Consider the following 54,522-nt stretch of genomic DNA (forward strand, 5'->3'; position numbering starts at 1 on the left):
ATACTCGAGATAAACAACACTATTAAACAATGATGAGTAAAAAGACAAAAACTACCCTGAAAATAGATATCTATGTTGATGCATATTTGGTGTACTGTTCATTAAGAACAAATGTGAAAGTATGAATGACAAGATATGATGTTAATCAACCGGTGTTCTAGTGATGATTATTATGACAGGTTGACCCTACGAAATAAGAAAAATGAAAGATATACACCGTAGCACATTAAAAAGACAAAACTAATCTTAAAATAGATATCCATGTCAATGTATCCATTCATAATGTCATTTGCAACAAGATGAAACATGAAAGTGAGTAACAAAATATAATTTTTACTTATAATCATCGATGCTTAACTATATGATGTATGTAGGTTTTTACCATACTTTAATTTTAAGTAACAAACATAGCACAAACACATTGGAGATAAACAACACTACTAAATAATGATGGGGTAAAAAGATAAAATTGCCTTCAAAATAAATATCTATGTCGATGCATATCTGGTGCTGTGTTCATCATGAACAAATAGTGAAGTGGGAATAACAAGATATGATTTTCATCAACAAGTGTTCTGGTGATGGCTAATAAGACAGGTTGACCCTAATAAATCAGAAAATTAGGAGATCTATACAATGGTGGTGTAAAAAGACAAAACTATATATGAAATAGATAACTATGTCGATGTATCAATGGTGGTGAGTTTCACAAGTACTTTGATGTTGACCCTATAAAATACATGGTTATTAATAGAGGTTAACCCTACAGAATAATAACAATATGGGAGTTATACGTTAGTGGGGTAAAAATACAAACCTACCCCTATGTGAAAAAATAATAACAAAGCATTCATAATGCCATCTACAATAATATAGAATATGAAATTGTGAGTGGTAAAATATGATGTTTAGTTACTTATAATCCTTGAAGCTCTAACTATATGATGCATGTAAGTTTTCACCGTACTTTAATTTCGATAGCAAACTTATTTGGTCCCTCATCTCTAACAAGTACTTTGATGATAAATGGCACATTAACATAATGTTTGGGTAAAAAGGCAAAACTACCCCTAAAATAGATATCTATGTTGATGCATATATGGTCCTATTCATCAAGTCCTAAACCCTAAACCCTACTATATATGCCAGGTTGACCTAACAAAATGAGAAAAATCAAGTGGTGCAATAAAAAGATAAAATTAACCGTGAAATAGATATCCATGTTGATGTATCCATAATATCGAGTTCAACAAGTACTTTAATGTTGACCCAATAAAATACATGGCTACTATTGAAGGTTGACCCTACAAAATAATAATACAGGAGCAATATGTTGACGGGGTAAAAAGATAAACCTACTCCTATTTGAGAAAACAATAACAAGGCATTCATAATGTTATTTGCAATAAGATGAAATGTGAAATTGTGACAAAATATGATGTTTCTGTTACTTATAATCCTTAAAGATCTAACTATATGATGGATGTAGGTGTTCATTATAATTTAATTTTGAGTAAGGAACTTATTGGGTCTTTCATCTCTAAGAAGTACATTGATGATAAATGACACAACTACATAATAGTTGAGTAAAAAGATAAAACTACCCCTAAAATAAATATTTATGTCGATGTATATATGGTGTCCTACTGAACAAAAAGATATATATATATATATATATATATATATATATATATATATATATATATATATATACATACGTGTGAATGACAAGACATGATGTTCATAAGTGTCATGGTGATGGTATGATAGGTTAACCCAAGGAAATAAGAAAAATTGGGGATCTACACAACGGCATGGTGAAAGTAAAAAACTATTTATGTCAATGTATCCAAGGTGTCGAGTTCAACAAGTACTTTGATGTTGACCTTGCAAAATACATGACTACTATTAGAGGCCCTACAAAATAATAACAATACATAACCTATATGTTGGTGGGGTAAAAAGACAAACATATATATCCCTATGTGAGAAAACAATAACAAGGCATTTGTAATGTCTATAGTGACAAACATTTTTTTGGGCAAAATCTCGTTTGTCAAAAACTTGCGAGAAATTGAATTTTTTTCATAAAATCTTGCATTTTTTTTGACAAAATCTCAACAACATAAAAAATAAATTAAAAATATTTTTTATAAGAAAATATTAATAAAAAATATAAAAATAAAAATACATGCTTTTTTCATGATAAATAGTCATTTAAAACGTAAACATCGCGTTTAAATCACAGTATTTAAGTTTTTTTCCTAAATCTCACGATATTTTGAGAAATTGCTGTTTTAAACTTTCAGGCAATTTCTCACTATATTATCGTGAGATTTTCATAAAACTTGTGATATTTGTTAAAAAGGTAAATGTCATATACAACAAGATGGAATGTGAAAGTAAGAGTGAGAAAATGCGATGTTCATTTATTTATAATCCTTAAAGCTCTAACTGTATGATGCACGTAGGTTTTCACAATACTTTAATTTTGATTGACTAACTTAATAGGTCTCTCGTCTCTAACGAGTCCATTGATGATAAATAATATCACTACACAATGGTTAAGTAAAAAGACAAAATTACTTCAAAAATAACTATATATGTCGATGCATATATAGTGTCTTGTTGAACACGAATAAACATGAAAGTGTAAATGACAACATATGATGTTCGAAAGCATAAAAAAAAAATGAGGCTTTCGTTTTTCCTTTTTTTTTTTTTTTGGACGAGATATTTGTTGGTTGTTCCATTCTCGTTGAACATAGCGGTGGTGGATGTGGGAGCGAGGGCATATTTCATGGGTCGAACTGGCATTGTGGCTGAGGAAAGAAAACTCTGGATATTTTGGATTTTTAGTCCAAGCTGCTGACTCTCACGTGAAAATTGAAACGTTTGCTATAACCACGACTTTGGTAAATTTTGTGCCAGGGGGCGGGTGGGTTGCTCGGCCTTGTGAAGGGAGAGTTAAATATCTCTGTCCCCCCACCCGCAACCACTGGCTGGTGTTAAGACTTGTTTTTTTAATGATCTTTGAAAACCGTCTTTATCTTAAATACCCAACAAAGTTTATGACATTGTGCAAAAAGAAAACAACTTTATGCAGAAGCATATATATATATATATATATATATATATATATATATATATATATATAGAGAGAGAGAGAGAGAGAGAGAGAGAGAGAGAGAGAGAGAGAAATCGGTTAATAGGAGATTTTGGACCCCCCACCATCCACGTCATTTCGCTTGTTATTATTATTTGTATGCTACACTTGCGGCGCATAGCGGTAAAGTTAAAATCTCTATCGCAAATTTGCCGCCCTTGCTTGTCAGTCCAAAAACCCCAACTTTTTTCAAGTTTTTGAAACTTAAAAGTTCATTCAAACATTTGAAAAACACCAGACAGTTGGTACTGCCAAGTGCCAAACGGTCGAAAATTCTAAAACTTTTTTGGCGAACCGACCGCTTCCTTTTATATTTATATATTTTTAATCCGTTAGGCAGTTTATGTTCTCTCCTGTTTGAAATTTGAAGAGCGTACCCTACATTTCATATACGCGCCAACTCTCTCCCTCTCTCTAGATGCTTCGGTGTTCCGTGCTCAATCTTTCCCCGAAGAGTAGAATAACGCAAAAGCGGAAAGGCGGGTTCCAATCCAACCCTTCTCAATCTCTGCAAGCTTCCCTCATTTGGATTTTCGGTTTTGTTCGATAAAACCAAATCCACATTTCCGGGTAGTTCCCCTCCCTCATCCTGGAACCTGCAAATCGGTTCCCAAAAAAACAAAAACAATCGATCGAATTTGCTTGGGCATGAAGGGTTGCTAGGGTTTCTAACTTGACGATCCTAACAGTACAAACCCCCAACATACCCATTCGCAACATCCCTTCCTTTCTTTTTTCATATCCTTTTTAATCGAAGACGCGCTCTAGCGCATCTATTCCGCTTCCCTTCTCTTCGGTGGAGCTTCCTTGGTGGTTTCAACATTCTTCTTCTTCTTTTCCCTTAATTCTTTTTATGCGATTTTGTTCGGCTAGGTTCCAGTCGGATCTGGGAGATGGATGTATTACCGGACGAGCTGATCCAGCACATCCTCTCGTTCATCCAAAATGCACGAGATGTAGCATCTTGTGCTTGCGTCTCTAAACGCTGGAAGAAGTCAATCCCATTCATACGAAGCCTCTATTTTCCGAGGAATTCTTTCGACGATTATCAGTCGGATGCGATCGTCGGAAGGATGATATTGTCAAGTTTCGCAGTGGAAGAGTTGGTTATCTTTTGCCCTTTCTCTATCGACAACTTGAGTTCTTGGCTGGGTAGGAGCCCTGATCTGAGGCGCCTCGAGCTTCGGGTGGATAATTTGGTAGAGAAGAGGTCCGAGAAATCCCCTCAGTTGGATTGCATAAGCCAAGTCAGTGGGCTGGAAACATTGAAATTGTGGGGAGTTCTCCTCACGGATCCACCACGCTGGTGCACGCTTCGGAGATTGCACACCCTGGAAATAGTTGGGGCTCGTCTCACCAACTCCTCTCTGTCCGATCTCCTTCGCTCGTGTCCAAATTTGGTTAACTTGGCTTTGCTCGGTTGCGATGGGATTAGGTCCGTCTCTTTAGAGCTGCAACAGCTAGAGGAATGCAGATTGGATTTTTATGGGCTGGGTGATTGCTCGGTGCTCGTGAATGCTCCGAAGCTTCGTTCCTTCGAGATTCAAGGAGCCGACCGTATTCGACTTCACAACAATCAGCACTTGACACGCCTTTCCATCTCCAACAGTGGAGGTTATTTTTCTACACCGCTCCCCTTCCTGCTTTCTTTTCTTTTTCTTTTTAATATATATATATATATATTGTTTTAAAGGAAAGAAAAAATTTACTGGACCTTCTTCTAGTTTTGTAGTTTCTACAGAGACTGTAACCATGAGCCCCTTCTCCTGATCATCCTTGCTTAGCTATGTCATTTAAAGCAAATCTACACATTTAGAAAATACTCTCCCACATTAGCAGGCGTCGTCCCGAGATTGGATATAGTGTGCAATCCCGTAGGTCTAGGTCCAAGGCTGTTGGATTGATTTCCCCGAAGTCGTACTGGAACTGTCAGAGAGTGAAAAACTATCGCCTAATTCGACGGGATGGGAGGTTAACAGCAACTTCCCTGTTCACCGGACTCGTACCTCACTACATAGGCCTGTTTCATCCTCGCTGCCTCGTGCCAAAAAAACTGACTGCCGTGATATAGTAGTTTCTTTTTATTCAAGGAATACATAGCTTTTTAGTCTCTCTTACACGATGGCCTCTCTACAACGCTACAGGTAAAATCCACAAGGTAGAGTGCGGGAAACTGATGGCTCTGGAGTTCCTAACCGTGAGAGGAGTGCAGTGGTGTTGGGATGCTGTGACTTCGGTTCTTCGCTCTGCAACAGAGGTGAAGCATTTGGTTATGAAAATTGAATTCAGCGGCGACTCTGATCGCCTGCAACCATTTCCAGAGGTCGACTTGGTTGAATTCTTCAATGCACATAAAAAACTCACTAAATTTGAGATCCATGGGGCCATGTTCGCTGCCTTGTGCCAGAAGAATAGCTTAAGAAATGTGAGTAAAACATGCATTGGTCAATCTCTTTTGAAATTATCTCAATTGTTGTTGGAATAAGCCTAACATGCAAGCATTTTGCAGCTAGATTCAGCATTTTCAATCCCTTGTCTTGAAGAGGTTCTTATCACCGTGAGATCCCCTCTAAATGCTGAACAGAAGATGAGTACTCTTGAATCTCTGGTCAAGCATAGCAGAAGGCTTAGAAGGATGGTGATTAGGGTTTCTCAGATGAAGAACTGCAACGAGAGTGCTGACGAATTCTTTGAGGAGATTTGCAAGTTCAAGAACCGGAATCGAAAAGTCAAGATTGAATAACAATAATAAACTTCATGTCATTGGCCATGCGATGGCGCATCTGTTCTATGTTTCTGTTTCATTTTTTTCCCCAAAAAAAATATAAATGAACAATTTGAAAATGACACTTGTTTTACATGCATGTGGCTGTAATTACTAACTTGTTTGCTGGCATCACAAATATGCCAACAAGAGATAACCTGTTCAAACGGAGGCATCCGCAGGATGATGTCTAGACATTACAGAAAAGTCTCACTCAAAGAGAGGTGATGAAACTAAGGTCTGCTTTATAACTCAAAGATGTATCAATAACAATGGATTATCAAGTAGGAATTCGGATAATTTTATCAAGCTTCTTCTCAAATAAGCTTCTTCTTCTGAAAGTACCGTTTTAGATGCCACAATTGCAAAACTGAGACCCCTAAACAAACACCCAGTGACATGATGCTAAACCATGCAACGCGTGCATTTGTCTTCTCACTCACTTCCCTCATTTCTGCTTCCCTGCATTCATTGGGTCATTAACATGAAACTTTGCAGAATAGAATAGTGAAAAATGTATCCCATGATTTTGAACCAGAAGAGAAATTCACCTGCCCTTGAGATACAAAAGATTCTCATGGATAGCTTCCACTTGCCCTTCCAATTTCCTCAGCTCCAGTTCAACACCCTACCACGTTGATAAGACTGATCAATATCCAGGGATGAGCATATCAAACATAAATCCTTGGAATAAGATTATTTTCAGGGTCATCCACAAGGGCATAAGAGCAGACAGACATGCCACTTGGGTTCGTCTGTCAATGGTTCTGCACAAACCAAAGTTGTTTACATACAAAAGTGCATTTTATAAAGTGATTGAAACATGCATGTGTCCTTATGTCATAATGGACGTGGATACGGCCGTAAGATAATACCAACTTGAGAAATTTTCCAAACATTAGAGCACGTTTGGAAGTGGGAAAGTAATAGGAAAAGTAGAGGCAGAAAAGAAAATTTTACAATTTTTCCATCTGTCCCAAGCAAGAGAAAATTGTTGAAAGGAAATTTTTTCTAAAAATTTGATTTTTTTTATAAGAAAATTTCTTCCACCTAGGGGGGTGGAGGAATTTTTTATATTAAAAAAATTCTGGGTTAGGGAAAAGTCATCATTTCTCTTCCTATGGTGTGACTCAACTGCAACGCCATCCTCCACCTCAGTTTCCAGCTCTCTCTCTCTCTCTCTTGGGTGGTGGATCAGGTCGATCCATCTCTGTTTCATGTTTCTGTCCAAAAGAGAGTGAAAAGAGGGGGGAAATCTCTGCTGGGTCTGCTTGGAGTGTGCGTATCAACATGCATCCTTGCTCTCTGCTGTTTCTGTTGGAAACTCAAACATCCATCAATTGTGAGTGCTTTTTGGTGCAGCACTAATGGCGGATTGCTTCATTTTCCCCATTTTCAATTGTGGGTTTTCTGTTTTATGAATGGCAGTTTGTATGTGGGTGGAGGTATGTTACTATTTAAAAAAATCTTACATTACGAAAAAACAACTTAGCCCATACCATTCAAGCCTGGGGTTATCAGTCCTTTGATTATCAGCAAATCTATTGTGACTGGAATATAGTCAGAGCACATGTTCTACCTATACTCAGAACAGTCTTTTTGAAATAGACTCATGCTGCCCGTCGGAGTCCTCCCAACGTCTTGAAGGTGCAAGCATCATTATATGGTTAGATGATATTTTCATGTCACTCTTGTAGCTTTTGTTTTCTTATTCTGGTAGGGATCTGCCTAACCCTGCTTGCTTATCAAAAGAAAATTGTGGTAGGTAGATTCTTACTTGGGATTCTTGTTTTTTTTTTCTTTTTTTATGAGTATGTTGTTAATTAGATGAACATGCATGTGGTTTGGGAATATGCTGTGTACTTAGCTATGATCGGTATTCTCTTTCTCCCTTGCATTTTTTCTTTGGTTTTTTTTGGATTTTGTTCTGATTGGTGTTCTGTTTTGTTCTTATTGGAGAAAGTTTCCAATCTTGTTTTTCTTGCTACACACAATGGAAAAAAATTCTTACTTTTCCAGCCCTTTTTTCTCTTGCAACACAAACAAGTGAAAATTTTTCATTTCAAAAACTTATCATATCAAAACTTCTCATAGGCAAAATTTTCTTTTCCTATGAGATTTTTTCTTGCTTCCAAACGAGCCCTTAGGACAGGAGATGCATCACACTAACAATCACATAAATAATTACAAAAAACTATAAAATTAAAATACTAATTAGCAAATAGCAAGCAACAATACAATCAAGTAAATGTCGCAATAAAATAACTAAATAAAGCCAAAAACATACATATGCATCCTCTACCATAGACAGCTAGAGAATAAATCAGCTACTTCACTTTTATTGCCTTGCAAATCAAGGCCCACTGGTTTACTCCATTCTTGGCATAACCAAACCCCCGTCATTACACCAGGCACACCATACCTGCTCCAGGCTTGAACAAGGCAGACCATAAAGTGCAGTCAGTCCCCTACCTAACCATCATGTGATGTGGTCCAACAGTCCGTCCAAATCCACCTCACCTAGCTTCAGGCCAATAATCTGACCTGGCCAGGTCTGGCAAAAGGGAGGAGAGGAATATAACCTCGCTTGAGTTACAAACCCAGCGACCAATATCTTCAAGCTTAGGGCCCTTGAGATACAAGTTTCACGTGATGTGATACCACGGTCCATCCAAACCCACCTCACCCAGCTCAGGCCAATAATCTGACCTGGCCAGGTATGGCAAAGGGAAGAGAAGGAGAGGACTATAGCCTCACTTGAGTTACAAACCCAGCAACCAACATTTCCAAGCTTAGGGCCCTTGAGACAAATCCTTGAAAGATCTTCAATTGAAAAGACGGGGCTCGGATTTGGACCTGCCACCTCTCTTGTGCAAGCCAAGGCTCTATTATGAATATATGTTTTTTGAAAATTAAACATGATTCGACAAGCTTTAACAAGCCTATGTTCAAGCTCGACCCTTATAAATAAGCAAGCCTCAAAAGGGCTTGCCCTTGGTTTGTTTATTAAACAAACCGAATCAAGCCCAAGCTTCTTGGAAACAGCTTGAATTGTCATGCAGCCCTAGGCATATGGAAAGCAGGCTGTTTTTCTGTAGAGAAGATTCATTTCAAATCATAGTTGTTCCAACAAAAAATGTACACGAAGTTGCATCTGCATTTTGTGCACACCTATGTGAGCACAAATTCTAGCAAGATACAAACCTTGAATAATGCAGGGATGAGCATGGCATAAATAAATCGAGACTAGAGAAACTAATGTTCACGTATTTTACCTCAATCTTCTCTTTTCTCGCAACTGATTCCCAATCCTTTGCTGCAATGCCGATTTTCCAGTCAATGTTCACATTTGCTCCTAAGCCACCATGGTTTCCTTCCAACCAAAAACATGCTAGGTAGTTACCAGCCTCATTTGTTGTAAATGCAAATTGACCAGATGTCACATTTTCCTTGTGATGGAGTATATTTGCATAAGGTGATGTCACCTGAAAAGCAAACAGATAAGCAACATGACCAATTGAGTTTATGATAAAGTTTATTAATTTCTGTGGATTTCTATCAAAAAATGTGACCTTACATGGGACCAACCAAAGTACAAGACATACCATGGTTTTAGAAATTACATAAGGTACGATGTGTTATATATATTGTCATATGTAATGTAACTAGAAAAACTAATAATGAAAACTAGGTAGGAATACAAATTAGAAGGTCATCTAGAGTATAAAAAATCCCTGAAAAATTTGTATCCTATGAGTCCTTTTTACCTAAGTATCAAGCCTACATTGCATTAATACATTCTTATATAGAACTTTTCAATTATGCTGAAGTAAAAAAAATCCTGAGTGGGTAGAAACCATGAGAGTGAAATTAGAAGCCTTAGAAAAGGCGAATACTTGCACTGTCCATGACATTCATCCAGAAAAGAAACCTATAAGTTGTCGATGGGCATATAAGGTTAAAACCAAGAGTGTTGAAACTCTTGAAAGGTACAAAACCAAATTAGTTGTCATGAGATATTTTCAAGAGTATGAAATAGATTATGATGAAACCTTTGCTCCAGTTGCTAGAATGATTGCAGCTAAGACCTTAGTAGCTCTTGCCTTTGTGAAAAGATGACTTATATATATATATATCAAATGAATGTTAAAAATAATTTTCTTAATGAAAATTTGGTTGAAGAAGTTTATATGAAAATACCGCCGGATATAGTTATCCTTAAAGAAAAAGCTCTTCGTCTGGACAAGGCTTGTTATGACAAGTTTAGTCAAGTTATACTTGATGTTGGATTTCAATCTTGTCTGAATGACACAACTTTCTTTGTTAAGATTTCTGATGTTGGTACTATTATACTTCTCCTCTACATGGATGATATGATCATCACTGAAAGTGATAAACAGGGAATTGAACACATTAAAAAGCTTCTCAAAACACATTTTGAAATGACTGACTTTAGATTTTTAATTTTTTTTTGGTATAGAAGTTGCTTATTCTTCTAGAGGTTATCTGCTGACTCAATCTAAGTTTGCTTTAGATATTGTTGTCAGGTCTGGTATCTCGGATGATAAGAAGGTTGACACTCTCGAAGTTGTCAATGTCAAAATGTCTATCAGCTGACAGACAGTTGCTGTCAGCTGTCAGCATTACTTTTTTTTTTAAAAAATTCGCAGCCCATTGGGCAATTTTTTTTTTTTTAATCCAAAACAAGAATGGACTTAAATGATCCTGGGTGCGGTCAACGCACCCAGGATAGGGTTGACCGCACCCGGTGCCGCACCCGCGTCGAGTCGCGTCGACGCGGGTGCGGCACCCTGCTAGCCGAATCCCTGTGACATAGGGTGTAGGAGTATCAAGAATATTGTCAAGATCTCTATGATTTGAGTAAAATCCATACCTTGTGAGGTGACATAAAATTCTGTAAAACGAGCTCATCCTACTTATGCAATCCTCAGCAATATTCATCTATGTCACAAAAAATGTGGACACGAGGACGCATGACACAGATTCAACGCACATGTTTGTTTTTTTGAAATATAGGACATGGAAATTTTAAATTTTTGGTCAATAAAAAACTATTTTTTGATATTAAAATATTAAAAATGATTTTTTGTTGAAATAATACTTAAAAACATTAAAATTATTTAAATAATATTAAAATATTGACAGTGCATGTCAGTGTCTGTGTCCACATGTTTGATCATGTCCACTCGTGTCATGAGGGACACACCATCAAAATGGTGTGTCCCTGTGACATAGTTTGTTAGAGTAGAAGTGACCACCAAAATGGTGTGTCCCTACAACCTAATGAATGTTCAATGATGCAACTCTTAGCAAGACATAAGAGCTTAGGCAGTACAGATCCTACTGATGCACACTGTACAAAAAACACTGCATAAATCACTGCAATTTCCAACTCCTAGCGGAGAAGTCCCCTTTCTAGAGTTATTCTAGAACTCGTGCAAAAATCACTGCATAAGGATCATATCGTGGAACTGAATCCTACTGATGCACGCTTCATGGTCCATTGACCTGTCAAATCCCAATTTACAAAAAAAGATTGATATGCATCTTTAGGTGCATATATAACAGTAGCAATTGCTTGCATTTTGAACACTCAAACCAATTATACAAACTGCAATAAATATCAACTCCAAATTAGTGAACACAAACAGACACCAGATCACAGGTCTGGATTTGGTTTTTGGAATTAGCAAAAAATCTAAATAGGACTCTTACATTCCCATATGCCCCTAATGAGGCTGAAACTCAGTCTGACCAGCAAGACAAGAAGACATGGCCTTGCTCATCCAATGTATGACGATGAGACCATCATACTTCCAATTGCATAGTCTAAGTGTTAATTGCAATGAAATGAAAACTGAGTGCTGATGCAAAATCAGATTAGTTAAACGCCTCATGCCAATTGCCAAGTAAACCTTCTAAGGTGGCTAGCCAACCACTGCAATTGTGGCAGCTCAAGAAACCAGCCCTACGACTTTAACACGTACAAACTGAGCCTGCTATTTTAGAGCCAACCAGGAGGGGTTAACCCAGTATCTAGATCAATCAACCCAATACCAAAATAAATAAGCAGGCACACTACTTGCACTGGCAAAAACTACAAAATTCCAACCCAAAATAGACAAATAGAGAACACAAAACTCATCAATCTTTACTTAATTCAGACCATCTTTTGTTTTGACCTAAGCCAAACAAGTGGATTGGAGAAGAATTGCCTTTCACTTAACCTTTAAAAAGTGTTGTCATGCTCATTTCAGAGGTCAGAAACTTATCTAATGATGCAAGATCTCAGCCTTGCAATGGAAAAAAAGTTGAAGGCAGCCATGGCTTCCAAACTCCACTGAAAAGTTAGAGAATTTTTGGAGATCTAGAAAGTTCTAAAACTCGTACCTTAGCTTCTAGCCTTTTGATTTCATTAGAAATCTTGCAAAAAAACCTACCATGTTAAACCTGTGAAAATCGAACTACTCCTTGGGGAGAATTTGTTACTAATCAACGTCAAGTTATGTAATGGTATTGCATCTTAATGTTATTACTATTTTTTAACTAATATATCTCTTGACATCTACACAAGGCTTATTGGATTCAATATCTATGACATTCTTGCATCTCAAAACCAATTCAATTTATGGCATCTGTGTTTTGGAGGATTTATGAAAAATTGTAAAGAACTTTCAGAACTCGTTTGACTGGATGTTTGAATTGATAAAACAGGATATAAGCCCATAATCAAGATTTCTTGAGATTCTAGTGATGATATTGCTTTTGGATGCTCCGTGTTAGGCACAAAGGATTGTGTTTAATGGCTGGAAGTGGTTGGCATGATTTTTAAGAGATCCCTTGAAGATTGATGAAGTTTGAGGTTAGCACCAAAGAGAACTTAAGCTTTGTTATTTTCTTTTTCTTAGATAGTTGTCACATAGCTAGTTTTAATTTGATGTTTGTTTGTACTGATGCACTACTTGGATAGTTTAGTTGATCACATCCTTACCTCATGCCTTTACAAAGTCGAAACATATACCTTTGATGCATGCTATGAAACATGTTCTGCACCCAAGAACTGCAGTAAGAAATGTTATATAGATTTTGAGGCAAAGACCAATTGCTCTGCTATGTCACAGGAGGACACAGTTTGGGGTTGTGTATGTAGGTGACACAACACTGACATGCGAACACACTATGACATGTTTTAATATTCTTAATATATTCTAATAATTTTAATAGTTTTTATTTATTATTAAGAAAATGTATGTTTATGTGATATATCTATTGGAATTATGTTTTTATATATATAAACTAAAAGTGTCTCCTTGTGTCCAATTTTCATAAAAATCACATATTTGTGCCTCAATCCACATTGAACACATGTCTGTATCCATGCCCTTGTAACATAGTTGCTCTAGTGACAGTAACAACCATTAGGCCATGTCACATTGATGCAGCTGCAGCTACATGACATAGATATGGCTGATTCAGCACGTGGTTCTCCAAAGAAGGGCACAGCATTATAACTGTATGTGTAATGTACGTGACAACTATATATATATATATATATATATATAGAGAGAGAGAGAGAGAGAGAGAGAGAGAAGCTTCAATGAAAATGAAGAACAAGTATAGGAAAATATAAAGTATATGTGTCTGTGAACAGCCTATAATATATGCACATGTGGAAGCACCCGAAGAGCACCAAGCACCAACACCCTGAAATACCAGCATCAGCACAGGTCCACTGAATGTTTTCAAGCAACCACGTTACGTGCCTTTAGGTCCTTATTGGTAGTGCCAAGCATCAGCCTTCACATTTTGGCATTTTGATGTAAATTAGTCCTGCTTAAATCATCTTGATGAGGTTTATATACAGCTCCTCTTAGGGCTTCAAAATTCCCAGTAGAGCTTGCATACTTGTAGGGCTCCTAGATAGCTGGAGATACTTGGCAGAACAACTTCAGATGCAACTTGCTTCTTGCTTCTACTTCACAAGATTATACCATCTTGTTACTAAATGTGGATGAAATGATTGCTAATGGGTATATAATTGGCACTATTGGTCTGTTGAAGAATATTTTCAAGACGAAAGATTTAGGTATTTGTGTTCTCTTCAGCCTAAAATTACACAAGAAAAGCATGAATATCTTATGTTAAAGTGTACACATGCTACAGACATGATTTGTAAGGCTCTATTGGTTTAAGGATATTAGAGTTCGCACCAAGCAGAGAATCACTCAGAGACCCCTTAATTCATAGACGGCTTACAGCTTGTCAGGACTTTATCTGCTAGATTGTTTCTAGAGTAACATATTACTAATCCTCAAGTGCTCATAAATCATTAACATGGATGTTGTTATAATATTATTATAAAATATGCATTAGTGATCGAGTATAAAACATATTGACATTATATCTATTACCGGCTTTTGTACTTCTTTTGGATACTTTGCTTCTTAAAAGATAGAAAGCAATACCATGCAGCTTGGTGCACTAACAACACAAAAGTATAGGACTATATCACAGGGTGCATGTGCGGGTGCGCGTGCAGCACCTGGTGTGGTCAACCTGACCCTGGGTGCATGACCGCACCCAGGGTCATTTATGTAAAAGAAAAAAGAAAAACACGTCGAGGGAGGCTCGCCTAAAATAGAAGAAGAAGAAGAAGAAGAAGAAGATGAGGAAAGAGAGAGGCGAGAGGGAGCTCACTTGAAAGGGGGGCTGGAGGGTGCATCGCTGGCACAGGAAGGACCGGCGTCGGGTGGCCGGAAAACCAAGGCTCGCTGGACATGGGGTTTGCCGGCGAAAACGAAAGGGAGAGAGGGAGCCTACGGCAGGGGGAGAAGGCGAACGAGGAGAGAGAGTGAGCAGCGTGGGAGAGGGTTTCTCGAGAAACCCTACCCTGCGTGCTTTAAATAAGCACGCAGGGTATGTTTTATTGGGTTTGGATCCGGGACGGATCCGAATCTGACTCGGGTCTGATTTTTTTTTTGCCGCACCCCCGCACCCATATTTTTTTTAAGTGCCGCATCCCCGCACCTGCACCCGCACCCATGTGACATAGGTATAAGACCATGCCCTAAACCGCTATAAAGGACCACATAGCTTTTAGGTGATATGAGAGTTACTTTCTCTAGGTATTCCAACAATAAGCCAACTCACTAACCATTATGTTTCTAAAGGATTATTGTTATCTCCCTCCTCCCCTTTTGAATCAATTGCATATTCTGACTCTGACGGGGAGGAGATCCTAATGATAGACGTTCAACCACAAGTTTCTATGTTTTTGTAGGTGATTCAATGGTGCCTTGAAAATGCAAAAAGCACCAAAAAGGTATCTTTATCTTCAACAGAAGCCGAGTATCGTGCTATGGCAACTACAACATCAGAGATTGTATGGTTGACACGTCTCCTAGAATATATGAGAGTACTATTGATGACATCATCAAGGTTATATTATGACAATAAGAAGGCAATATACATTGCTAATAATCATACCATTCATGAGTGCACTAAGCACATTGAGATAGATTGTCATTACGTTAGAAAATAATTCTTCAAGAAGACTATTTCATTGTCATATGTAGCATCGGAATATTAGCTTGCAGACTTCTTCACCAAAGCTCTGCCTTCTCTACGGTTTCATTTTTTGTTAGACAAACTTTTGATGATCACACCTCAAGTTTGAGGGGGAGTGTTAATGTATATAAATATAAATATATATATATATACACACGTGTATTTCAGTCTTTTTACTGTTCAAGGGCATAGTGGTCACTGTATATGTATTTTACTTTTTTTTGTATTTATTTTCTGATTATGTAAATTAGATATTAGGTAAGGGCATTTAGGTAAATGGCTAAGAGAGCCATTGAGGAGATCCCAACAACTCTGAGAGCCTCTCAATTGTGTATATAAAGGGGTCCAACACCCTTCTTTAGGTATGCTTTCTCAAGGCATTGGTCCATAATAAATTTCATATTTTTATGTGTGTGTTGTGCCCATAAGTGGCTGATTTGTGTTCTCTTTATCGACCCATAAGTGGTCATTGTATTTGTGTTTGTCCATAAGTGGCATTTACTCAACTCTTGGTGTTTTGTGGCAGGACCTAGTTGAATTCTTGAGATTATGAAGAAGTTGAACATGATAAGGATTTGGCTAATGTCAAACTACTGCAAGCAAGCTAACTTGAAACCATTACACCCAAAGGACTTGTAGGGATTATGCCCTTAACCAAGTCAAGAATTGGGCAAACTTGGCTGAGGGTCTCAATCTGGACTAAACATGGAAGGCAATGCCATGGCCATTTTCGGACCTATGGAACACATAAAATAGCCAAATGAAAAAGAACACAAACCTCAGGGGCAGATTTATCATGGGTGGTCAAAGAGAGGAAAAGATGGTAGTAGCAAGGGAATGAGAGGAGGAGATAGGGGATTTACAAGTCCAGGATGTGAGATTAGTACCTATTTCACACCTAGGACGACCACCGGAGTCCAACCAGATATACGTTTTGTCATGGCCTCTAAGCAAATGATTTAACAGGCAGATCTAGTAGTTTGGCCATTTTTTATGAGACTTGCACACCATTGAACGTTGCAAACTGTATCATTTTTAGGTTATGGTTGATGCAATAGCCAGTATAGGAGCTAGTTACAAGATGCCCTCCTATCATGCATTGAGGGGTAGAATTTTGAAGCAAGTTGTGGAAGAAGTGAATCAGTAGTGTGGTAAGTTCAGAGAGTCTTGGAAGACTACAGGTTGCACCATCACGGCAAATGGGTAGACAGACAGGCGACAATGAAATTTAGTAATTTTTTTGGTTTCTTGCCCAAAAGATGTCATATTTATTTAATTCATTGATATATTTAGTAGACAAAAGATGACAGAGGAGTTTGTGATTTTTAAAGATGTGGTAGAGAATGGTAAGCCTGAAAATGTGGTCCAATTCATTACTGATAATGAAATAAATTTCAAAGTTGTTGGATTAATGTTGCAGGAGGAATATAAATGATATGTTAGGTGTCCATGCACAATCTCATGCGTGAACATATTGGTGAGATGGAGGGCATTTCTGAGTGCATTAAAATGTGTAAAATAATAACAAAATTCATTAATAATCATTCGGCCATCCTAAACTTGATGAAGTTTACTAAGGGAGTTGAGTTGATACGCACTGCATTGACAAGGTTTGCTACAAATGTTTTGACTGTATAGAGTTTTGTCATTCATCAAAATGAATTAAAGAAAATGTTTGCTTTAGATGAGTGTTTTGCAATAAAAGATTTGCAAAAGCCATAAACCTATTGGGATTGAGATAGTGGAGATAGTATTCTCCATGGAGTTCGGGAAGAGGTGCAATATGTTTTTGAAGATGACAGTGCCACTCGTGAAAGTGTTGAGGAGAGTGGACAGTAATGAGGCACCAACTATGCCCTACTTGTATGATGATATGGGTAGGGTAAAAGAGCATATTAGAGAAAAATTCAACAAGAAGAAAAAGTATTATATGTCAGTTTGGAGGGTGATTGATAAGAGATGGACTCATACACTCCATCAAGACATTCATGTTGTTACCTCTTACTTCAATCATGCCATCAAATTCTCCCCCACATTCATATATGAAAGAGAAGTACAAAGGGGTGTCCTGAACTCCATTGAGAAATTTAATGTAGATCATAGTCTCTATAGACAAATTCATGTGGAATTAACCAAGTATGAACAAAACGAGGGGAGCTTTGGACGAAGGAACGTAATCCAATTGCGTAGCTCATTGCAGCCAGGTACGCATTTGAAATTCAATGTTATTATATTTAATTATATATTTTTGTGTTGCAGAGATGTTCTCTCATGATATATTTTTCTTTTGTTGGTTCAGATCAATGGTGGAATAGGTTTGATGGAGATGCTCCTTCATTATCGAGGTTTGCACAACGTATGTTGAGTCAGGGATGCAGCGCGAGTGGATGCAGGATAAATTGGAGTATTTTTTTAGTGCAGCGACACAAAGAAAAGAAATAGATTGAAGCACTTTTGATTAAATGATCTTGCATTCGTCACCTACAACATGATATTGAAGCAAAGGTAACATTAAGATATATGTTAGTGGATCTACTTTAATACAACTTGTATTATAATATATATGTGAAAGTTGTAGATAAATACAAAGAGAATCGAGAAGACGCCAAAGGAGCAGCTACGATCCCATCACTAGTAACAACCTCGATATATTGGATGAGTGGGTAGAAGAAGAGCCTAGTGTCTTGGATGATGAGGAGGAGGCTGAAATGGAGGCTCAAGTGGATGATGACAATGATTATGTTGGACCAAAGATGAATGTGGATGAAGGAGGAGAAGAAGACAACTCAGACAGAAGAAGATCGATCATTTGAATATTGTTTTCGTTAAGATAGATAGGTTAGGATGCTTTTTCTTTTGTTTTGTTATGTAATATATAACATTGACACCAAACATTTATGCTTGTGAGTTCTGATTTTTGTTAAATGTTTGTTAGGAGTGTTATCAATATCGTATCCAATGTCTTACTAGTGCATGTTTATGTTTAATTACTCATAATGCATATATTCATGTTCTTTTGCAATCTATAATTTTTTCTGATTTTCTTATTTTTTCGGAGAGTTTCTCTATTTTTTGTAGTTTTTCAGTTTTTTTTTGTGATTTTTAATTCAAGTTTTTCTCGTATCTTATGATATGGTACAATACAATCGTATATCAAACCCATACAACATTGAGTAAAAGCATGGTATTGTTGATGGTACTAAAGAAGTCATAAATGCCCCCCAAGAAGAAGATGATAATGATGGCAATGGTGATAATCTATGTCACATGGGTGCGGGTGCGGGTGCGGGATTCGGCACTTCCAAAAAACCTGGGTGCAGGGGTGTGGCAGGGGCAAAAATGTGTGTATTGAGTAGTGGATTATACATATATATATGTATAATCCACTACTCAATATGTTCAAATTCAATTAGAACTATAGTTTTCTATAAAAAAAATGTACATGAACAAACAACATATTTCACGATTTTTGGTGTGAATGTTACCATCACGATATAATCATCTGGAAAAAACAATATCCAGTAAAGCATAGCACAGTACCATAGTGTATCTAAGAAAATAAGTTGTACAAGGATTAAATATGCAACACCCCTGGACCCACGTGTGCCAAAAATACTTACAAATTCCCTATGTTATAGAATATCCATAAACACGCATAGATTTCCCTTCTAATAATTAGGGGTGTGATCAGTTACAATCTATATAGCACAACATATGTTTTAATACTTAAAAAGATAACTCCTCGACATTTCATGTTCATCACATTTTAGGTAGCATAAAATCTCATACTATCTCGACCAATATAACTCCTACTTGCATCCAAATGTACAACACCATTCATTACACAGTTATGATGGGATAAGAACTAAGCAAGTGAGAACAACTAATAAAACATATCCTTTGCTGTAATGCAGGTGTTGCAGACAGATTTTCGACCATGGATAAAAATGCAAACCCGCAGTCATACACAACTATACTTTGAGATACAAAAGAGAACACCGATTAGTTGAGGCAAATCGCAAACATTTTTCAATTTTAATTTAGGATAACTAAATCGCAGATTTCTATTCATGGATTTCATACAAGAAGAAAAAAAACGTTTTGTTGCCAGCGCTCAGTCTGTGATTTCAATCTTCGAGTTTTTTTTTGGGTCCATAGCAACCGAAATCCCCAAATCTGCCGATTTGGGGTTTACGGCAGCCCTTAAAACTCCTCTTTTGATTTGGGGTTCAAAGCAACCGAAACCCCTAAATCTGCCAATTTGGGGTTTTTGGCAGCCATTAAAACCCCTCTTTTTTTCTTTCAAAATCCTTTATATTTGGGGTGTGTTACAACCCATTGCAAACTTGAAACAAAATATACCCACAACAATTGTAGTAAACCCTACCTGTGAATCGCGGATTCCCGATTTCTTTCTAATTCCCTCTTTCGGCTACCGTGAATCCAAAGGAGTCCCCTCGCCATCGTGCTCGTGTGAGCCGTGTGCCTTTTCACCAAATGGTGCGAGAAAGAAAGGAAAACGAGAGGGAGAGAAGTAGGGGAAGGAAGATAACAAGTGAGAGAGACAGGTAACGAGTGAGAGAGGAAGAGGATGGGGGGTTTAAAAGAGTGCGTAAGAGAGGGGCGAAACAGAAGGGAGATGGGGGTCGTGGGGGATCGTGGGGAGTGGGGGTTGGTTACCCCAACACTCCAGCGGCTGCGCAACACCCCCTCCCTTTTCATAGCGCAAAAAAATTAAAAAAAAAATCCAAAAAATGGACCGAAATGACCCTGGGTGTGGTCAACGCACCCAGGGTCGGGTTGACCACACCCGGTGCCGCACCCGCACCCGAGTCGTGTCGACGCGGGTGCGGCACCCTGTTAGCCGAATCCCTGTTACATAGGTGATAATGTTGATGATAGTAGCGGTAGTCATAATGATGGCATGTAAAGATGATGAAGACGTTTGGGAAGAGATTATAGTAATGTTGACAATGATGACAAATGATGGATGCTTTCAAGATAATATGGAGGAAGAAAATGTGATGGCGGTGGCGGTGGCGGTGGTAGTGGCAGCAATGATGACTGATGAAATTTGATGATGATGTTGAAATGACAGTTCTAATAAAAGCTCCCTATGTTTGGGAAAATAAAACCCAATAATGCAATTATATTTTATATAATTCAAAAAGAAGTGTTCTTGCTAATGTCACCACCATGGAGTTCTCACAATTATTTGGGTGCAAAGGATTGGTCACATATTTAACACCCTCTATCAATTGTGTGTGTTACCAACATCCTACATCCATCTACTTTGTTTCCCTTCTTATCATTTGGGATTTTTTGCATTTGTAAAATGTTATTCTCAAACTCTCTAAGGCAATATCTAGATGTAATTATTTGCACATGTTTATTTAGGACAACTTAACCCTTGTTTTGATGTTTTATTCGACTTTTCTTCTTTTATTTATGTTTCTAGTAGTTTCAAGTTTCAACTTTTGTTGAAGCCCTCATTGCACAGAAACATCTCTCACTCTTCCTCCCCTCTCCTACTCCCTTTTGGTGACAATGTCACCTTATGATTTCCTCTTCTCCTTCTTCTAGTGACCCATCACCCACTCTTCTCCCTCGCTTTTTCCAGCAAGCCCATCACACTCTCCTCTCTTATTCACCTTCTTCCCACAACTCCTCTTCCCCTTCTTTTGGCAACCTACCACTCTCTTTGCTGCCTCTCCTCTTCTCTTCCCCTTAACCCAACAACCCCATTGCAAGATCATCCTCTTTTAGCTATACCATTAGGCCATTACCCTCTTCTCTCATATTCCCTTCTTTTAGTGACCCCATCATCCTCTCCTCTCATTTTTCTCTTCTGCCCATGGATAGATCCATCCATCAATTGGTCATCGTCTCCTGATCTCACCTTCATTTTTGGTTTTCTTTGGTATGTTTGTGAATGTTTTCAACAGTTCTTTCCTTCTTTCTTGGGTTTCTAGATTTGCAGTGCCTTCATTCTCCATTTGTTATTTGCATGGTAAGAACAAGACAGGTGTTACAGTTTGGAAGTTGGGTCAACAAAGGTGTCCAGAACCCAGCTATATATTTGAGAAAACCCCCACTAGGAGGCATCAGTTAACAACTTAACATCCAAACACCATTATTGTCAAAATTTGTTTTGAACAATTTGCCATCCAAACAACAATTACTCGATCGTATTCCTGTTTGTGAATAACACACATATTGTTATTTATTATTTCAAGATAATAGACAGAATACATCTAAACAGGTGACCATATCTTTATTTGCACTACATGACATTGACTTCTTACTGTCATACTTTACCTAGTTCTATGACACTAATATCTTTTACTTTTCTTTGGTTTATAGCTTTCAAATTTTCAATTACAAATATTATTTACAATAATATAATTAAATGTGTATTTTTTACTTTACTATTCATAAAACTAAATGGCCCAGTGATGGAGAAACTTCAGGAAGCAGGAGGTTAACTGCATTAAGATGTATTGAAGTCATTATTTATGGAATCTTACAAGCAATATCTTATGCCAAAAAATAAAGAATATAGCTGAAAATTATAAAGTCAAATGCCAAAAGGGTAATAAGAAAATAATTCGGTTAGAAATTAAGGACAGTTTAGTTTCCAACTTTCCGTTTGATGATATTATGATTTTACCGTGAATATAGCAGCCCTTCCCCACTAACCTGTCACCAAACACAAGTATGATTCTCTACACCCACATGCATTTAACGCCTTAGCTTGGTTCGTGAATTTGAATGTGGTTGTATGTGTTCAGTGCCCATATATTTGGATGCATCAATCCCATCTTCAACAATAACTTTGTAATAGAATTGTTTAACATTTCTTTTCAGGGTAAAAGTAGGATAATAAAAATGTAAGATACTAACTATAGGAACGAAGACCCCAAGAGACATAAAACTACATGTCTATCTTGATGAACAGACTTCCATCAAGTTGACATCTTGGCACGAACTGCTCCTGAAACGGGGGATCAAAACCCAGTGCATGATAATCACCCTGATGGAAGAATACCAAGGTTAGATACATTATTTCTCCAATCTGAAGAAAAGATAACGGTTGGTGATTTTATAATTTGCTCCACAAACAGACTTAGCATGACTCTGAAAATAAATTAACCCATGATCTTCTTCATGGCCTCTGAAATCTATGTCTCCCTCACTCTATGTAACAAAGAATGCAACTGACGAGTCTACAAACGGATTTCCACAACAGGCCAATTAAAAGAACAAGATCCCAATAAAATGGAACAAAACTCCCTCCACGAGGTTATGGGGAGAGAGAGAAGGGGGGTGGGGTTGAAACCAAGAATCAACCTACTGGTCATAGATAAATGGACCGCAAAAGTCAGATCTCGAATGAATCAGAAGGAGATATCATCAAAACCTAATCCAGTTTCTTACAAAATCCACAAAGTTACAAAGATCAAAAGGACGACAGAGAGAGGGGAAAACCGAAGCACACCTTGACCGATATTAATTGGATGTCATGAGCTTTTTCATCCGAGACGAGAGCGTAATCGGCCAAGACGACAACGTTGGTCTGGATCTCCTCCGATATGCACTTTGTTCCGCTGGGTGGAAGGTTCAGCCAAATGCCTTGCACGCATCCAAGGCGCAGCCCCCAAACAAAAAGCAAAAGGATGCCGAAACTCATCATCGTCATCTCTCTCTCCAAAGAGTTGGAACCCTTCAATCCCTTTCCCCCACTTCCCCTTTGCTTCTTTCAACGGCCTTCACTCGTCAACGTTATAGTCACGTTTGGAAGCAACAAAATATCTCAGAAAAAGGAAATTTTGACTACGAATAGCTAAAAGATTTTTTTTGGCTTGTTTGTGTAGCATGAGAAAAATAAGCTGGAAAAGTACAAGAATTTTTTTCACTTGTTTGTGTTGAAAAAACTTTCTATAAAAAAACAGAAAAGAAAAGAGCATATAATCAATTTAGGGACATTAATCAAGCAAAAACCTTGTTGTTTAGATATCTTTAAGGAAGTATTACTTGGGCCACATATTTTGGGCGTATATGGGAGAAATGACATGTTCTAGAAAATGGAGCCTATGCTAAAGCGTATACAACACCACCAACCAAGACTCAGAGAGAGAGAGCTAGTCTTAGACGAGATGTCCATCGGGAAGGACCCTTCCTTCTGTAGCTCAGGTGACGCAAATACCGCAAAGCAGGTTATATGTTCCCCCCCTCGAACAGGGCAGTTAGCTACATCTCATGATCAGGGGTCCCAAAGAGCACCACGTATGTAAGCATGTGCGTCTCGTATCCTCATGTTTGTCAGCATTAATTAGCGTTGGAGTTTGATGCGATTGCAAAGACTTAAGTACCCTCTCCTCCATTGGTGCAAAAAAAAATGACGGTTCTTGAAAAGGAGTGGTTGTAAAGACTTAAGTGCCCCGAAGATGATTATTTAAGACCCAGTCTCTGCACTGCAGGATTATCCGAAAAAGAAATCTCCCCTGGAGGAGGCCATGGACATCAACCCTCTCACACTCTCTCTCCCTTCTATTTCTGCTCCTGTGCACATCCATTAGAAGATCATACATTGCTCCATCAAGCACCGACTGACCTGTACATTGACTCTTGTGGAGCCTGATTCAGAGTTTTTACCCTTACAGGAGGAGGGTTTGGGGGCTCCTCCCAGCGTGGGTATCATCATTCAACTAAATGAGTTGTAGATCCTGATTCAGAGTTTTTACCCTTATAAGAGAGGGGTAAAACCTCATCTCACTCTCTCTCCCTTCTCTCTCTACTTCTGTGCACATCCAACAAACGATCCAACATTTCTCCATCAAACACCGACTGACCTGCACACTAACTGTAGCATCGTTCAACTTGATGAGTTGTGGAGCCTCATTTAGAGTTTTTGCCCTTACAGGAGGGGGGTTTGGGGGCTCCTCCCAGCGTGGGTAGCATCATTCAACTTGAAGAGTTGTGGAGTCTGATTCAAAGTTTTTACCCATTCATATTTTAAGGCATTAGATCTCATTTTTGAACATCCACGCATGTGCAGTTTGCTTTCATCATGTTCAATTGTTTTCTAGATTATACTTTGAATTCTGGTGCATTTTAGATCTATCGATTTGTATGTAACCAGAGCTCATTTTAATCTGAATTGTTTACTGCAACTTCATGCATATGTCTTCATGCTCTCCACCAAAAATCAGATCATTCTGAGTTTGTTTGACTCACTTTAAAAATCAAGATTCAAAACCTGTTATTTTGCACCGTCAAGATTTTAGCAGAATCAGGACCAACTTGCGAGAGTGATTTCTCCCTAACCAAAGATGATCTTTCCAATCCGTAAAAAGGGTTGTTTTTTAAATTGAATCTAGTTTGTTCATATCAAATTTCAGCGATTTCTATGGTGTTTTCATATCAGTTTCGGGTCAAAAATTCATAACCCTGTCACCCTGTGTCATTTTAACGACTCAGATTTGGATCTATTTTGTTTGAATTTTATTTTCCTAATGGGAGATCATTTTTCAATTCTGTAAAACGAGTTCTCTTCGTTTATGTGTCTAGTTCATCTCTGTAAATTTTCAGAATTTTTCATGGTCAATTACTATTATATTTTGATTAAATACCAGAACCTTGTATCCAGATTTTATAAATGTTCTGATTTTGGCCCCCATATCATGACTGTTGTAGCACTTCTTCAACAAATCGTTATTTGATTGACAATATTCTTCAGCAAATTGTTGTTATAATTTTTGTGAGTCTCTAATGAGTCCCTACTATGATTTGTAGTATTTTTGGGTCTCCAACGAGCCTCACAATGATTTATAGTGTTGTCCGGTCTTTTAACTATGATTTATAGTGCTTTGAGGTCTCCAACGAGCCCCACAATGATTTGTAGTATTTTTCTGTCTTTTAACTATGATTTATAGTGTTTTCGGGTCTCTAACGAGACCCCAGCGATTTATAGTGTTGCTGGACCTCGCTATAGCGATTTGTAATGTTTCTCGCTAAACACTACAGCGATTTGTGATACAAATCGCTATCCGAATCAGGACCAACTTGTCAAGGTCATATCTCCCTAACCAGAGATTGGATTTCAAATCCGTAAAAAGTGGTGTCTTTGTTATGAAGTCTAGTTTTTTTTTATAAATTTTCAGCGATTTCTATGGTCATTTGATACCCCATTTGGATATAAAACCAGACCCCTATTAGTCTGCCTTATTTGAGTGACATAGGTTTTTATTTCATTTTATAAGAGTCATATCTCCCCAACTAAAGATCATTTTTCAAATTCGTAAAAAGGGTTTTCTTCCTCTATATGTTTAGTTTATATTTGGAAAGTTTTATATCTTTTTATGCTCATTTGATATTTCAAACCTATTAAAAATCGAGACACATAGATGAAGTTTCAAACTTTTTAAGTTTTATAACATTTTATAACATGTCTCAGTTTTTAATAGGTTTGAAATATCAAATGAGCATAAAAAGTTATAAAACTTTCCAGATATAAACTAGACACATAGAGGAAGAAAACCCTTTTTACGGATTTGAAAAATGATCTTCCATTGAGGAGATATGACTCTTACAAAATGAAATAAAAATCTATGTCACTCAAATAAGGCAAACTGATAGGGGTCTGGTTTTAGATCCAAATGGGGTATCAAATTACCATATAAATTGCTGAAAATTTACAGTAATAAACTAGACTTCATAACGAAGACACCACTTTTTACGGATTTGAAATCCGATCTCTGGTTAGGGAGATATGGCCCTGACAAGTTGGTCCTGATTCGGATAGCGATTTGTATCACAAATCGCTTTAGTGTTTAGCGAGAAACATTACAAATCGCTATAGCGAGGTCCAGCAACACTATAAATCGCTGTGGGTCTCGTTAGAGACCCGAAAACACTATAAATCATAGTTAAAAGACCGAAAAATACTACAAATCGTTGTGGGGCTCGTTGGAGACCTCAAAGCACTATAAATCATAGTTAAAAGACCGGACAACACTATAAATCATTGTGAGGCTCGTTGGAGACCCAAAAATACTACAAATCATAGTAGGGACTCATTAGAGACTCAAAAAAATCATAACAATAATTTGTTGAAGAATATTGTCAATCAAATAACGATTTGTTGAAGAAGTGCTACAACAGTCATGATATAGGGGCCAAAATTAGAACATTTATAAAATCTGAATACAAGGTTCTGATATTTAATCAAAATAAAATAGTAATTGACCATGAAAAATTCTCAAAATTTACAGGGATAAAATAGACACATAAACAAAGAGAACCCGTTTTACAGAATTGAAAAATGATCTCCCATTAGGAAAATAAAATTCAAACAAAATGGATCAAAATCTGAGCCGTTAAAATGACACAGGGTGACAGGGTTATGGTTTTTTACTCAAAACTGGTATGAAAACACCATAGAAATCGCTGAAATTTGGTATGAACAAACTAGATTCAATTTAGAAAACAACCCTTTTTACGGATTGGAAAGATCATCTCTGGTTAGGGAGAAATCACTCTCGCAAGTTGGTCCTGATTCTGCTAAAATCCTGACGGTGCAAAATAACAGGTTTTGAATCTCGATTTTTAAAGTGAGTCAAACAAACTCAGAATGATCTGAATTTTGGTGGAGAGCATGAAGACATATGCATGAAGTTGAAGTAAAAAATTCAGATTAAAATAAGTTCTGGTTACATACAAATCGATAAATCTAAAATGCACAAGAATTCAAAGTATAATCTAGAAAGCAACTGAACATGATGAAAGCAAACTGCACATACGTGGATGTTCAAACATGAGATCTAATGCCTTAAAATATGAATGGGTAAAAACTTTGAATCAGACTCCACAACTCATCAAGTTGAATGATGCTACCCACGCTGGGAGGAGCCCTCAGAGCCCCCTTTTCTGTAAGGGTAAAAACTTTGAATCAGACTCCACAACTCTTCAAGTTGAATGATGCTACCCACGTTGGGAGGAGCCCCCAGACCCCTCTCCTATAAGGGTAAAAACTCTGAATCAGGGTCTACAACTCATTTAGTCTAATGATGCTACCCACGCTGGGATGAACCCCCGGACCCCCTCCTGTAAGGGCAAAAACTCTAAATCAGGCACATTAGTAGAGAGAGAAGGGAGAGAGAGTGAGAGGGTTGGTGTTCATGGCCTTCTCCAGGAGGAACCCTTTACCTCCCTTGATTTCTTCTCTAGAGAGAGAGAGAGGGTTTTACAGTGTTTTACGAAGAAGGAAGAAGAAGAAGATGACGATGGAGCAATGTAGGATCGTCTGTTGGATGTGCACAGAAGTAGAGAGAGAAGGGAGAGAGAGTGAGAGGGTTGATGTTCATGTCCTTCTCCAGGAAGAACTCTTTGTTTCCCTTGATTTCTTCTCTAGAGAGAGAGGGTTTTACAGTGTTTTACGGAGAAAGAAGAAGAAGACATGTTTGTCCTTTTTTTGAATAGAAAAAGAAGAAGACTTTGAAGAGTCAACATCATCATCGACTTTCTGGATGGAGTACATGTTTGTCCTTTTTTTGAACTGTTTGTTTTTTCTTTTTTGAATGAAGGGCATTTTTGTCATTTTCTCAAACCATCACTTTATGAGAAGAATAGCAAGAAAGGGTACTTAAGTCTTTGCAACAACACCAGAGTCTGATGCAAAGTTATGTCAACATACACGGGAATACGAGCCCCATGTGCTTGTATACGTGGTGCTCATTCAAAGCCCCGAACACAGACGTGGGATTCAGTGAATCATCGGGGGCGAACATACACCACCCTCTCCAAATACCGAGATCGCCTGTCATCGAACGCCGCCCGTGCCTGCAAAGCAGGAGGAAAAGGGTGGATGATGAAAAGAAGAGCATGGACGTGCCGTACATCACAACCCCATACATGATGGTGATTGTAGTTTACAACAACAACAATGGTGAAGAGGTATGCTCTTCATCATCATCTTCTCTACAACCTTCATCTGTTTCAGGATAGAAGGGAAAAAATGACCATTTTAGGACCACCCTATCGCAAGAAAAAGACCACCGAAAGTTTAGCTACCTTAGTGCGGTGAAAGTGAAGCCATGGTGGTCAGAGATGGTCGGTGCACTGAAAAATGGTGACCGGAGAGAGAAAGAGAGAGATGGTCTGTGACATCGAGGGACTTCCATGAGATGTCCTCCACCGCGTAACGCAGAGGCTGAGATCGCCCGTCATCCGTACCTACAAAGCAGGAGGAAGATGGCAGATGATGAAAAGAATAGCATGGACGACGACGTGTGATACATCAGAACCCCATACATGGTAGTTCATACCCAACAACAATGGCGAAGAGTTATGCTCTTCACCATCATTTATCTTCTCACCGAAAGTTTGGCTACCTTGGTGCGGTGTAAGTGAGGGCCATGGTGACGGGTGCACTGGAAAATGGTGGCCGGAGAGAGAGAGAGACAGATATAACTTTTAATAGGAAACGTTCCTCCACCCCTTCAAGAGAAAAAAAAAGCGTACTCTATGAAGGATGGAAAAAAATCATGCAAATTTTTTACTTTGTATCACTTTTTTTTTTACATTTTTTTACAACCCTCATAGAAAAAAAAAAACTTGTGCCTATAGAAGTTTTGATATGATATATTTTTTTTAAATGAAAAAGTTTTACTTGTTTGGGTAGCATGAGAAAAATACAGAAAAAAAATCTTAAAAAAATAAGAGAGAAGGAGCGAATTTTTATAAGGCTCCAAAAATCAACAGCTTAAAAGCTTTGTAAATTTCAAGGCTCATAAAATCATATTTTTTCATCAAGAAAATACGATCTGACAGCCAATTCTTAATAAATCATGTTAAACACATCTTAGATTGTTATGTAGGAAGAATTTTATGAGCATTAAAAAATCAATGACCCATAATGTGCAATATTTTCTCAGCTCACAGATAAAAAGGATGATTCAAGAGCTGATTCCTAGGATGCCGAATGCACACCTTGAGGTCTGATTGGATCAACTCAACAAAACTTGCACCTATGATTTTCAGCTCATTTGAACTGTTACATTGCCATAATTAGATCTTAATCCCCCTCACCCATACACACACACATAAAAAGACCTTCTTGATTTAGATTTCCTGGACATTTGTTGGAAATTAGTAAGATGAAGTGGCAAAATCACAAAATAAACAATACTAATTAAAATATTATGGAGCTTGTTAGTCTTCACGTTTAAACGCTAGGTATAAAAACAAGAGCAACTAAGGTTAAAAGAAATTAAATATTTGGAAAGCTAATAAACCTTTCAGGATATAACCATACTGTACTGCAGACAATCTAATAGAACCCTTGAGCTTTATTATGGAATTAAAAAGAAAAAATACAGAAAAATTTCAGAAAATATATTTGGATAGAAAAAGTGTTCTCTTATGTGGGAAAACTATGCTCGTTAACTCGGAAGAGCCAGTATGTGCGGCTGCTGTGTATTTCGTGGGTGATCAGGTGCAGCAGCACACTAAAGAGTGCAATCACATTGCACCCCATCCTCCTAACTAAGCGCCCAAAAGTCCAAGATCCTGAAATTAGCATATCTGATGATCGGCTAAGTGGGGATCGTTCTCACCCATATCCGGCCCCAGTTTTCACGAAGCTAATGGCTAACTGACTTACTGATGTGATTGATCTATTTTCAGTTAATAATTGAAAATAGAGACGGATCCGGTATACAGTGGTCAATTGAAAACAACACATTTCTCTCATTCTCTTTAAATGGAAAGCTATATAATTGGCCCTAAGATTATGTATTATGGATGGAAAAGACGTATTTGAAGCCTCAAAAAATTATGAAAACGGTAGACCGTTGATTTTTGAACTTTATAAAAACTTATGCATGCATCGGAATCAAATGATTAAAGTGTCAATTTCTAGTAAATCAATCATGTTGAACACATCTGTAAGGTCAGAATTTTGAAAAAATACCAAAAATTAACGAACCCAAGCAATCAGGTACCATCTGGTAGGAATGCTGTCTGGTAACTTTCCAATATATATATATATATATATATATATATATATATATATATATATATATATATATATATATATATATATATATATATATATATATATATACAGTGATGGGTAGGTGCTGACGCTGTTTTGTGGCTACGAAGCTTTGGAAAGATGGTTTCTACTTTTTTCTAAAATCTGAGATGGGAATCAACTTTTGGACAGTCTGATTCCAACACCAAGTTAGGTTTTTATAAGATAAAAAAAATCAATGGTCGATTTTTTTAAAAATTATTTAATGCTTAAAAAATTATTTTTTTCTCAAAAAACATGACCCAACTATGATTTTTTAGCAAATTGATTATAAATAAAGAACACATCTGTTGGGTCAGATCTTTGAAAAATAACCTAAAAACTCCTATCCAAGCTCCGTAGGAACACTATAGGCACCTACCCATTTATGCATATATATATATATATATATATATATATATATATATATATATATATATATATATATGTGGTAAATGATACATGCTAAATGAGTTTTTCAAGTTTTTTCATTTTATTTCAAGGACCAGCTCTTGAAATGTTGGATTCCAACACATGGGTGATTTTTCATAAGGTTTGAAAAAACAATGGTCCAAAATCTTTGTAATAATATCATTTTTTTCTTAGAAAACACATGATCAAGGTGTGGATTCCTGCTCAACACGATCAAAACTGAGAAAAAATACTAGAAAAATAGAAACACCCATTTAGCATGTTTATTTAGCACCTACCCATTTCTCTCTCCTTTTATATATATCGAGAGAGAGAGAGAGAGACGAGTCAAGGGCATTGCTTTGTAGTTCCTTGTCAGGGATAGGAAGGAGACCGGAAACGGTGGGTTTGTTGTTCTCATATTTGTACAAATATAATATAAAAATACCCAAGTTTGAACTTCTACTGGAGAAAGACGCGTACAGGGTCAGCAGCGTGCAAGCCAGTTATGAAACAGCTAAGTATGCCTGCAATAGACTATTTGGTATGTGCAATGTGTCCCTTGGTCCGATCCAGGAAGCTGCCCTCCCCAGGTCATCATCCTATGTTAACCCCGTAACATCTTTTTTATCTTTTAGCTCTCTCTATATATAATATGTGGAGAATGATAGTGCCGCTCACTCTCACATTGTCACCATCACCATCGTACGTCATTGTTGTGTTCTTAGTTTCAAGGCCATGGCGGGCACGCAGGGCAGGAAACACAGGAGTTACAAGGGTGTTAGGATGAGGAGTTGGGGGTCTTGGGTATCCGAAATCAGAGCGCCTCATCAAAAGACGAGGATCTGGTTGGGTTCTTATTCCACACCAGAAGCTGCTGCTAGAGCCTATGACGCTGCACTTCTCTGCCTCAAAGGCTCTTCCGCTTCCTTCAATTTCCCCGAGTCGGCGTCCATCGCCATTGACAGACTCCCCGACTCACTCTTATCTCCTAAGTCCATTCAAAGAGTTGCTGCTGCAGCTGCTTCCGCTTCATCTTCTTTAACCGATGAAGGGTCTAGTTCGCACTCACCAACTCTGCCGCTGCCGCTGCCACCACCACCGCCTCCGCCAGCGTCATTCCCTTCTTCGCCTTCGGATATTGGAGAAGGTGCTGGGATCGATGCGTGGATCGACGATTATGCTTTACAGTCACCCAAGTGTTTAGACCACTTCTTATTTGCTCCTCAAATGGTGGAAGAGATTGATGAAGTTGCGGATATCAGTTTGTGGAGCTTTAGTTGAGCCCTTTGTCTTTCTTTTTTCTTTTGTTGGCTGGAAGATTGGATTTTGGGACAAAAGTTACGACCTCTCACTCTTTCTTTTCTGCGCGGTGTTTGTGCGCGCGAGGATCCTGTGGTTGAGATTTCGGGAGAATCTAAAATTTTATATATATATATATATATATACACATTTGGTGCTAAATATGTTTTTAGTTTTTTTTTTTTTTAATTATAAAGTTTGAAAATTCAACATTCCAAAATCTTTGTAAATTTTTGAGGCTCTAACATCATTTTTTTCATCGAAAACAAATAATCCAGGTATGGATTATCGACCATGCCCAACACATTTATAAGACCATAACTGCATGAAAAGCACCCAAGCTGAAAAACCTATTTAGCATTCGGTTTAGCACCAAATAGGTTTAGTATGGACCCATTACTATATATATCTATAGTAATGGGAAGGTGGTAAATGAAATATGCTAAATGATACCTGCTAAATGAAAATTTTTGCTCTTTTGGTGTTTTTTGGCAGTTCTCACCCCATAAATGTGTTGGACATGGTCCGTTTATGAGAAATCCATAACCGAATCATGTGTTTTCGATGAAAAAAATGATATTTGGAGCCTTGAAATTTTATAAAGATTTTGGACCGTTGATTTTTTGAACCTTATAAAAACCCACCCATGTGCCAGAATCGGACACTCAAAGAGTTGATCCCTATAAAATTCAAGTACATAGATCACATCTGTATGGTCGGAATTTAAAAATAAAATGTAAGAAACCCGAAAAACCCATTAAGCACGAATCATTTAGCATATTTTATTTAGCACCTACCCATTACTCTCTCTCTCTCTCTATATATATATATAGTGAGTGGTAGTTGTGCAGCTACCTAAGCGACGTTGCTTCGTGATGGATGACTCTCAGCATTTTTTGTGAAAAAATGTTGAAACAACATAAAAAATGCTAAAATTTGTCTTTAGCATGATTTTTGAGCTCCGCTAAAGGTCCCGGTTTAGCTGAAACCTTTAGCGGCACTCGAAACCGCCGTTAGACGGGAGTGTCCTTTATAGGCTTTAGTGGTGCGCATAAAACATCGCTAATTCCTAAAAAGCTGAAAAACACGCTTTTAAGCATGGACGGCCAGCGTGATCCCATAGGTAGCTTCGTACCTAAGGGTTGTGCATATATATGTACATATATATATATATATATATATATATATATATATATATATATATATATATATATATATATATATATATATATATATATATATATATATATGGGCTCTATTTCTGGTTCTGCTCTATAGGTTTTAGATGTTTTATGATAGATATGGACCATTATGTATTTAATATGATAGATTTAGTGGGAATAGACTCTTGGATCATGTTTTTTTTAAGGAAAAAACATGATTTTATAAGGTAGAAAAATTGGTACCTTCATAGCCATTGATTTTGGATCACTAGAAAAACCTGTATACAGGTCAGATTCCAACGATCCAAAAGTTGGTTCCCACCAAACAAAAACTATAAATCACATCTATGATGTTAGATATGAGAAAAATACTTAAAACTATGATTTTTGAAGGGGCCTAACCAGACCTAACAAAAAAGAGGGCCTAAGGAATGCATTACTCTATATATATAATCAGTGGGATTTTGCACTTAATATGCTCCAGAGTCTTAATTTTTTCTTTGAGTTCACATTTTATGCAACACTATTGCATAAAATGCTTGCAGCGTCTCTGTCCACCACCGCCTAATTTATGAGTGGTCAACCGGATGGAGTTACCGCTCGTGGTTGTAACCCACAATAACCGATAACAACTCATATTTAAAAAAAGAAAAATATAGAGAAATAACATAAAGGAAAAAGATGGTTTTGATGCATTGTGAGTATGTCATCCCTTACCTGCACACATTCTCTTTAAGTTTGGCTGCTTTGTAGGAACCACTCATGGGTCTCATTTCTTGTAAGACTCGCAAATTTTTAGTGAAAATTATAAATAAATCCAAGAGGTATTTTATGTAAAAATATCATATGAACCCGAAATGCGAAACAACTAGTTTTCAATGAACCAATTATACTTATGATGTATATATTCTTACAAATATATGTTAAAATAGTTAGGGAGCCATAACTCTCTCTGAATAAAATTAAAAGATTTCAACGAGCCAACTCGCTTAGTTTCGTCGATACCAAGAAAATAGTGTACTCACATTTTTTCGCAAAAAAATTTAGTGAAACCCCAAAAATACGTAATATCCAAAAAAATATTCGAATTCCACAAAAATATATTTTGGGCCCAAAAAAAAATATCTCATGAAATCATGAGGTGGGCCCCACAAGAATATAGAAGTTATTTTATTACTTCACCACTAAGTTTGGATATTTGGACTAAATGAGCATCTAGATCGGATCCAGACTCAATGGGTTTCATGATCCAAACTTTTGCCTATAAATAAGAGGAGACCTCTCTTAAAAAATTGTCTAACCCTTTCTCTCTCTAGCCACTCTCCCCTCTCTCCTCTTTCTTGGTTCTAGTCTAGACTAAGCCCACTTGCAGTGAGCTTGAACCTGCCTAGCTTAGGTTGAGCCTAGTTGATCAAGATCCAATAGAACTTCCAGGTTAGGTTTTCTCTCTCCTCCCTTGACTTGGTCTTAACCTAGGTCAAACTTACTTGACCTAGACTTAGCTTACTTGAAGTGAGCTTACACACACTTAACCTAGACCGAACCCAGTTGGGACAAAACCCTTTAGCACTGATTGTTTGACCTCCTCTACCATTCCCTTGACTAAGTCCAACCCATCTGACCTAGCCTAGCCCATTTGAGGTAGGTTCGAACCTAGTTGGACCTAAGCTAGGTCCAATTCAATTTTTGGTCTATACTTCATCGTATCGCTGCTTCGTTGAAAGCTGCAAGAGACACTCTTGGTTGTGATCGTACCGAAAGTAAAGGGTGTGTCAACCACAACCTAGGAGTGCCTCAACCACCTCGTTGGAGCACCACCACATATCTTGGGTAGGTTTGCACACTAAACAATGCCAAAGTTTTACTCTTCTCGATATATACGTATTTGCTTATGCTTTTGAGATTATCATTGCATCGAACGATGCTGAAGTTCTTGCTTTCTGCAATATATATGTATTTGTCTATGCTTTTGAGATTATCATCGCGTCGAACGATGCCAAGACTCTTGCTTTCTGCAATATACGTAGATATGTATTTGCTTATACATTTAAGATTACTGTAGCATCGAACGATGCCAAGGCTCCTACTTTCTTCAAATATATACGTATTTGCTTTCTGCAAGTTATTTAGTTCAGTTTCCCCTGTCGAACATTAAATATGCTTTTATTTAAATCATCACGCTATATTATACACATGCTCTTGCTTATTCTACATATAGTTGTGCACAAATAAGCATTCAAATGGAGATCAACTCCTATCACCAAATGCAATTTCATATGTCGCTTATCGATCAAGACTTTGATTGATGAAAGAAACCCCTATTGGAAAGGTTTCACTCTTTACATAAAACCACTTTTTCGTAAACACTTAAGTCACTTACGCATGACCTAATTAAGACCCAGGTTTCAATAAACCATGATAGATGTAAAGTAAGCACAACGATGCACATCTATCCTCGATTTAAGTGTAGCATTTCCTCCGTCAAAGAGAGGAAGTGTTGCCAGAATTTTTGAAAAGATGCTTACTGAGCTTAAAAGAATGCAATGTTTTCTCCATCAAAGAGAGGAAGTGCTGCTGAATTTTTTGAAAGAAGCTTATCGAGCTTAGAAAGAATGTAGCACGTACTTCGTCAAACATAGGAGGTGCTGCCAAAATTCTAACAAGTTACTTTCTATAAGTAGAAAGGATCATCATGTTTCCCCCGTCAAACAGATGAAGTATTGTCGAAATGTTTGGAAAAATACTTGCCTGAGCTAGTTTGAATGGCACGATGATGCTCCTGTTGTCGAAACCCTGTCTGAATGTCTTGTTCCACCTTCGCCTGCAAGGGCACCATACTCGTAAGGGCTTATGCACCAGAATAGTTAGTGTGCCTTGACTAGACCAGTGCTCGCTACAGCTACATACACTGAGCAGTCAATCCAAGGTGATCGTTGTATATGCATGCTCATGTGAAACATTGTTATACAACAAGACTCATAAGGGCCAGCGTGCCAGAGTTGGTTGTCCACCTGAAAGGGATGAAGCGCTCGTGAAGGCCGTAGATGTCGAGAGCGGAGTCATGCATGCATATAAATAAAACTTAATGATAGTTCCTTGACCACACAGATAGTCTGTGCTTCGGAATACTGAATGGGGTTGGGGTACATATGTCTCTTAGTGCAAGAACGCACTGGTTTGCCTAAGTGGCATTCAAATAATTATGGTTAAATCATCGAACCCCTTCAAGACTATTGCTCACTGTGGCAGACGATGATGGTATAACTACGAGTGACGCAAATTTATTATGAACTAAAGAGTTCAAGGGACCTCCCATCACTCAAAAGGTTTGAAGGTCGGGTTATCCTTAAGATCTAAGGATTGAACCCCACTACTGCAGTAGAGGATACATCTAAAATGACCTGGTGGAGTTATCCCAGTATGAGTTCTATTGTCCCACCATGGATATGGTCATCAAGCCTCTAGGGTATCTAAAATAAATAGAATAATAAACCCTTAGAACGTCACATTGATGCCGAAGTTTAAGCTTCTCCCGTGTACCAGGAGGTAACAATTAATATTAAAATAATGCATTAGTTCTAGGTTCAACGATGTATGAAATGTATGAATAAATGTATATTATTTTGATGATTCTTATATAACCTTGTAGAAGGTGTTGAGATCGGTATACTATTGAACTGATTGGGCAAAAACCCATGTTGTATCCACATGACTAAGCTAAGCTCGATGAGCTCTTGCTTGAATTCATGAGATACCAAGATGCCAAGTCTTAGAGACTTGAGTTGTGATGTTTTAATCATGGACCTGAAGAGGCTTGCGTGATATATGCCAAGTTGTGGAGACTTGAGATTAGATATTTCAATTGTCACTCTGAATAGACTTTTGTGATATACACTAAGTCGTAGAGACTTGAGCGTCGTTGTTCTGAACTGTGGCCCTAAGTGGCTCCATGTATTATCACAAGTTTATACTTACTTTGAATTTGAATACTTTTCTACTAAACCAATGATGGTCTTGATCTTGTTTAATGGAAAATACAGGTACTGAACCTGCGATGTGATATCCAAAGCAAGGCAACATTAAGTTCTACGGTTTCTCGAGACAGTGTTGAACCATTTCATTTATAAAACCAATTTTATGGAATCTTATTTTTTCTAGTAATGTTTATAATAAACAACTATTGCAGTAGTTGGGGATCTATCACTTAGGACTTGTAGATAGCCCTAGCCTCCAAAAACCTACTAGTGAGTGGAAAGCAATGGGATGCCTCGCTCCCAAAAATCATAACAGAATCACTTGTGGTTATACCATTACCTTCTCTAAGGTAACAAAACAGAATGGGGTCTGAAGAGTTTATCTTTATTATAAGGATTATTTTATGTGTCTTACACTATGTAGGCCAGAATAGGCTTCAGTAACCCAAGTACCCATTTTTCGGGTAATATCCACAATCTTGTATACCCGACCCAATCAGTAGTTGCTCTGTATATACAAGCACTTTGCCAATATGTCAGATCAAATATGCTAGGTTTGTGTATAGGCATGTTTTATTTATCAGTTAGTATTTTATTTCGCACTTTGAGGGCTAAGTTATTTCGAGCTCACATACGAGCCAATCCCAGAACGAAAGTATGCCCTACACACTACTGTGTGTTTGTGACACCAACAAGGTCTCTCAGAACCTTGGCCTTTTTTGGGCCGTAATTTTATTTGATGCAGACTATTTTATTGTCAGTAGGGTTCTCTGAATCCAAAGCTTTATTCTTCAGCTAAGCAGAGTTGCACGTTGTTCTATGTATACTTTGAATATTTTTAGAGGTGAGTATGCTGAATATAAGTGGAAAGTACTATTTTATACAAAATATTCAGAGTATGATACATATAAAACTATTATCTTATTCGAAAGAAAATGCATATGCCTTTATTATTTTATTCAGAGTATGATATGGACCAAAACTTTTACTTTATTCAAAATTTGATATGAATACATATATTATTTTATTCAAAAGGGGTATATGCAAGACTAATATTTCATTTGAAATATTTTTATTTTGTTTAGAGTGTGATATAAACTATTATTTTATTCAAAATCCGATACATATATATTATTTTATCCATAAATGATATATGCAAAAACTAGGATTCATTTAAAATAAATTATTTTATTCAGAGTACAATATGTACCAAAATTATTTTATTCAAAATCTAATACATATATATTATTTTATTTGAAGTACCATATATATATATATATTGTACTCGTGAGACAAGATAAATACTTCTTGCATAATGATTTGAATATAAGCAAACATATGTCTCAAATATATATTTAAATTTTTAGAAATCACACACATTTGGCGATAGAAACTTACTTTGTAAAGCATGTTGATGAGAGATGAAAAATTTCTTAAAAATCTTGGGGGAATTTTCCTCCAATGTAATCTTTGATAAGCGAAGATGATTCGGACCACATTGCGGGTTGAGGTTGTTCCGAATTGAGTTGAGACAGCGATGGTCGAAATCTGACCGAATCCAATAGTGTGAGGAACCTAAGTATCGAGAAGGATCGTGAACCAGGTTAGTGAGGGAGATGTGAACCCGGTGCTATAGGGCCAAAGTGAGTCACTATAGGACAGAATTGAGTCACTATAGGGCAGAACCAGGCTAGGTTTAGTGGCAGAACTCGATAGGCTAGTAGGATGAAGGCTGGTTTAAACCTAAGTGGATGCAGGCTGATATGAACCTAAGTGGGTGCAAGCTGGTCTGAACCTAAGTAGCTGCAGGCTGCAGCAGCACCACCCTTGTTGGTGGGAGGAGGGAGGAAAAGAAGTGGAAGTGAGAAGAGGAGAGGAGAGAAAAGATGGAAGAAGAAGTTGATGGCTGAAAGAGTGGGAGGAAGACCCTTTATATAAGGAAGGAGGTAGGACCTTGTGTTGCCAAGTGGCACCACAAGGTCAAACAAGTGTTAACACCTTGTTAAAACTCATGCAAACCATGGGAGTTTACCATGAGCGATAAAGAGAGAGGAGAAATGGGTCTTGGGTTGGATCCCTTGTGGTCCAACCCTGGTCTGATTGGTTGAACTGAACTAGTTGCCTCTTAGTTGCATTAACTAAGTCTACTTAGTTAATGTAACTAAGTTCAGTTATATATATTTTTTATTTATAATATATATATTTTATGTATGCAAATTTAATCAATAGGTGGATGAACAGGTATGGCCTTCAGGTCATAAATATCCATGTGCTATTTATAAATGACCATTTTACTCTTGAACTTGTAGGGTGAATTTTGAGAGAATACGAGCTCTATTTTTTATGAAATCACTTGTGTTCTTTTCAAATTTTTGATGTGGTCATAACCATGCAATCCAAAATTATAAAATGGGTTATCAAAAATATCCATTATAGTTGATATTTGTATTTGAATAAAATCTCTAAAAATTTATCGAGTATTACATAAACTGTCCAACAACTATTGTTTGCATACTAGATTTTTGTCCTTAATTTGGAACTAAAAAATAATGACCTTGGAGGTTTTTTTGGTTCTAACCCAAAATATAGAACTTCTAGGTTTGTGTCTCAGCTTTTCAATGAATATAAAACAACAATTTTTGAGTTTATTTTTCATGTTTAATTTATTTATTTCATAAGTATAGAACTCCCTAACCTTCGTATATTGTATTTGTTTCTACTTTTTTTTTGAGTTTTGGTGGTCCACTCCACCAAGCTCAGTTTTTCTTAGGATCTTAGTATAAGGTATGTGTACTTGCAAAAGATAAACCTGTGTTAAATATTTTGAGCTCCTAGTGTGACTAATTTTTGCTCAATGTTGAAGGAAAGGTACACAATTTGAAGAGCAGACCCTGCAACTCTTAATTTCAAATTTAGTTTTTGGTCTATTTTTTTTTGAAAAACCCTCTTTTTGTTTTTAAAATTTGGAATCCACAGAATGGAGATCACAGTGGGACCACTCATCTAGACTTTGATATCAATATTTTCTTTATTTTTAGGGCTATAAGGTTAGTATTTTATTTTATTTTATTTTGTTTTTTATTTATTATTATTTTTGGATATTAGATCCATCCCAAATCCAAAAACCTATTTTTTTTGTTTTTTGCCATGTTTGACCCTGCCCTGTTGGCAGAGTCATATCTCCCTGTTCGTAGGTCATATTTTCATATTCTAGGATTGGACCCCTATTTATAGTTTTCTTGGTGGGTCTGGACATGATTATCGTGAATCTAAGATCCATGGATCTGAATCCATCCAAAATTGACTTGGAGGGATCCTATTGGCTACCTTTTAAATAGGCACATTTGTTTGGTTAAGGGTCCTTTTAGCCTTATTTTAGGGGATAGATAGGTTATAGGTGGTTTGGGATTAAGATAGATCATATTTTCAATTTTAAGAGGGATAGGGATATGATTTTAGGCGAGCTTCTCCAAATGGTGCATGTATCCAATCATTTGAAAGTGCTGATGACAAATAAGAAAAAATGTTGATGACAAATATGAAAAAGTGTTAACTACACATCCAAAGTTCCCATCTGTTGTCAACACTTTGCTAAAAGATTTAACAATACATGTTGACATGGTTACTTGTTTTGGTCATAACTTTGTATCTTGATGTTCAATTGAAGTAATTTTTTATGCATTTTAAAGCTAACATCATCTACTTTAATTCATATTTTAAATATAAAACCAAATTCAATCGCTTTAATGGTAAAAAATACGTTTAAAGTATACCCTACTTAAAAAATAAGATTTTTACTAAACAAGTCAATTTGTTTTGGCAATAACTTTTGACTCTGATGTCATATTGACCTAATTTTTAGCTTGTTAGAAAGATGAGATTCTATAATTTAATTGATATTATTAAAAAAATAAAAAATTCTATTTTGGAGGCTAAAAATGAATTTAAAATTAGCATAACTTTGAAATGGGCCAAAAACAACGGATTTTAGCATATGACTAGGTCAAAATTGGGGTGTCTACACCTTGGCATGATCTAGTGAGAGCTACAACAAAGATGCAAATTGAAATGGATAGATTCAAACTTGCATTGGATTAATCTTCCAAAGTGTGGCTGCTCATAATGATGTAGCGTACTCCTTCACATGACTTTGCTTTCTGCTACGTGTACTGTTTGGCCTTGGGGTGACATCTCGTCCTCTATGTATGTGATGTAATGACTATTCCTATGCCAATGAATTGATTTTTTTCTTAAAAAAAAAATAACTTTCATACTTGACACATAGTATACATCGTTCACTGGTGGAGAACTACCTGAAGGCATAATCAAAACTAAGTTGCCCACACGCCAACTGGATAGGCTGTCATCAACAATAACAATAGCATATGTCTCTTTATATGCACGTAAGTATGTAAACAACTCTCATCCTCTAATCAAGTGATTGGAACACCCAAAATCAACGATCCAATCGATAGTGAAAACAATGTTTGATGACTTCGGTAACCCAGAAGAGCAAACATCAATAACTATTGAAATAAATGCCCATCCTTTTGTTTCTCTCCCTTGAGTAGTACTATGAGAAGCATAGTTACCTAGTTTAATTTTCACCATACAATCTTTCTGTACATGGTCATGTTTTCCACATCTATAAAAAGATCCTCTAAGCTATAGTATTCCATTATTATTAGGTTGATAAAAGTTTCGCTTCTTATTATCTTGATCTCACTTTTCTTTTGAAAACTTATTAAAATACTTCTTTTTTTTTCTCAGAAAACAAAGTATCATCCTTTTTTTACAAGACTCATCAACATCATTAGTTTGATTTATCAATAATTCTTGATTTACTAATAAATTTTCCAGTTTAAGCAAAGTTGGTTGTTTAGGCCAATCCACTAAACCAATTAGAAAGGCAGTGTAATATGTTAACTCCACGAATTAACAAATAGTGTTTTATATCCTCATTATATTTAGAACTTTCATTCAATGAAGCTAACTCATCAAACAACTTCTTAGCTTATGAAAATAAGAAATAGGGAACTTGCCTTGCTTTTTGGTGGCAATTTCGTTCTCTACAAATTGTAGACTTGCTTCGTTGTCCTTGGAACACAAGTGGGCAAGAATATCCCAAGCTTTTTTTCGGGGTCTTTTTATTTTTGATGTTAATATAAAGATCCTTTTCTATAGTTGCTTGAGTCACAAACATAGCTTTCACTTACTTCATCTTTATTTTTTCTTATTTCAGCATGTATGAATAGTTTTTTTTATTAAGCTTTTCGATTCCAAGAATCATACTATTTGATACGTCCTCCACAACTATAATATAAAATAAATTGAGTTTCCACACAATACAAAAATTTAAATCAATGTCTTGACAATTCTAACACTAGCTGTCAATGTTTGATCGAGAACACCTCAAGCATCGATTCAAACCATCAACAAACCATGAAACCAATTCACGATCTAATTCTTAAACAATAAAAACTCAAATCAATAAGGCATGTACATCAAAGTGCCAAACCACTCTCTCAAAACTATATATATATATATATATATATATATATATATATATATATATATATATATATATATATATATATATATATATATATATATATATATGTGTGTGTGTGTGTGAGTAATGTACTCTTTAGGCTCCCTTTTCTTGTTAGGTCTCGTTAGTCCCCTTAAAAAATCATAGGTTTATTTCTTCTTACATCTAACACCATAAATATGATATATAGGTTTTGTTTAGTGGGAACTCACTTTTGGATAGCCGGAATCTGATTTGTATACAAGTTTTTTTGGTTATTCAAAAATCAATGGATATGAAGGCATCAATTTCTTTTTCTCACAAAAATACAATTTTCTTTGAAAAAACATGATCCAAGAGTCAATTCCTACTAAATCGAGCACGCTAAACACATCTAACTATTTAGACTTATCATAAAAAACTTAAAATTACGAGGCCTAATGAAAAAAGTGGGCCTAATATGTTCACTTCTCTCTCTCTCTCTCTATATATATATATATATATATATATATATATATATATAGAGAGAGAGAGAGAGAGAGAGAGAGAGAGATGGGTAGATGCAAAATTGATGCGCTAATGGGTTTTTCTGCCCTTTCTATGTTTTTTTCACTGTTTTGACCCTGTAAATGTGAAGGGCATGGTTGATTTACGAGAAATTCACACTTTTTAGATGAAAAAAATTATATTTGGAGCCTCAAAATTTTATAAAGATTTTTTAACCTTATAAAAATCCATCATGTGTCAGAATCGACCAAGATCATACATGTGTATGGTTAAAATTTAAAAATAAAATGAAAAAAACAAAAACTCATTTAAAACGTATCATTTTGATATATATATATATAGGCTTTTTCTGTGACATCAGCTCCCCCGAACGTGAGGCAGAGGATCACAGACAGGTGATTCCCTCCACGTGTCGCTGTAACAAGCCAACGCTGGGATGGAGAGGAGGTTCTCATTGGACCGAAATCTATCCAGAGAAGATTTCGCGCATCGCGCCTTTGAGCTTTATATCGTCTCCTGCCTCTCGGTTGCAATAACAAGATCGTTTGGGGAGGGAGGTTTAACGTCCGACAGGCAGAGAGAGAGGGAGAGGGAGCGTAAGAGAGAAGGGAAGATGGCGGTAGCTGCAACATCCGCGGTTGCTTCTGCGTTGAGATCGTCGTTGCTGGCACCAGGAGGAAGTAAGCTGAAGCAGTTGGGGACGCCAGCATTTACTTGCTACCATGGGAATGGGACCGCTCGCAGGCAATTAGTGATAGTCGCAGCTGCTGGTGCGGCCAAGAAGTCCTGGATACCTGCTGTTAGAGGCGGCGGAAACCTCATCGATCCCGAATGGCTCGATGGCTCGTAATTACCTCCACCTTTTCTTCTTCTGCTTCTTCCTCTTTCAGTCTCTTAGACGGATTCGATATCGATCAACCCGATTTAAAAAAAATAATAATAATAGTAATTGACGCAAAAAGAAAATGCATTATTTGGTTTTCATTGGTGATGATGATGTCGGCTGATTGATGATTTCGTTCCAGACTTCCGGGAGATTATGGGTTCGACCCACTTGGGCTGGGAAAAGACCCCGCCTTCCTCAAGTGGTACAGGGAAGCGGAGCTGATCCACGGGCGCTGGGCGATGGCTGCAGTGGTGGGCATATTCGTGGGCCAGGCATGGAGTGGTATCCCCTGGTTCGAAGCCGGTGCCGATCCCGGTGCCATTGCTCCCTTCTCCTTTGGCTCCCTCCTGGGGACTCAGCTACTGCTCATGGGTTGGGTCGAGAGCAAGCGGTGGGTGGACTTCTTCAACCCGGATTCCCAGTCTGTGGAGTGGGCGACGCCGTGGTCCAAAACTGCTGAGAACTTTGCCAATGCCACCGGCGAACAGGGCTACCCCGGCGGCAGGTTTTTCGACCCTCTCTCCTTCGCTGGCACCATCCAGAACGGTCAGTACATACCAGACGTCGAGAAGCTCGAGAGACTCAAGGTGGCCGAGATCAAGCACGCCCGCATTGCCATGCTAGCCATGCTCATTTTCTACTTCGAGGCTGGTCAAGGCAAAACCCCCCTAGGAGCTCTCGGCCTATGAGTTTAACGGCCACGAATTGGAGATGCAGAGGTCTTCATCTATCCATTCACCAGCACATGTACCAAATGTACTAAAAAGTTAGTCCGCTTCATTGTGTAGCATTTTTTCTTTCTTATTTTTATTTTTATGGCGTACGCTCCCACTGTAAAATCCTCTCTTTATGGCGCCACCCCGCTTTGTTGTTAGTGATATATCACATTGGGCATGCGCCACCAAATTTGTTCCTCAGGCATTTTGTCAGAATGTGCTAGCTCATAGTGAGGCTGGCAAAACCCCGCTAGGAGCTCTCGGTAGTCTCCTTCATTGTCTAGCTATTTTATTTTTATGGCATTTTGTCACAGCCTTTTTTTCATGCCTTCATGTCTCACGTGGAGAGGAAGTTTCGCTGACACTTTGGGGCGCAACTTGCTTTGGAGACAAGAGTTACACAAGCCTAGAATATGCGGATTCAAGGCAGTGCATGTTTTATGTATGCTTAGCACAACAAAATTGTATTAAGCGAATGGGTCGATAGTGGAGGCAATGCCAAAGTCTTTGGCGTATGAGCATCCAACCCAATGAGGTACAGCTGTGACGAGCACACGAGCAATCGAGGGAGCATCACAAACATTGAAGTAAGCATCGAGTTTTTGAGATGCATCGAATGAGGGACATATTTATTTTTGGGACCCCATGCACTCCGTTATAAGGGAGAAGACCTTTTGTCCCTTAGCCTAAGCTAGTTGCTAGTATGACAAAGTAAAACTTCTTAGCCAAGAAGAATCATCGTCCATCGACATGCACTCGTTGAACATCTTGTAAGAGTGCAAGGTTGGGCGGAAAGGTAGACAACAAGAGCATTGTGCATGTCTGAGATGCTTATGAAGAATTTGTATACTTATAAAAAACCTCGTGCACTCTGATATGCTACTCACGAGATATAGGGGTTGTCCACTCTGGACCACATGATAGTGCACTAATGCAAGTCAAAAGGAAGGTCCCTTATATAGGTGTTGCAGGTGTTGACCCTCAGTCAATAGGGAGAACTCTAATATCTCTTGGGAACACAACACTTTTGTCCTCAATGATGTTTTTGAACGTATAGTTCATATTTTGTCAAAATGACTGCACCAAGGTCTTTCCCATATATGAATGTATGGGTGAGATTTCAATCTTGGCTCAAAAATTCTCAACGTTCATAGAGGGACTGTGGAGTATCGACTTCTCCTAGTGAAGCATAGCTAACAGGTTAGACATGAAGTGTATGCACAGTTTGTTCATATGCAGTAACAAGCGAAAGTTTGACCTCCGAAGGGTATAGCACATAGTGTTTGAAGTGTTTGCTCTGTGAACACGAGAGGAGTGATTGAGCATCTGGATACTCATTTCATCCAAGTGAAGGTAAATATCCCTGAGACGATCATCAATGTGTGACACCAAGTCCTACTGCAAAAATAAAACACCAAAAGCTATCAATCTTGATGATGTCATTTATGACCCAACATAAGGTAGGTAAAGAGACCAACCAAGTAAAGACGAACCAAGTAGATGATGTTGATGATGGGAAGCCTGTAAAACACAATGGTCAATGAATGTGCAACACCAAGGCAAGGTATCGAGTAGATGGACCAAGTAAAGTGATGGAACAAAGGCATTTTGATTATTCTACCCCACTGAGAAGGTGCATAGAATCAGCTGATAACGCTACACGATCCTTATATCGTATCATTGCGTGAGAAATGAAAGTGAGTAAGCTCTACCTGCGAGACTTGCCCAAGAAACATCAGACTGAAGCAAAATGCATCCTTTAAATGTGCTTGAAGGGGGAAGGGTCACCACAACAAGGTACCCAACTGATGAGCAACATCCCGTGCAAAAGTGAGCAACTGCAGTAACAAAAATCACCATAAAGCTTTACAAAGCATCCTATAATCACATCGCAAAACTGTATAGCAACATCCATTAATAGGAGCAAAGTAGCAGGCACAAGCACTCCCATGCAACTCCAGGCAATAGAGAGTGAAGGAAGTATAAGAGTCACTTATGAATCTGTGAATTCGATCATATAACAGTTTGCCTCCAATAGTGTTATAAGTACCCTTGATGTAGATGATAGACTTTTGAGTATACCATTCACCATAACTCATACTTGTGTGTTGTGCCCCAATTAGTCTTCTACGAATTGACTGGTGAGAGACGATGCAGTGAACTTGAAGTGTTCACACAAATGATGCCAGCAAAGACTAAAGCAATAAAGAAACCGTGAATCAATACGGTTGGTATTCTGACAGTAGTCTGGTTGACTCTTATGATGACTAAGCTGACAAGCAGACGTTGTCAACAACTTGGGGTAGCTTTGAGACCAGTTTGGTAAGCTCTTATACTAGTATGGTTTGATCTGATACTAGTTGTCACGATTTTTTTTTACAAGTTCCCGTCTCTCGCAGAGAATGAGCTGGCGGGTTGTTTGGGTCATGCAACATGCAACTTGCCTTGGATGCAAGAACTACATAAGATTAGCATAAGCATATTCGAGGTAGTGTATATCTCATGCACACTTAGCATAATGAATTTGTCTTAAGCGACATTGTTGAATGAGTCGGTAGCGAGGCGATGCCAAAGTCTTTGGCGTATAAGCATCCAAGCTAACGATGGATGAGTGCATCATCTTCCTGTGACGAGCGCATGAGCAATCGAGGGTCATAAAGTCAGCTACACATCCAAATAAGCATCACAAACATTAGAGTGAATATTAAGTTCCTAAGATGCATCGAATGAGGGGCATATTAATTTTTGGGTCCTGCAGAGCGCAATGCGCACCCCATAGGGCACCCCTCTCTATGATGGAGAAGACCTTTTGACCTTTAGTCTAAGACCATTGCTAGTATGACGTAGTGAAACTCTCTAACTAAGAGGAATCATCGTCACTCAACTTGCACTCATCGAGCCCCTCACAAGGGTGTGAGGTTGGCGACAAGAGTGGGCTTCGCGCATGCCTGAGATACACATGGATAATTTTTATACTTGTAAGCACTCTCATACACTCCAATGTGCTAATCACGAGATATAGTGTAACACCCCAACTTTTATAACCCAAAAACTTATAGATTTTTTTTTAAAACCCTTTTAAATATTTAACAAATAACAGTGAAAAAACTCATCGGGTTTAAAATTTGGCATGCTACTTTATAGAATAATTTGCAACCATACAATTATGGAATTAAAACAATTTCAAACATCCATGTGATAATAAAAATTAAGTGTCCATATATATCTAAAATTAATTACAATTGTCCTTGAATTAAATTTAAATAATAAAAATCAAAGTCTAAAATTTTATGAAGGCAAAGGAAAGGTAGGCTTAGTCTCCGTCGCAAGCCCTCACCTTCGCACGTAAGCATCTATTCACTTTCTTAAAAACATAAAACCATATGGGGTCAGACATAACATGTCTTAGTAGGGTGAAACATACTAATCTCGTAAAATAGAAATACGAAGCATGAATTTCATTAGACTTTTCATAATTTAAAACTAAAAATTAACTAAAATACTTATACAACTGACATGCGGGTACAATTAGCTAAATTAAACAAGTATGCATCAATTAACTTATCCAAAGCAAACATAATGCATGAGCAGTTAAAATGCATGAACTTACGAAATGCAGAAGTCATTGAATGCATGCACAAGTTTTTATCTTTAATTACGTGTTCTTTCTTAAATGATGCATGCAATGCCTAACTAATGCATATACATCTTAAGTTATCACTTTTTAGTTTTGTGGGTACAACACATGTATAAAACTGATTCAGGGTCGTGGCTTAAGCAGTGTTTTACATACAGAGGTAGCTTTGGCCTGGCCAGACACCTTTCACCAGTACGGGAAGCGGGATAACAAGAGTGAGAGAGACTCTCAACACCACCAACCCGATGCATCAGACTTCCACTCATGAGTTTCTTACACTATGTTGCAGTCTATTGTAGAGGTTTTTTTTATCTTCGTGGGTGGGGAGGAGCAACCTTTCATGCTCAAACAGAGTTCCATGAAGCCAAATATATCGTTTTTTTTCTCTTTGCAAGCACTTACTTTAATGTCGCATGTTTTAACTTAATTACTTTAATGCTTGCATACAAAATTATGAGTAAATCCATTATAAAGATTCAACCACTTCTTGGGCAATTGATGCATTTGTAATGCATTGGTATTGAAACTTTCATTAATGCATGCTTTTATATAGAAACATGTGCATATGCATAAATGCAAATCTCATTCATTACTTAGCATCCATCCATGCATACATGACAACATCATCATTATCATTACCATCATTATCATATGGATTTTCATGCAATCTCAGTAGGAATTCTATTAATATTAATAAACATATTACGTAAATTTGGACTCTTCGGTCCTCTGTTTGCGCATAGCCCCCTTTTGGGCAAATATACTTATTATTTAAACATACATGCATACCTTATCATAGGCACATTATACCCTGCATAAAATCAGACATTTCCAAGTATATACACTTTGTACTTTGATTGAAATAAGCAAATTTACGAAATACATAAGTAACTATGCACGTATCGGGGTTCAGTCCTTAGACCGGTTCTGATTTGTGAAACTCTCAATTCTGTCTGACTGTTACAGAGTTAACAAAAAAATCTACATTTAGTAAAGAGAGCTAAGATTTTTATAGATTGTAGAAAATTTTGTCAGCTTTTCGTAGCCATAAATCATTCACAAAAATTTCTCTATATGAGGAAGTTATGAATGTTTTACTACAAACATATACTTTTTTGTTCTAACTCTCACAGAATTATACTCAGTCTATGAACATAATATAAAATTTTACAGTAAATAGAAAATTTTGTTAGCTTTCCAACTCAACAAACCGCTCATCAAAATTCCTCCAAACGAGGGAGTTGTGAGCATTTTACTAGTTAGATGTCTAGTCATAAAACTGTAATACCAGGTCTATGCATTCGGATGGGGCCAAACCGGGTCACCCGAATCCGTACACTCATATTTTTTTTTACATAAACTAATTTTAAAACTTAAATAAAATTACACATCTAAGGCTAACATACTCTAAGTGAGACAAATCATATTTTTTTATAGCCATTTGGCCGAAAAAATAGACTCGTCTTGATCGAGGCTTAATTCCTCAGAATTAATTTTGATAAAAATACCTAATTAATCAAATAAGTTATGGAATTTACATGCAATTAACAATTAAAAAAATCTTAAAAAATCACAGAATATCCACATGAACCTACTTTGCCATCCACAATCAACATATTGCATGATCCTAATTACAAAAGTCACGATTGTCCTAAATTTACCAAAATCTTTTCTAAAAAAATCGATATGACTAAAATCACAATATCTCAAAATTTCGACCATGAAAATCGGTCAAATTTTTATAAAATATCTACAACATCATATATTACTGACTTAAATCAGATTTTGCATCAAAACATGAGCCCAATTTATGTATTTTAAAAAATTTATGGTTTTATTTTATGAGAAACCAATTTTTGGAGAAAAACATCTTTTCAATATAGTTTTCTCTTTGGAAACCATTCTTGTTTCATCTTTTGATAGCTCTAAGACAAACCCACGTATGTGAGGGTTTATTTAGGGTTTATTCTTATAAAAAACCCATGAAATTCATTCTACAAATTTTGTTTCGCAAGAGAAGTATAGATCTCCCTACCTTTTATCAAAAAATTCGGTCCTACACGAACCGATGGGTCTTTTCACATGATTTGGCTATTCTACGCATACCATGACCTCGATGAAATCCTCAATCACGTGAATCCCTCTCTTGTTGTCCCAAGAGAAAAAACACTAAATGATTGAGTGTGAAAAGGAGAGAGAGAAGAAGGGTTTTTAGAAGAGAGAGGACTTGAGAGAAATTTGGAAAAAAATTCCAAAGATGACAAAATGGGGGGGGGGGGGGGGTGAGCCCCTCCTCTCCTTTTATAATGGAGGACATTAGGTCAAGGGCTGGGGCTTATCTCAGCCCTTGATCTAATCTTGGAGAAGTTTCTAAATCTCTAGCAAACCCCTTTCCTTTCTTCTTCTTTTTTTTTAAAATTTCTTTTTATCTTATAATTTTATTTTATTTTATTTTAACTAGCATAGCATACTAATATAATGTGTATAGTATAGCTATTATATACATTAATGTATTAATGTGGAAGGAGGTAGGTCTACCCCCATCGGTTGGCCTCCCTTTCCAAAAAACAACTTGCTTGCTTGGCAAGCAAGTTGACTTTTCCATCTTTTTTTTTCTAATTTATTTTTTTCTTTCCTTATTACTAAGTTTCCTCATCCCTTCATGGGTCCATCCCTTGCTGGACCCTTCTAGGGTCTTCCAAAAATGCTGCTACCCCTATGGAGTCTTATTTTTAAAATTTGGAAAGTTTTGACTTTTCCAACCCTTGCTTTGTTTTTTGGTAACTTTCAATTTAACCTCTATTTAAAGTTTATTAGTGTTTTATTATTTTAAACTTTAAATTAGGATGTCACATAGAATGGGATGAACCACTTATGGACTCCTGTCATTTTATAAATTTTGGTTAATTTTTGAAATCCACTCCATGAAATTCAAGTCAAATTATTTTCAAATTAAATTAGAATGTTTCATAAATTAATTTGAAATTCACATGAAATGCTAATACATGTTTTTTAATTAAATTCAAGCCTAATTAAATTTTAATAATATATATTTTAATATTTTAAATATTTAATTCATTTATTTTAATTAATTTCACTAATATAAAAAATGTAAATTTTAAAAGAAATGATTTTAAGAAAATATACTTTGAATTTTCTAGAAACCCTAGGCATGTAGGAGTTGTATTTATTTTAATTTTTTTTCCTAAACCCTACAAACCCTCTAATGAATTCTTCTTAGTTAAAAATTAAGATTTCATTTTAGCACCTAAAACAAAAATTCAAGAAAAGGTCTCAAAAAATCCTAGATATTACATATAGAGGTTGTCCATTCTAGACCGCACAGTAGTTCACCAATGCAAGTCAAGAGGAAGGTCCCCTATATAGGTGTTATGGGCACTGACCCACCACCAATAGGAGGAACCCTAATATCCCTTGAGAATGCAACACTTTTGTCTTTAATGGTGTTCTGAATGTAGACTTCGTATTTCACCAACACAACCACACTAGGGTCTTTTCTACATATTAATGTATCAACGAGATTTCGATCTTGAGTCAGAGGTTCTCAACATGCATGAAGATACACAACTCTAAAGTTTGGGCAGGCCCGCGTAGGCACTGACATGGCAAATCTGGATGAAGTAGCTTCTTTCTACGTTCTGACTTTACATATGTGTTTTCCATATATAATTATGCAAGAGAATACTCGATCATGGTGCATGAAATCTACTTGGAAGGCCTCCTTTTGTGAATGAAGTTGAGACAGACCACAAGTGGCATAGCACCCTTGAAGCTTGGCATAGGGCATTGCCTCATATCGCTTGCTTGTCGAGCTGCTAATGAGCAATGTTGCATTGCCTTATATCGCCACCACATGCCATAGTCAAGGCATGGGTTTCCACTTAGCAACACGCGTGTTACCATATCCCCTGCCACAATGCACACACGTGTGCCACTTTTGTCCAATAATGAATAAAGTTCAACACAGTACACTCCCACTGTAAAATCTTCTATTTATCGTGTTACCCCCCATCTTGTTAGTGATAAATTACATTGTGTATCTGCAACCAAATTTTTTCCTCAGGCATTTTGTGAGAATGTAGCTAGCATCCAGTGCAGCTTGAACGAGTCCCCTCTCGAACTCGAACTGACCCACTGCTGCATCACCAAGTGTGACATAGCCTTTTGCTGACTCCACGTGTTGTAGTTAAACCATCTCCAAACCCATGCCCATCAAACAATTTGCAGCTAATAGAGGGACATGTTGTTTCAAACTTATGTTGCCCCCATTTGCATTTGTTACCATAATCACGTTGTTGTTTCTACTTTGCTGGTGATTATAAAATTGATCTTACCTTTTGATGGTTTTCATGATGATTTTCATCAATGGTACGATAGGTTTGGAGAGAGAGAGCACCTCCCATATTTTATAAATATTTATGCATGTGAATAATTTATTGTATTGATGCAAAACTTAGCATATATGGATGTGCATATAACTAACCTATTATTTTAATTGGCATGATTTTTATATTATTGACTACTAAGATGTGTGTTACGTGAGTAATATATGAGGTTGTGTTTGAATGCATTATGATATCGTACATGTATTGCAAGTATGTTATTTTTTACCAGGCTTTTACGAGTTTGGTCCATTTTATGGGGTTTCAGGTAAATTATGATATGCAACTACGGAGCAGATGCAGAATGCATGGGCGGCATCTAGAGCTAGTCTTTTCCTTTCTCGTGGATAGTTTTGGAAAAATAATTATTTTTATCAAAGTACTTTGATATGTATTTTAAATTATTAGAACTGAATTAAATCTTAATGTGATTCACATTTCAATTCAGTTATGATGATTGGATGTATTGTAGCCCGCCCAAAATGTTTAACTAAAAAAAATGTTGTTTTCGTTGTTTTAAAAAAGAAAAAAAGTTTTTTATGAAATTTAAGGGTTAATATTTTGGAGTGTTACATATATGTGTGTGTGTGTGTGTGTGTGACCTAGACCATCTCATATACCTTTAAAAGCAGTTGCATGCATTTTTTGCTTAATATAAATTTGTAAATGTGACTAGACATTTTTTATGTTTACATGAACTTTTAGAGTAATAAAATTTGAATGGCTTGTATTACACCAAAAACTTTATTAAATAAAAAATTAAATTTTGTTAAATTGTTTGGACTTAAAGTATGGTTTTTAATTAACAAACAATGATAAACACATTTATAAATCAAGACTAAGCAAAAAAAAAAACACATGAAACTATATTTTATAAATATGTCTAGGATTATGAGAGCTTCAAAATTCGACCTATTTTTTTAATAATATTTAAAAAGAGTATTGAAAACAAACAGCGAAAGAAAACTTGGTTTGTGAAAACCGATTTCAAGAGATAACTTTCTCAACTCTGAACTAAACTCAAGATTAAAAACCAACTAATTATTTTTTTTCCATTCAAAAGAAAGTTCATCCATATATAGTCCATTTACAAAATGTCAAAATTCAAAATACGTGGAAGTCCTTAATTTAAAAGATAGCACAATGAAAGAACTATTTCTAGAAAGGTTTCTTTGGATCCCGATTAAAAGAAATTTGTTTTATATTTAAAAATTCATTGCACATCAGAATTTAAAATATTTCATTAATATATTTCAAAAGTTCACATACAAAAACTTAGGTGAACTATAAGTATATATTTTTACAAAATCGTTCACATCCGAATAACAGGGACAATCTCAACCACACAAAAAGGACAAATCCCATAACATATAACAGTGTCCTAAAACAACAAAAGTGGTCC

At 36.9% G+C, this 54,522-nt stretch overlaps 4 protein-coding genes across 4 annotated transcripts; 3 read left to right on the forward strand and 1 right to left on the reverse strand.

Moving 5' to 3' along the window:
* Positions 1–3,918: 3,918 nt before the first annotated feature.
* On the forward strand, positions 3,919–5,909 carry LOC149846073 (F-box protein At1g10780-like). The gene is made up of 3 exons (XM_089996156.1): positions 3,919–4,780; positions 5,311–5,595; positions 5,680–5,909. The coding sequence occupies exons 1-3, from the start codon at positions 4,060–4,062 to the stop codon at positions 5,907–5,909; spliced, it is 1,236 nt and encodes a 411-aa protein (XP_089852282.1). The 5' UTR covers positions 3,919–4,059.
* Positions 5,888–23,291, reverse strand: LOC149846074 (transmembrane emp24 domain-containing protein p24delta3-like). The gene is made up of 4 exons (XM_089996157.1): positions 23,017–23,291; positions 9,206–9,415; positions 6,482–6,558; positions 5,888–6,392 (listed from the first exon to the last, which is right to left on the reverse strand). The coding sequence occupies exons 1-4, from the start codon at positions 23,215–23,217 to the stop codon at positions 6,248–6,250; spliced, it is 633 nt and encodes a 210-aa protein (XP_089852283.1). The 5' UTR covers positions 23,218–23,291; the 3' UTR covers positions 5,888–6,247.
* An 8,449-nt stretch (positions 23,292–31,740) lies between these two features.
* Positions 31,741–32,286, forward strand: LOC149846075 (uncharacterized). The gene has a single exon (XM_089990423.1). The coding sequence runs from the start codon at positions 31,741–31,743 to the stop codon at positions 32,284–32,286; it is 546 nt and encodes a 181-aa protein (XP_089846549.1).
* Positions 32,287–44,021: 11,735 nt separating this feature from the next.
* Positions 44,022–45,203, forward strand: LOC149846076 (chlorophyll a-b binding protein CP24 10A, chloroplastic-like). The gene is made up of 2 exons (XM_089996159.1): positions 44,022–44,324; positions 44,504–45,203. Exons 1-2 carry the CDS (start codon positions 44,092–44,094, stop codon positions 45,051–45,053), a joined length of 783 nt encoding a protein of 260 aa, XP_089852285.1. The 5' UTR covers positions 44,022–44,091; the 3' UTR covers positions 45,054–45,203.
* Positions 45,204–54,522: the final 9,319 nt, after the last annotated feature.

Source organism: Nuphar pumila, chromosome 2, assembly GCF_984573655.1.
Source record: "Nuphar pumila chromosome 2, dmNupPumi1.hap1.1, whole genome shotgun sequence".
Classification (NCBI taxonomy): Eukaryota; Viridiplantae; Streptophyta; class Magnoliopsida; order Nymphaeales; family Nymphaeaceae; genus Nuphar; species Nuphar pumila.

What these genes read in the sequence shown, in the direction of transcription:
- LOC149846073 (XM_089996156.1), top strand. Translation starts at nt 4,060, where the DNA reads ATGGATGTATTACCGGACGAGCTGATCCAGCACATCCTCTCGTTCATC. An exon ending in TTCCATCTCCAACAGTGGAG is followed by an intron (nt 4,781 to 5,310) that starts GTTATTTTTCTA and finishes ACAACGCTACAG; the next exon opens with GTAAAATCCACAAGGTAGAG. An exon ending in GAATAGCTTAAGAAATGTGA is followed by an intron (nt 5,596 to 5,679) that starts GTAAAACATGCA and finishes TTTTGCAGCTAG; the next exon opens with ATTCAGCATTTTCAATCCCT.
- LOC149846076 (XM_089996159.1), top strand. Translation starts at nt 44,092, where the DNA reads ATGGCGGTAGCTGCAACATCCGCGGTTGCTTCTGCGTTGAGATCGTCG. An exon ending in CCCGAATGGCTCGATGGCTC is followed by an intron (nt 44,325 to 44,503) that starts GTAATTACCTCC and finishes ATTTCGTTCCAG; the next exon opens with ACTTCCGGGAGATTATGGGT.
- LOC149846074 (XM_089996157.1), bottom strand. Translation starts at nt 23,217, where the DNA reads ATGACGATGATGAGTTTCGGCATCCTTTTGCTTTTTGTTTGGGGGCTG. An exon ending in TCCAATTAATATCGGTCAAG is followed by an intron (nt 9,416 to 23,016) that starts GTGTGCTTCGGT and finishes TTTGCTTTTCAG; the next exon opens with GTGACATCACCTTATGCAAA. An exon ending in CGAGAAAAGAGAAGATTGAG is followed by an intron (nt 6,559 to 9,205) that starts GTAAAATACGTG and finishes TCAACGTGGTAG; the next exon opens with GGTGTTGAACTGGAGCTGAG.
- LOC149846075 (XM_089990423.1), top strand. Translation starts at nt 31,741, where the DNA reads ATGGCGGGCACGCAGGGCAGGAAACACAGGAGTTACAAGGGTGTTAGG.